The sequence below is a fragment of the Mesoplodon bidens genome (assembly GCF_964165515.1).
Source record: "Mesoplodon bidens genome assembly, chromosome: 19".
Classification (NCBI taxonomy): domain Eukaryota; kingdom Metazoa; phylum Chordata; class Mammalia; order Artiodactyla; family Ziphiidae; genus Mesoplodon; species Mesoplodon bidens.
In genome coordinates this window covers 2,757,477-2,829,565 of record NC_138179.1, presented here as the reverse complement: position 1 = coordinate 2,829,565, position 72,089 = coordinate 2,757,477, and the positions used below count along the sequence as shown (strand labels likewise).

Sequence of the window (72,089 nt, the reverse complement as noted above, 5' to 3'; positions counted from 1 at the left end):
TGTATTATCTAGTCCACCACTTTTACAGCTGAGAGAATTGAGGTACAAAGAGGTAATACCTTGAATAATAACTTGGTTATCCAGTTAGTCAAATCATGTTGTCACAGACCCATGAAGACCAAGTGTCCCTAGTGTATTTTGCCTGTTAATATAAATATAATAAGACATACAAATTAGGTGTTAGGAAAGATGAGTTTATAGCTTTTCCTGTTAAAACATGCTTTGTGTGAACTTTATTAAATGAAAATGATAATTACCAAAACTAGGTTTGTTTGACTCCTGGAAGGGATCAGAGAATAAAATCATCAACCACCTTCCTTCCAGTAAGGGGATTCCAGAGACTAGCTGAAAGTATTGTATTACGAAGTCCCTTCCGTTGCCTGACAAATCACCACAGGGGATCCAAGTTCAGCACTAGGATGTTTCAGACCACGTCTAGGGTTTCAGCTGGGTTGTGATCTCCAGACTGCAGGGCTGCACTTTCATATGAATCAGCATAAATATGGGTTCCTCTCTTAGAGTGGAGCACTGAAGTTTGGATCCAGAGCCTGCCTGGGATTGTAGACTATGCTCTTCGTAACTTCAGGCAACTTAATTGAGGCCATTTCCACCGAGAAAGGTGTCATTCAGGTTCTCTCTACTCACTGTCTCACTAGGGTTGTGTGTCCATGAGGGTAGATCAGATTTTGTTTGGAAGTTTAAAAACCTTAGAGTGATAATCCCCTCTTTCCTTCAGACCCCACATATGATTTGTCAACAGTTTTTGCTATTTCTACTTCCCACATAGCTTGGATTTTTCCACTGCTTTCCATCTGTACTACCCACCTAGCCAAAGCCACATGACTGTTCCCCTGATTGCTCAGTGACCTTCTGATGGTCTCCCTGATGGAATCCACTCCCAACACAGAGACACACAGAATGCTGTATTAACATGCTGAGTCATCCTGTCACCCCACTCCTTACAACCATTCATTGGCTTAGGGGTGCATTAAATAACATTCAAACTTCTTCCCCTAGCCTACAGAGCCCTCCACCATCTGATTGGCCCTTCCTGCATCTTCATCCCCATTTTCTCCACCCTGCCCTCACTCACTAGGCTCCAGACTGCAGTTCCTTAATTGCTGGGTTGTGCCAAGTATGTCCTTACCTCAGAAACATGGTTCTCACTCTTTTCTCTGCCTCAGCAGCTTTCCCCTCACTCTTCACTCATTCTCATCCTTTGGGTAACAGCCTGAATCTTCCTTCCATAGACTCTCCTCCTCAGCCCCTTTTATTTGCTATCTCAGCCATTTGCTTTTTTCCTGTATAAAATTTACTGCTACTTGTGACTGAACCTGCACCCCAGTGGGGGCAGTAGGAAAACTAAAAAGTAAACAAGTAAGTGCTCTTTGTTTTCCAACAATGATCTTGATCTGTAATTAGCTGAGCATCTATCTTCTCCATTAGAGCATAAGCCCAACAGCAGAGACCTGTCCACCCCTCTCACCACTGTTATCCCCAGTTATGAACATGTAATAACATGTAAGTATCTGTTGAGTGAATTAATATAAGAATTCCGTTGATCCTTACATATATTCATATATATATGAATTATATATGAATTGTATACTAAGTTCTTCTGTCAGTTCCATTAGATTTTAAGTTGTTCTCAGTTTTCTACATAGACAATCATATTGTCGGGAGTGGGGAAGATAATTGCATCATAGCTTATCCAATAGCTATATCAATTCTTTTCCTTTCCCATGTTATTATATGGGCTGAAACTTCTGAGGAGATATCTCTGGCTCCATCGTGGGAAATAGGATAAACTAGCAGGTAGAGCTCCAGGCCCCCAGTCTTGCCTCAAAAATAAGAGCTAAGCTTTAGTCGGTTTTCTAATTGCTCTACAGAACAGTTTATGAGGGGGAAATGGTTCTACTCCCCAAAAGAAACTTGAGAATCACTGGGCTAAAACTTCCAAAACAATGTAAACAGTGGTATCCCAGTCATCCTTGTCTTTTTAAAAATTATCATTTATTGACTATTTAATATGAGCCAGGTAATATGCTAACTAGTTAAAATACGTTTTCTCACTACAAACCCTATGAATTGTATATCAATATTTCCATTTAACAAATAGCTTTAAAAAGAATAAGTGAAATGTCCATACATGCAAAGAAAGTAAATATTACAGTCAGGATACAAATCTTTCTAATTCTAGCCACTTCTCACAACTACTGAGGTAAATAAGACCATATATGTGGAGATTTTAAAATATTTTTTCCCCTATAGTAATTTGAAGGTAGACAAATTGTACTTTCAAAAAAATAGCCACAACAATATCTCTTATCCCACATAACCTCCTATGATGTGACTGTGACACTCATACCACCAAAAGGTAGTGTCTGTGTCCCCTCATTTTGAATCAGGGTGAGCTTCTGCCTACACTCAGAAGCGATATTCTGTGACTTCCAAGACCAGGTCATAGACAATAATGCTTCCTGTTTCTCTAGACGATAATACTGCTTCCTGTTTCTCTAGAATATAATACTGCTTCCTGTTTCTCTAGGAAGTCTATCTCAATTCCTAGATGCCATGAAATGAGGAAGACCAAGCAGCCTTGGAAGGGATCCAAGGCCCCCGGCTCACAGCTCTGGCTGAGTTTATAGCTGGCAGTTAGCACTAGCTTGCCAGCTATGTAAGCAACTCATCTTGAAAGTAGATCCTGGGGGAGGAGCTTCAAGATGGGGAAAGAGTAAGACGTGGAGATCACCTTCCTCCCCACAGATACATCAGAAATACAGCTACACGTGGAACTGCTCCTAGAGAACACCCACTGAATGCTGGCAGAAGACCTCAGACCTCCCAAAAGGCAAGAAACTCCCCACGTACCTGTGTAGGGCAAAAGAAAAAAAGAAAAACAGACAAAATAATAGGGATGGGACCTGCACCAGTGGGAGGGAGCTGTGAAGGAGGAAAGGTTTCCACACACTAGGAAGCCCCTTCATGGGCAAAGATGGCGGATGGCAGAGGGGGGAAGCTTCAGAGCCACGGAGGAGAGCACAGCAACGGGGGTGCATAGGGCAAAGCGGAGAGGTTCCCGCACAGAGGATCGGTGCCGACCGGCACTCACCAGCCCGAGAGACTTGTCAGCTCACCCGCCGGGATGGGCGGGGCTGGGAGCTGAGGCTCGGGCTTCGGTCGGATCCCAGGAAGAGGACTGGGTTGGCAGCGTGAACACAGCCTGAAGGAGCTAGTGTGCCATGGCTAGCCGGGAGGGAGTCCGGGAAAAAGTCTGGAGCTGCTGAAGAAGCAAGAGACATTTTCTTGCCTCTTTGTTTCCTGGTGCGCAAGAAGAGGGGATTAAGAGCGCTGCTTAAAGGAGTTCCAGAGACAGGCGCGAGGCGCGGCTGAAAGCGCGGACCCCAGAGACACTAAGGCCGCTGCTGCTGCCACCAAGAAGCCTGTGTGCGAGCGAGCACAGGTCACTATCCACACCTCCCCTCCCGGGAGCCTGTGCAGCCCTCCACTGCCAGGGTCCCGGGATCCAGGGACAACTTCCCCGGGAGAATGCACGGGCACGCCTCATGCTGGTGCAACGTCACACCAGCCTCTGCCAACGCGGGCTTGCACCACATCTGTACCCCTCCCTCCCCCCGGCCTGAGTGAGTCAGAGCCCCCGAATCAGCTGCTCCTTTAACCCCGTCCTGTCTGAGCGAAGAACAGACGCCCTCAGGCGACCTACACGCAGAGGTGGGCCAAATCCAAAGCTGAACCCCGGGAGCTGTGCGAACAAAGAAGAGAAAGGGAAATCTTTAGGACATATTATATTTGGTGGGTTTATTTTTTGGTTTGGTTGCTCTCTTCTTTCTTTTTTATGTATCACTTTTTAAATATTTTTAATAATTATTTTTTTATTTTAATAACATTATTTTATTTTATCTTCTTCTTTCTTTCTTTCCTTTTTTTCTCCCTTTTATTCTGAGCCATGTGGATGACACGCACTTGGTACTCCAGCCAGTTGTCAGGGCTGTGCTTATGAGGTGGGAGAGCCAAGTTCAGGACACTGGTCCACAAGAGACCTCCCAGCTCCATATAATATCAGACGGCAAATACCTTGCAGAGATCTCCATCTCAATACCAAGACCCAGATCCCAGCACCAGACCCACTCAACGACCACCGAGGTACAGTGTTGGGCACCCTATGCCAAACAACTAGCAAAACAGGAACACAAACCCACCCATTAACAGAGAGGCTGCCTAAAATCATAATAAGGCCATAGACATCCCAAAACACACCACGAGTCATGGACCTACACACCAGAAAGACAAGATCCAGCCTCATCCACGAGAACACAGGCACTAGTACCCACCACCAGGAAGCCTACACAACCCACTGAACCAACCTTAGCCACTGGGGGCCGACACCAAAAACAACGGGAGCTACGAACCTGTAGCCTGTGAAAGGAGACCCTAAACACAGTAAGTTAAGCAAAATGAGAAGATGGAGAAACACACAGCAGATGAAGGAGCAAGGTAAACACTGACCACACATAACAAATGAAGAGGATATAGGCAGTCTACCTGAAAAAAAAATTCAGAATAATGATAATAATGATGATCCAAAATCCTGGAAATAGAATGGAGAAAACACAAGAAACATTTAACTAAAGAGCAAACAAACAGTGATGAACAACACAATAAATGAAATTAAGAATTCTTTAGAAGGGATCAGTAGTAGAATAACTGAGGCAGAAGAACGGATAAGTGAACTGGAAGATAAAATAGTGGAAATAACTACTACAGAGCAGAATAAAGTAAAAAGAATGAAAAGAATTGAGGACAGACTCAGGGACCTCTGGGACAACATTAAATGCACCAACATTCGAACTATGGGGTCCCAGAACAAGAAGAGAAAAAGAAAGGGATTGAGAAAATACTTGAAGAGATTATAGTTGAAAACTTCCCTAATATGGGAAAGGAAATAGTTAAGTCCAGGAAGCACAGAGAGTCCCATACAAGATAAATCCAAGGAGAAATACGCCAAGACACATATTAATAAAACTAACAAAAATTAAATACAAATAAAAAATATTAAAAGCAGCAAGGGAAAACCAACAGATAACATACAAGGGAATCCCCATAAGGTTAACAGGTGATCTTTCTGCAGAAACTCTGCAAGCCAGAAGGGAGTGACAGGACATATTTGAAGTGATGAAGGGAGAATGCCTACAACCAAGATTACTCTACACAGCAAGGATCTCATTCAGATTGAATGGAGAAATTAAAATTTTACAGACAAGCAAAAGCTAAGAGAATTCACCACCACCAAACTAGCTTTACAACGAATGCTAAAGGAACTTCTCTAGGCAGGAAACACAAGAGAAGGCAAAGACCTACAATAACGAACCCAAAGCAATTAAGAAAATGGTAATAGGAATATACATGTTGATAATTACCTTAAATGTAAATGGATTGAATGCTCCAACCAAAAGACAAAGACTGGATGAATGGGTACAAAAACAACACCTGTATATATGCTGTCTACAAGAGACCCACTTCAGACCTAGGGACACATACAGACTGAAAGTAAGAGGATGGAAAAAGATATTCCATGCAAATGGAAATCAAAAGAAAGCTGGAGTAGCAATTATCATATCAAACAAAATAGACTTTAAGACAAGCACAATTACAAGAGACAAAGAAGGACATTACATAATGATCAAGGGATCAATTCAAGAAGAAAATATAAAACTTGTAAATATTTATGCACCCAACATAGGAGCACCTCAATACATAAGGCAAATACTAACAGCCATAAAAGGGGAAATTGACATTAACACAATCATAGTGGGGACATTAACACCCCACTTTCATCAATGGACAGATCATCCAAAATGAAAATAAATAAGGAAACACAAGCTTTAAATGATACATTGAACAAGATGGACTTAATATTTACAGGACATTCCATCCCAAAACAAGAGAATACACTTTCTTCTCAAGTGCTCATGGAACATTCTCCAGGATAGATCATATCTTGGGTCACAAATCAAGCCTTGGTAAATTTAAGAAAATTGAAACCATATCAAGTATCTTTTCCGACCACAACACTATGAGACTAGATATCAATTACAGGAAAATATCTGTAAAAAACTACAAACACATGGAGGCTAAACAATACTCTACTAAATAACCAAGAGATCACTGAAGAAGTCAAAGAGGAAATCAAAAAATACCTAGAAACAAATGACAGCGAAAACACAATGATGCAAAACCTAAGGGCTGCAACAAAAGCAGTTCTAAGAGGGAAGTTTAGAGCAATACAATCCTACCTTAAGAAACAAGAAACATCTCAAATAAACAACGTAACCTTACACCTAAAGCAATTAGAGAAAGAAGAACAAAAAACCCCCAGAGTTAGCAGAAGGAAAGAAATCATAAAGATCAGAAGGAAAATAAATGAAAAAGAAATGAAGGAAACTATAGCAAAGATCAATAAAACTTAAAAGCTGGTTCCTTGAGAAGATAAACAAAATTGATAAACCATTATCCACACTCATCAGGAAAACAAGGGAGAAGACTCAAATCAATGGAATTAGAAATGAAAAAGGAGAAGTAACAACTGACACTACAGAAATACCAAGGATCATGAGAGATTACTGCAAGCAACTCTATGCCAATAAAATGGACAACTGGGAAGAAACTGACAAATTCTGAGAAAGGCACAACCTTCCAGGACTGAACCAGGAAGAAATAGAAAATATAAACAGACCAATCACAAGCATGGAAATTGAAACTGTGATTAAAACTCTTCCAACAAACAAAAGCCCAGGACCAGATGGCTTCACAGGGGAATTCTATCAAACATTTAGAGAAGCGCTAACACCTATCCTTCTCAAACTCTTCCAAAATATAGCAGAGGGAGGAACACTCCCAAACTCTTTCTATGAGGCCACCATCACTCTGATACCCAAACCAGACTAAGATGACACAAAATAATAGAACTACAGGCCAATAACACTGATGAGCATAGATGCAAAAATCCTCAACCAAATACTAGCAAACAAGATCCAACAGCATATTAAAAGGATCATACACCATGATCAAGTGGGGTTTATCCCGGGAATGCAAGGATTCTTCAATATACGCAAATCAGTCAATGTGATACACCATATTAACAGCTTAAAGGAGAAAAACCATTTGATCATCTCAATAGATGCAGAGAAAGCTTTCAACAAAATTCAACACCCATTTGTGATAAAAAAAAAAAACCTCCAGAAAGAAGGCATAGAGAGAACTTACCTCAATATAATTAAGGCCATATATGACAAACCCACAGCTAACATGGTTCTCAATGGTGATACATGGAAATCATTTCCTCTAAGTTCAGGAAAAAGAAAAGGTTGTCCACTCTCACCACTATTATTCAACATAGTTTTGGAAGTTTTAGCCACATCAATCACAGAAGAAAAAGAAATAAAAGGAATCCAAATCGGAAAAGAAGGAGTAAACCTGTCACTGTTTGCAGATGGCGTGATACTAAATGTAGAGAATCCTAAAGATGCTACCAGAAAGCTACTCGAGCTTATCAGTGAATTTCATAAAGTAGCAGGATACAAAATTAATGCACAGAAATCTCTTGCATTCCTATACACTATTGACAAAAATTCCAAATGCGGAATTAAGGAAACACTCCCATTTATCATTGCAACAAAAAGAATAAAATGCCTAGGAATAAACCTACCTAAGGAGACAAAAGACCTGTATGCAGAAAATTATAAGACAGTGATGAAAGGAAATAAAGATGATACAAATAGATGGAGAGATATACCATGTTCTTGGATTGGAAGAATCAACATTGTGAAAATGACTCTACTACCCAAAGCAATCTACAGATTCAATGCAATCCATATCAAACTACCACTGGCATTTTTCACAGAAATAGAACGAAAAATTTCACGATTTGTAAGGCAACACAGTAGACCCCAAATAGCCAAAGCAATATTGAGAAAGAAAAACGGAGCTGGAGGAATGAAGCTCCCTGACTTCAGACTATACTACAAAGCTACAGTAATCAAGACAGTATGGTACTGGCACAACAACAGAAATATAGATCAATGGAACAGGATAGAAAGCCCAGAGATAAATCCAAGCACATATGGTTACCTTATCTTTGATAAAGGAGGCAAGAATATACAGTGGAGAAAAGACAGACTCTTCCATATGTAGTGCTGGGAAAACTGCACAGCTACATGTAAAAGAATGAAATTAGAGCACTCCCAACACCATACACAAAAACAAACTCAAAATGGATTAAAGACCAAAATGTAAGACCAGACACTATTAAACCTTAGAGGAAAACATAGGCAGAACACTCTATGACATAAATCACATAAGATCCTTTTTGACCCACCTGCTAGAGAAATGGAAATAAAAACAAAAATAAACAAATTAGACCTAATGGAACTTAAAAGCTTTCCCATGGCAAAGGAAACCATAAACAAATCCAAAAGACCACCCTCAGAATTGGAGAAAATATTTGCAAATGAAGTAACTGACAAAGGATTAATCTCCAAAATATACAAGTAGTTCATGCAGCTCAATATCAAAAAAACAAACAACCCAATCAAAAATGGCCAGAAGACCTAAGTAGACACTTCTGGAAAGAAGATATACATATTGCCAACAAACACATGGAAGGATGCAAGCAACACTAATCATTAGAGAAATGCAAATCCAAACTACAATGAGGTATCACCTCACACAAGTCAGAATGGCCATCATAAGAAAAAGCTACAACCAATAAATGCTGGAGAGGATGTGGAGAAAAGGGAACCCTCCTGCACTGTTTGTGGGAATGTAAATTGATGGGGAGCAGTATGGAAGTTCCTTAAAAAACTACAAATAGACCTACCATACGACCCAGCAATCTGACTACTGGGAATATACCCTGAGAAAACCATAATTCAAAAAGAGTCATGTACCACGATGTTCATTGCAGCTCTATTTACAATAGCCAGAACATGGAAGCAACCTAAGTGTCCATCAACAGATGAATGGATAAAGAAGATGTGGCACATATATACAATGGAATATTACTCAGCCATAAAAAGAAACTAAATTGAGTTATTTGTAGTGAGATGGATGGACCTAGAGTCTGTCATACAGAGTGAAGCAAGTCAGAAAGAGAAAAACAAACACCGTATGCTAACACATATATATGGAATCTAAATAATAATAATAATAATGTTTCTGATGAACCTAGGGTCAGGACAGGAATAAAGATGCAGATGTACAGAATGGATTTGAGGACACGGGGAGGGGGAAGTGTAAGCTGCGATGAAGGAAAGAGTGGCATGACATATATGGGAAGCAGCTGCATAGCACAGGAGAAGCAGCTGCATAGCACAGGAGATCAGCTAGGTGCTTTGTGACCACCTAGAGGAGTGGAATAGGGAGGGTGGGAGGGAGATGCAAGATGGAGGAGATATGGGGATATATGTATATGTATAGCTGATTCACTTTGTTATAAAGCAGAAACTAACACACTGTTGTAAAGCAATTATACCCCGATAAAGGTGTTTAAAAAATAAAGTAAAATAAATGAAAAGAAAAAATAAAAGAGTCATGTACCACAATGCTCATTGCAGCTCTATTTACAATAGCCAGGACATGGAAGCAACCTAAGTGTCCATGGACAGACGAATGGATAAAGAAGATGTGGCACATATATACAGTAGAATATTACTCAGCCATATAAAGAAACAAAACTGAGTTATTTGTAGTGAGGTCGATGGACCTAGAGTCTGTCATACAGAGTGAAGTCAGAAAGAGAAAAACAAATACCATATGCTAACACATATATGGAATCTAAGGGAAAAAATCGTTCTGAAGAATCTAGGGGCATGACAGGAATTAAGACGCAGACTTGGATGGTGGACTTGAGGGCACGTTGAGGGGGAGGGGTGGGCTGGGACAAGGTGAGAGAGTGGCATGGACATATATATACTACCAAATATAGAATGGATGTCTGGTGGGAAGCAGCTGCATAGCACTGGGAGATCAGCCCGGTGCTTTGTGACCACCTAGAGGGGTGGGATAGGGAGGGTGGGAGGGAGACCCAAGAGGGAGGAAATATGGATATGTGTATACGTATGGGTGATCCACTTTGTTTTACAGCAGAAGCTAACACACAATTGTAGAGCAATTATACTCCAATAAAGATGTCGGGAAAAAAATTTACAAGCTATTAAATACAAAATAAGCTACAAGGATATATTGTACCACATGGGGAATATAGCCAATATTTTTTAATAACTATAAATAGAGTATAACCTTTAAAAATTGTGAATCACTGTTGTGTATACCTGTAACTTATATAATATTGTACATCAACTATACTTCAATAAAAAAATATTAATCTCATCCAAAAAAAGAAAAAATATAGTGATTTTATACTACCTTTCACGAACCTTTGCTATTTCTTGGGTTTGCTTATATTATTTTGGAATGAAAACCTAGATTATTACTGTTATGGGTTACAACATCCATCCTGTCTTTAAAGAATTATATTTTTATATTTGAAAATTGCTTCAAAACCATGCTTTTATTGTTCCCTGTTAGTTCTTTTAAGCTAAATCTCTACTGTTCTTGAATTCTTAATTTTGACCCAGCCTCAAAGTTCTGTTAACATTGAGGATTGGCATTTAGCTTTAGGGAGAATAGCTTGATTTTTGTTCTTCTCTAGAATACATGATGTTTTTCTGTTTTAAAAGGCTCAATTCATGTAGAAAGCTTGATTTATCTTTTATATTCAATAATTTTGCCTGGATATACCTAGGCATGTGTTTCATTTATTTTTAGTGAAGTTTTTAAAGCTTCAAACAAATATTTCTTTAGCTTAAAAATTTCTTCTTCTGTCATTTAATTTTTGCTTGTGTTCTCCTGGTTTCATTTCCTGCTTTGGAATTCCTACTTTGTATTAACTACATGTTTTGGACTCCTTATTTCTTATCTTTTCTTTCATTATTTTCAATTATTTATTATTTTCCTGTGAATTTTGAGAGAATGCTCAAGTTTTTCTTCAGCTTCATTAATTGGATTTTTTCAGTGTAACATAGGACATTCACTCCTTCATTGGTGGGGGGTGAACATAGCAAATATATTTCTAATTTTCACCTCGCTTTTCCAGACCTCAGATTTTTCCTTATTCATGACAATCAACCCTCATTCATTTTGGAGATGAAATATCTCCTTGTGTCCTATTGTAAACAAGATTTTAAGTCTTTTTAAATATTTGCTCTTTGATTATGATAAATATATTTTGGTACAATTTACTAGAAAAGGATAAGCAGTGCAGGGAAAAGAAAGTGGCAGGATAAATATTTGGCAGTACTGTATATTGCAATTTTGAGTACTGGTGTATCTTTTTTAGATTCCAATGTTAATTATGGAGTGTTATCAATTTTGGCTCTAGTTTCTAACATATCTTCATGGAGAATATGAGACATAAAAGGAAACTTTTTAAAATACAGCAGTGAGAAAAGCTGAGGCAGACTAAATGTGCTCCCATAAAGATGGGACATCCTTGCAATGGCACACTATGTAGCCATTTTGATGGTCCATTTATTGACATGGAGTGACGTTTTCCATATACAACTAGTGCTAAAAGGGAATTTTCAAAAACTGATATACAGCTTGAGCCTATATTTGTGGGAAAAGTAGCATACATATTAGTCACTGTCACAGGCTGGAGAAAATTGTGATCTTTTTGTTCAGAACAGTTAAATTTGCTAAATCAATACAAACTTGTAGTCAGTAGAGGGCGCAAGGAGAGAGAGAAGGAAGTGTAGTGAAAAAGCTGATGTATGAGCAGGATGAAGGTTTTCATAACATAAAGATTATTCTGATTTCCTTTCCATTCATTTATCCAAGAAAATTTCAAAAATATCATAGAAGCATAACTACAGCTTGACTATTGCTTTTACAGCAAAATGTTTGGCATCATCTAGAGAGTCAAAGCACGTACTTTCAGTGAGTAAGAGGAACAGAAAATAATTGAGTGCCTATTTTGTGCCAGACACTGACATATACATTATATACTGTGGTCTCCTATGTAGAACATATTTTGATGTTTCATCAGACATTGCAGGCAGATTAACACAGCCTTGATGAGGTTTTGATTAAAGAAAACATCTATAAAGCTTAGAGATACTGACAAAATCTGAAGGCTACAGATCACTTTATAGCTTATTAAATGCTTTCAGATTTACTATTTCATTTCATATAACATCCTGTAAAACAGATCCTTCTTTTAAAGATTAAGGCTGAGTGGTTTATGGAGTGTGGCAAAGTTAGAGATTCTCTCAGCAAGGCTTGTGTGCCTGGGCATGCTGATTTCCATATGCTGTCTCTCAAATAATCGAGAAATCTTCAGACATAACACCTTGGCCCCATGAAAGAGCCACACGATATGAGCAATAGTTAATACAAATGCAAATCAAAGGATTTTGGTCCTCCATTATTTTTTACAGAATTTGACATTATAACTCACATCTCTGGCTCCTGGATTAATTAATCTAGCTTTGGTGGTTTCCAAATGCTAATTTGGAGACATGAACTGAAAAATGTGAAAAATAAAAACAATTTCATGAGGTTATATCCTGTTTTTGGTTTTGCTCTAAATTATTCTCTCTTTTAAGAAATAATCATGATTGTGGATGGTGGTATGCTGCTTTTTTTTTTTTTTCTTTAAAGTATTTGTTTCACCAAAGAAAGCAAGCTCATAGATACAGAGAACAGATTAATGCTTGGGGTGGGGGCAATAGGTGAACTGTTTTGATGTGTTTTTTTTGCTTAATTTAAATAAATTGAATTGTTCTTTTAAAAAAAATTACACCACGTGTGCAGAATCTGGCACAGCTTAAGAATTCCCATCAGTGTTAGCTCCATCTACAGAAATGCCAGCTGAGACTCACATGGGACCTTTGTCTATGTCTTCCATGACATGACTTTTACTACTTGTCAGTGGTCGGCCCATCCAACACTTAACTGTCATTTTTCTGAGATAATTTGCCCAGAGGGTGTGAGTGGAAAAGGGAGAAGAAAGGCAGTCAGGAGGATTCATTCCTAGGGCATCTGGATACAGATCAGATCTCGTCCTATGTGCATGTCATGCAGACTCCATTTAGATACAAAGGGGTGGGACTGGGTTCCTAGGGAGAAATTAAATCCCTCCACTTCTGCCTGGTCTATATGAAGCAGTTCCCTGGTTACCTCCTCCAGGCTTTGTGATTGGTTGGCTGTGAAAGTGAGGGAGGAGGGAAGTATGCTGCTGATGAAGCTGCAGCAACCCGTAGTTGCAGGCCGTGGGAGGGGGAGGGGAAAGGAGAGCTGAGCAGCACGGGGAAGAAAGAGCCATTTCTCTCCACCGACTGCAAACTCTGTGCTCACAGCTCACACCTCTCTGGAATCCAGAGGCCTCTTTGGCCAAGGAGTCCGCAATGCCGGATATTTTCATCCTGATGTTCTTTGCCATCATAGGTCTGCTCATGCTGTCCTACGTTTTCTGTCTGCTCTAGGGGCTTGCAGCAGTGGCCTGGAGCCTGCAGGAGAACAGCTCAGGACGGGAAGGATGAAGCTGACTGGCCCAGCACCCTGCTTGTGGACGCACCAGTGGATTTTTGCTTCTGGTCATTATTTCGGGTATTGATTCAAAAACAAAACTAAAAGAGATCCTGTTTTCCTATGTTTTTCTCAGATACATTGATGTAGTATTTCCCAGACCACTCTGAAAAGAATGAGAAAGGCCAACTTCTTTCTTAGGGACTTAATTTAAAATACAATTAATATTAAAATGAAAAATAAAACCCACAATATGAAAGATTTTTAGGTAGAATGGGTCGGGAATGGTGTGCAGGGAAGGAGGAACTATTACTTCTTAGTTTTTTCTTCAAGTCAGGTGGTCAAAAAATGTTTGAAATCTTATATCAGTCTCTCCCTCCTCATTTTACTGATCTGAGTCCCCAAGGAAACACAGTTTTTGATCAGCAGTGAACAATCCTGGATTCTCAGGCTGCCAAGCTTTTCAATAAAGCTGTCCATGAGGCTGGTGATGAGGACTTTTCTCACTCATGTTCGAGTTTCCCAACCATGAGATGACTCCACATGCATTACCATCTGAGGCTACCTGTCTGCCTGCCTGGGTCGGGCAGCAGGGTCCTCGCGTGCCCCACTGAGCAGGGCTGCAGTCCTCTGCCCACAGGCATGCTGCCCCATAAGACCAAGAGAGGCCAGGCTGCTCTGGACCACCTCAAGATGTTTGATGGGATCACGCCACCCTATGACAAAAAAAGCAGATGGTGGTTCCTGCTGCCCTCAAGGTTGTGCATCCGAAGCCTATGAAAAAGTTTGCTAACATAGGGTGCCTTGATCATGAGGTTAGCTGGAAGTCCCAGGCAGTAACAGCCACTCTGGAGGAGAAGAGGAAGGAGAAGACCAAGATCCATTACTGGAAGAAGAAGTAGCTTATGAGGCTATGGAAGCAGGGCAAAAAGAACAGAGAGAAGAAAATTGACAAATTCACAGCGGTCCTCAAGACCCATAGATTCCTAGTCTGAGCCCAATAAAATTGACTGTTTATTCTTTAAAAAAAAAAAAAAAACTGTCCATGAGTTCTTCAGATAAACTAGTAGACAGGTACATCCATTCTATAAGTTCACTTAAAATTCTCAAAGTAGGAAAACTTTAGCGGCTAATGAGCAGACAAATATCCTCCAGAGCCATCTTCTTACAAACAAATCTCAGAAATCTGCCTAAGATGTTTTAAAAAGAAATTACAAGAAAAATTTGGGAGCAGAATCATTGTCAATTTGTATGGAAAAAAGGTCCTATTCATTGTTGTAAACCATGTGTTATTGTAAAAATACACAGAACTCACTATTTTAAAAACACCTACCACCTCTTTCAGATGAGATATCCCCAAGCCCTATATTGACAGGAAATTATTATTTTAAGCTTAAAGAGATGATGATGAAGTATAGAAAAAGTTGGAAAATAAAGATTAGCTGTGATGCATTTAAAAAGTAATGGAATGAGTCATGGTAGCTTTCTGACATGGTCAGAAACTGCAAAGAAAATACTAAGAGGGAATCAGTTAACCTGTGCAGGCTTCAATGTTCTCAAATGTAAAACGGAAGAGCTAGACTAAATGGTTATCAAGCCCTCTTGCAGCCCTAGCAGTATATGCATTCAGGACTTTTTGACTTGTTTGTATAGTTTTACAATTTGTGAGTGCTTTTGCAGCCTACATGTTTGGGGCATGAAATGGTTAGTGGGAAAGTCCTGGTCGGTTGCAGCTGGAGGAGAGTTGATGGTGGTACACACACACACACACACACACACACACACACACACGCTCACGCTCGCGCTCGCGTATCAGAGCCCACATTTCCATGTGACAGAGGTTTTTCCCAGCTGAGCTCAACCTGGAAACTAATTCATTCTGCTAAAAGAAGGGAGGGAGGTCTATAAGCCAGCCCACCACAGCGCTGGGAGAGCATGCAGGCAAAAATGATGGCATGCCCAGGGTGTAAAAGGAAGTCGTAAAAGCAGGTCAGCAGAATGAGAGAGAGAGGTTTCTGAAGGTAATAACTAACTGGAGAGGCATTCCATAGGGTGTATTAGAGGAAAACATCTTTACAAAGAGTGGATGAGACTCCCTATTAATGCCACACATTCTGTGCAGTTGCAGGTGCAAAACCTGCTAATTTCCTGCCACTGATATTAAAGGTCAGGAAACAGGGAAGCCACAGTCCCAACACAGAACAGAATAGGGCTCAAAGAATGGGTTTGGCAGCTCCTGGAGGCCACAGAACATCAGACGGACCTAGAGCAGAGAAGGCTCCCTTAGGCCTGGCTGGATCTTTATCAGACCCGCACAAGTGTATCTGGGGGCAGAGAGTTGAAACTGTAGGGTTTCTATAGTGTGTTGTACAGCATTATGCTTAGTCTTTGTGGTAGTCTCATTCCATATCACAGTTTCAATCAGTTCAACACAGTTTCTTGTGTTTATAGTGTTCCACATTAATGAAATCCTCTAGATATTGTTATAAAACATTGTATTGTTTGCACAGACTTGAATTTTCAGTGCTACCCAGACTTTGTGCCCGGAGGATAAAAACATGACAGCAGCCTGGCTTCCTCAGGACACGTTGCCTTGACTAGGCTTTTTCTGCACTTTACACTTTCATAGACCCACTCACATTCCATCCACATACAACCCGAAGGCACAATGCTGATGTTTCCAATGAGGGAAACTGAGGCACAGAGATGCTAATTGACGTGTCCAGAGTCACCACATTTTAAACCATAGAGCCAACCAAGATAAGCTAAAATCCAGGTCTTCTGACATCTAGTACCTCAATAAAGTTTTGCTAAGGAAATGTGTATTACATGCCTACTGTGCATCAGGTGCTATGCCTTGGCACAGGGGACACAAGGATACATTTTGCAAACCCCCTACTCTTGAACTCTCAGAATCTCAGAGGAGATAAACAAGCAAGCAGAAACTTTCCACATTATTTGGCTAGGGCTATGATATTTGTAAGTGTAGAGCAGTGTCCTCAACCAGGTACAGTTTTGCCCCCCAAGAGACATTTGGCAGTGCGTGAAGACAATTTTGGTTCTCTCACAGCTCGGGAGTTGCTACTGGCCTCTAGTGGGTAGAGCCCAGAATGATGTTAACATCCATCAATGAACAGGACAGCCACCCACAGCAAAGAATTATCCAGCCCCAAATGTCAAAAGTGCCTAGGCCGAGACACCCTAGCATAGAGCAATATAGGGACACAGTGGAAGGAAATTCAGGTCTGCCTGGTCCAGTGACAGAGGAGGACTTATCACGGAAGTAGGTGATGCTTGAGGTATCAGGAAAAATGAGCAGACATCATCCTGAGTATAGGTAAGAACCAACAGGCAAGAGGAACATGAAATAGTGTGTTGTATTTGCAATTTGATCTAAGCTGAAGCTGACCCTTCAATGAAAAGGAACCATTGATGTTTTTAACCAGAGAACCATGTGGTTAAGTGCACATACTCAATAGTTTGCTATATTAGTGTCAAGCAGGGGATCTCAAACTTCATTTGGGATATGAATAAAAAAATGCAGATTCCTGACCTACCAACACACACACACACCAAACATCCTGATGCAATAATACAGTAGGTCTAGGTAGAATCCTGAAACACGTTTTTTTTGTTGTTGTTGTTTTTTGGGTTTTTTGTAAGTACTCTGCAATTCTCATGCAGGTAGTCCAACTCCTCACTGGTATACAGAATATATTCGATGGTGGTAAAATTATACTCCTACCACAAAGAAAACAAAAAGGAATTTCAGAAAGAGAGGAATATATAGATTCATCCTTGTCTCTGCTCTAATCCATAATGTGAGGATCTGAAGTGGGTGCTTATATAGGAATCTGTGTTAATGCAAGTCATAAAGCAGCACAGCTGCTCCCTTCTGGATTCTGTGACCTGGGGCAGGAGAAGCACTAAGGAAGTGCACGCTCCATGTGACACACCCTTGGCAGCCCCTGGGAAGCTCAATTGCTTCTCCAACTTGAAAAATTCTGTGTCCCAAAACCTTATTGGTACAGCAGTACCTGCTTCCTGTTCCCAGAGAGACTCACCCTTGGGCTTTCCCACCAGTCTTCCCTAAACCTGGCTGCTCCTGTGTCCTGTCACTTTAAGATGTGAGCTGAGATCTCGGACTTATATCTCATCGTGTCAGTCACAGCAGAGTAAGGCTCCACCAGTGGGAATTCTGGCCCCTGATGCTTGCCTTCCAAATTCAACTTGCCATCTATGGCTTAACTGATTTCCTTGGACACCTCACACCTCTTATTACATCGGCTTTGGATCAGCAAGAGTGGAAATTAGTGTGTAAACACTGCAATCCTAGAATTTCTGATTTGAACTGGAGGAAACCTTTGCACTGCAGTCTGTGTCTGAGCCAGATGTCTGCAACTCTCCTCTCAGGGAAATAGATGAATATCCACAGAAAGAGGTCAATGGCTTTGCTGACAGATGCTACACCAGGGAATATTTTTTTTAAAGAGATTTCCTGGTAGCTAGGGTAGTTGTGTTAGCTATTTTCCCAAGTTGTCTCATCTACGTTCTCTGATAATGATATGGGAAATTATAAGACCCCAAATAGGCTTTTTAAAATAGAATAAAAGGAAAGAATAGTAAAGAACCTACAGAGGGTACTCTGAGATCTGACAAATGGGACCCTGAGAGGTTGGGTGTCTTGCCTAAGGTCAACAAAAAGGAAAAAATAAGATTCAAACCCAAGTTTCCTCACTTTCAGTTTATGGCTGTTTTCATTGCACAACTAGAGTATAGAGTCAGAAATGTTAATTGTGTTGTGGAAGTGATCCAAAACCTTACCCTGTAACCCTAGAAAGAAATAACAAGTCAGATCAGAGCTGTAAAGAAGCCTTTCCAAACTAAGTTTAACTTAGAAGATAAATAGAAATAGTCAGGGGAGAGAGGTTCCCCTGAGACCATCGAGCCCCTCAAATTGGAAGCCATCCAAAGATATCGATGGCAGATTTACTGACCAGGCTCAGTGGCCAGTTGGAGTTCAAAGTGGACTTGACGCCCTCGGTGTGCACGATGGAAGGAACATCGTGTTCTCATTCTGTGGTCATGCACTGTCTTGGGATCATTAGTTTCATCAAGTTTTACAAGTGCTTTTACAAAGACAATAATGCCCATTTCCTGTATAGTTTACTTAAGTAAACAAGGAGACAGCAAGGTACCGTCTCCTTTGTGAAGCAAGACTTTAAAATTTTTATCTGAAGAAAGAAAGCAAGGGATCTGTTCTCTGTATTGTTCCATAAGATAAGTTCATAAGATAAATAGTTCTAATTTGACCTCAGTTCAGCTGGGCAAATGGTTCCCTTTCCCACTATCCACCCACGTTGTGAACACCAAAGACTTTTTAAGTGGGTAAAAATATTTCCAAACAGTTTCTTGAGGTGATCCTATTCCCATCAATGGGTCACTACAGGGGTTCTGTGGGAAGGTGATTGCATGTTTTTTCTGGCAAAATAATTTTTTCTAAACCCAAGTTTATTCTGGGGTGAGTGTAAACTCCTATGAGCAACAGAAAACATGCATATCATCTGAACACAGAAACAGTAATGCATAGGGGTAAACTTTGGAGTCAAACAGGCTTTGGTTCTAGTTCTGGGCTTCACCATCTTCTAAATGGTGACTTCCCAAAACAAGTCCCTAATCTCTTTATTTATATAATGGGACTGTCTGGCAGCTACCTCCTGGATTATTTATGAGTATTAAATGAAATAATAAATCTATAAAAAGTATATAACACAAACTAAATGTTCAATAAATATTTGTTTATTATTATGTACAGCCTCTTGTTGGGTCTACAGGGTACCCACCATCCAAAGAATACTGGAAAATGCAAATAATATTTGAGTAATTCAATTATAACTGAATAACTAATGTAATTAGCACTAAATAGCTGGACATTTTGAAATAATCCATTTGAAAAATGATCTGAACTTTCAAGTTTATATCTGATTTCAATGTAGAGTCATCCTTTTACTTGTTCATTTATTTGGCAAAAACTTCCCTTACACATATAATTATTAATACTATCCTTCAGGAACTTATGGGAGATTTTCCAGTCAACATGATCTTGGAAAACCCTAACGTGAAGGCTTGCTTACAATGCATGAGGCCCAAAACAGGACATTTCTAAAGAAATCCATAGTGGACTGGGACTGCCTTTTTTTTTTTTTAAAGCTTTAACTCGTGGGGCAACATAAAATTAGCTCTTAATATTAATAACAGACAAAGGCTGTTTCTCCAAATGTGAAGTGATTGGAACTCTCTATACGAACCCTTGGAGTAGTGATCAATGGGAGAAGAAAACATTTTCATTCCCAGAAAACATCTTTGAGGTGCTTTTTTCATGCTATAGACACTGTACAAAAAGAACTGCATACTTATGTTCTCGTTTTTGACGAGTTTAAAATTAAACTTTAAAATTGAATCAATATATCATTTGCATATAGTCAGTACATTTAAAGTCTCAAATCTGAATTTTTAAAATATTTATTTCTTGGGGCTTCCCTGGTGGCGCAGTGGTTGAGAGTCTGCCTGCCAATGCAGGGGACACGGGTTCGAGCCCTGGTCTGGGAGGATCCCACATGCCGCGGAGCAACTGGGCCCGTGAGCCACAATTGCTGAGCCTGCGCGTCTGGAGCCTGTGCTCCACAACAAGAGAGGCCGCGATAGTGAGAGGCCCGCGCACCGCGATGAAGAGTGGCCCCCGCTTGCCACAACTAGAGAAAGCCCGCGCATAGAAACGAAGACCCAACACAGCCATAAATAAATAAATAAAACTAAAATAAATAAAGCAAAACTGTCAACAAGTAAAAAAAAAAAAAAAAAAAAAATTATTTCTTGTTCCAGGCAGAAAGTTAGCAATCTCAAATCATGTATGTATATTGCATATGTATCTGCAATTTTGTGTGTTTGCATGAAATGAAGTGAATTATAAATCCAATCGTAATTTTAGTGGAAAATTCACCTGTGAGACTGTGACAGCATTATTTGGCAACTAAGACAATGCTTCACAAATTAGTAGTCAGGCAGTAATGCCACGTTCTCTAGCATTTGCCTCTGTGTTGGAGAAATGGATAGCTATGCTAACCACACTAAGTGTATACCCTCCGCACCGTGCCCTCTATTTCTGCTGAGAGTATCACCAAGCTATTAATTACTTAGGCTTAAAAACCTTACAAACCCCTCTCCCTTGGTAATTTTACCCTGAGAAATCCATTGCCAACTTTTACCAATTCTGCCCATTGTAGTGACTCCCCACCTGTATGCATTTTCCATTATCAGGCCCCCAGCACTCTCATGTGGACAGTCACAAAGTTTCTCTAATTTACACACTTTCTGGCTTCCCCATTTTGACTCCCCAACCCCAGCCCCCCGCCCCCAACACTTTAATGCATCCCAACACTTTAATGCCAGGCTACTACTGACAAGGCAAAGAGCCGACCATGCCATCCTATTCAAAACCCACATTGCTCTCAAAATAAAGTTCAGACTCAACCCTGAGGCAATGATCTCACCAGCAACAATTCCCAGTCTTATTCGGACTGCTCCCTGTCTGCCCCATGCTCTCTCAAATTCAGCCACATAGGCTACTCAAAGCTCTCTGCAGATTTGCACTTTTCTGAGCTACGTTTATATATAGGCTGTTCTTTCCAACTAGAATCATCTTCTCTCCTTCCCTACTTACACTGTCAAGTACCAGTCTACCCTGAAGCTTTCCCTCCCACCTGGACCAGACTGGTTTCATCTTCCAGGGGTCTCCCATAGCAGTTTGGTATTCCCTCTGGCAGAAAGATTACCTGTGGCTTTCCTGTCCTAGACTGTAAGCTCCCTGAGAGCAGAAATCATGCTTTACTTACTGGTTTCAATATGCTCAACTAGAACATTCAACAAGTTCTTGGCACCCAAAACGTGTGTAGTAAGTATCAGTGCATCCCAGGCAAGTTAAGGACTTAACGCTGCTGAGTTTTAGTTTCCTCACTAGTAAAATAAAAATACAAAGACCTGAGACAGGGTCTGTATATCAGTGGTGCATATTAGATGATTGATAAGCCTTATTGTGTTCTCTCCTCTTCAACCTGGATGTATCACGTAGATCGACTCAGAAGGAAGCAGCCTGGAGTTAGACCTGGGGGTAGTGGCACCCTCGACACCCCCATTTCTTTCTCTAAAACCTGGAGATAACAAAATCTACTTGTGAACATAAACTCAACATTCCTCTTACTTAAGCGCAGAGCTTAAAATCTATGGTTTCAACTGAATGTTTCATCATGTGGAGGAGGGCCAGACTGGTGAGCCCATCCCATGCCAGTCATTTCAAGAGCAGAGCTACACAACTGGGATATGACGAATCAGGTCAGAAGGTATGTTCTGCTCTATGAATATGGAACAAGAGAAGCTAACTGACCGTTACAGAACATTGTAGATTATTAACTTTTAGAAAATTTTACTTGTTACAGGATGGTTTCAAATCCCCAGGACCAGACTGATGTTGAAACCTAGAAGTGTTGTGTTGATTTGGTGTGGATTGGGGTCACATGATGTTTGTGCACATCATTTTATGGGCAAGTGACATTTGTCACCAGAGGCTAGGGGGAGACTGCTTCTGTAAAAAGGCATAGAAGGGACCCATATTATCAGGGATGAAGAGGAGGGGCAAAGCGGGGAGGGTACTGTTGTCCCTCCCTTTCCTTCTCTGGAAAAGGCAAAAATGGTGGGCTGCACAAGCCCCTGAATACATGATCCATAGCCCAGTAGGGGAAGCTGACCCAAGTGCTGTGCACTTGTCTTGGGAAAGTGTCAGTCCAATTTGCTATAACTCTTTACCTCTGAGCTTCCTCATCTTAGGCCCCCCCAAAAATAATGTACACAAGTATAAGGATTGTGCCAGATGCATGGGGATGTTATCATAGCTGTTTTAGTATATAGTCAGATTTTGAAACAAGAAAATCAGCCTCTTCTCATCTGAGGCCAGAATGACAATTTGTTCTTGATGAAGTGAAAGCTAGTTTATTCATCCTTCCCTAAGGTCCCACCATGTTATTTGATTTCAGCAATTCTGGGTTTTTTTTATGTTTCTGCAATCTTTCATAGTGACTCAGAACAAAATGGGTAAGAGAATGGTGACCAGAGTGTACACCTAAAAGATGTGTTTTCCTTTCTATGTCTGTGTGGATTTTATGAGTTTGGGGTGCCTTAAAAGTGACCAGCAAACAGGAGACTGTATACTTATGTCTGAGGTGATACCCATTATTCCACCTGTTACTATGAGATCTCCTTCCTTGATGTCCTAGACGTCAAAGAGAAGTGCTCTGGGGCAGGGGTAGGAGTAGAAATAATATGACCTGTTATCCAAAATGAAAACACAAGCACAGATCACTTTCCAAAATGTCCATGATTGCAGAGCTTAAATGCAGACACACCCTTAAAAGAAGCATTGGAAAGAAGAAAAATTGGCCAGCTCCCCAAATCTCACTGAATCCAATTGGACTGGGCGATGACGGAGATCAAAGGCATGTGGCGACTGGACAGAGAACTGGGAGGAACTGGCATCTTCAGGCCTGCTGAAAATTAGCCAAATCAACCACACCAAGCAAAAGCAAACTGAAAGTAAATATGGGAGAGTAATTGAACGCACATGGGGGTGCTCTTCACACAATGAAAAGTTTGTGTGTTCCCAAAGGAGAAATTTTCAGGTCTTCAACAACATCGACCCATGGCAGGAACAAAATAGTGCCCTTTCTAATTGAGAAAATGAACCCTTTTGGCTTCTACTGAAGGGAAACCGGCAAAATCTCCTCTTGGTCATGGTACTCACGGTTTTCCTTGTCCTCCTCCACTTCTATATCTCCCTTCCCTCAATAACTTTGTTTCTGGCTTGTTTCGAAGTAAAATGAGATTTTTTTTTAATTTGGGGGAATTTTCTCCAGAACAGCAAGTGCTCCTAATTCTGCGTTTTATGATGCCTTTGGTGGAAGTTTAGCTCAGTTGCTCAGAGATGCGATTTTCCTGGGTACCACCATTGCCAGGGTGCCTCGCCCTCTCTGATGAACAGCACTGACAAGACCTCTCCTCTGGCTTTAGGGAGAGGGTCCCCACAAGGAACCAAATGCCATTTCGCCATCAATAGATCTCTTCTTCCTTTACTCCTCTTATTGCTTGCTTGTTATGGTGAAAAAATTAATTTGCCTTTTCACTCCCCACTGCACATACTTTCCCAACCCCACACCCTCCTAGAAGTATAGAACAAGGATTACGAATTCTTTTCTGCAGGTTCACAGTTTTACAGAGGGATAGTATCAGAATGGGGGCTTTGGATAGGGAAAACCTTGAAAATGGAAGCCCGAATGAGGATACAAAGAAAGAAAAACAAAGGAGGACACTCTTTCCAAACTTGGGTCCCTTTAAAAAAAAATACATGGATTCCATTTCCATAGAGGGAAATATGGAAGAAAATACAACAGCACTTAAGGAATTTCCTCTCATCAATTTTCCTCTGGTCCCTTAATTGTGTTTAAGCCTTGGTGAGTACTTTGTTCACAGTCCCTAGCGTAGTGATTTGCATCACAGTCTCTGGCTAGCTGTTGGCCTGGCCGGGAGCTGGCAGCTGTGTCAGTCCAATTCTGGCTGGGAAAGGTAAGGATCTTTGCCTGGGTTTTTGAAACTGGGAAAGAAATGTGGAATGTCTTTGGAGGGGTGGGGTGGGGTAAGAGGATGTAGATTTAATTCATGAATTAGAAGATTTCTGAAAAGTTCTCCATGCTTAAAGGAATCTCCTGGAGCCTTCTGTTTAAAAAGAACCAGAAAGATTTCCTCTCCCTTCTGAAAGAAGTCTTGCAGAAAGAAAGCTTGCTGCTTTGTGAATGAGATTTTGCATCTGGGGGCAGGTGTCTCTTAAGGCACTCTCAGGAATGTTTAATATCTTATAGGCACAGAGAGGAGGGAGGAAAAATCATTCAAAGACATCAGGCATTGATCACTAGGAATTCTTTGAATTTTAATTTGAAGAGGTAAGAATCATTTAAAACTGCAGGTGTTCTTGGGTATAATGATAGGTATCTATTCTTTAGATATAATTTCTGCTTTGTCCCAAAGCTTTCTACTTCTCTGTATTTATCAAAACAAACCATCAGTTGTCTACTAGCAATCTGAAGATGTGCATCTGTGTATCTGGGCAGATGCACATACTCTAAAGAAGAATAAGGGTGAATGTAACATCTGAAGCCTGAAAAGGCTGAGGAAAGCTTGGGTATTAGGAGAAATAATGACAGACCAACCCTGCCCCCAGCGCACAAATGCATTCACTGTCCCTCATTATAAGTTCAGCCAAGAGGTCACCATCCAAAAAAAGTGCCTCTGGCTTCTCTCTGAAAGGACTTCAAATCATGTACCTTTGACTTTGACAATGGGGGAACATGGTCAACAGGAAAGGGTGATGATATGCAAAGCTTCAGTGGGGTTATTGGATTATGTTGGGGGAGAAAGCAGCCCCTGCTAGAAAGTAAAGAGGAATTGCCCCCGAAGGCCACAGTTCACAGTGGGAAGAATGCTGCTCTCATAAGGGGCTTCTCACAAACCTCCAATTATGTGGCCCGTGGCTCCCAATATCCCTGTCCTCCCAGGGCATTGCTGGCAAGTGCTGAAATGCCATAGTTCTAAGTAGCCCTTCTCAAACACCAAGTGACAGCACTCCTCCTGGAGGGTGAATGTGTCCCTTTATATCCCACATTTTTGAAGTCTGAGGATAGTCGTGGCCGAGGCCCTCCAGGTACTCATCATCCTCAGCAGGCTGGGCTCCCCCGACTCAGCCAGGCCTCAGGAACTTTTCAACTTTATTTCTTTTTAATGAAGAAGCCCTTTCTCTGATTTCCATTCTAGAAAAAAGGACTTCTGGTCCCTCTCCCTTTATGACAAAATCACCATGGTATGATTTCTAGACAAGGATGGAAAGAGTGGGCTATCGTAGAACAGAGATGAGATGTCTGAGAACGTCCATGCCCTCCAGCAGAAGTCAGAGAAATCTAACAACTCAAGAGAAAGAAGGAAAACAAATCTCTTTCAAGATTTCATTTATATTTGTAGTATTAGTTGTATCAATTAAAAAGCTATTATTCAAACTTGTATGGATTAAAAAGAGAGGATGGATAACTTTTAGCTACAGAAGTATCGGGCTGAGCTTATAATAGTCACCCAGTATTATCTCATTTTTCCCTCCGGAAGACAATCTGGGGTTTTAAAATTTTAAATAGCTTATCTGTAAGAAAGTCTAAAGCTCTAAGTCCGTTTGCAGACAGGCGGTGGGAAATAGACCTTTATTGTTTGAGAGCGTGACACGTCGAGCCATATACATTTGAATATTTAAAATACCTTGCTCCTTTAAGTGGGTCGAGGATCTGCAGGTTGACATCAGCCAGGAGCTTGGTACAGACCTATTAAATCAATCTACATTTAACAAGCTCCTTACATAATTTGTGTGCTCCTTAAAGCCTACAGTTCAAACCAAGGGTTTCTCTCTGTGTGAAATTTGTCAGATTACTTAACCTCTCTGAGCCTCATTTACAAACTATCTATAAACTCGTTTGTAAACTAGTGAGAATGTTAATGCATGCGCCTTGCAGGTGCTCTATAATGACAGTGATGGTAATGATGATTTCAGCATTGCCGAAGTTACCCACTTCCTAGCACAAGTAGTAATCATGTTTAAATCAAAATGACTGTTTTTCCCCCTTAGTGACAAACATTTGTATGTCCCACCCTTGTTCCTAAATGAATTAATATCAAATAAGGGAGGGTGGTGGGTGGTGGGTTAAGCTTCAGATGGTCAGCACACATATATGAAGAAAGAATACTTGGGAAACCTGGGAACATCGATTTTTGCTGGCTTAGAGGCTGGATTCAGCTGCTCGATGACTTCACAGCTGTTCCTCCCACCCTAAAAGTGTCTATCCCTTCAGCTCTGTCCCCTTAGCTGGGTCTGCAACGCTGACTCTGGGATTTTCTTGTGAAAATGCCTGCTGGGCGGGAGGAAGATCTGGAGGTTGGCTGGGGAAAAAATGAGTAATGCAAAGCAGTGCACTCAGTAAATGCTGCAAGAGAAATAAAAGTAAAAGCTGCCTCCTGTCTCTAGGGACTCTAGAATGATTCTGACTTATCATGTCACTGAGCAGAGCTGGGGGAAGCCAAAACTCGGAATCTGCTGGCAAGGAAAAGAACGAAGAAAAAAAAAAAAATGGTAGGGAGGGGCAGTCCGGCGGGGGAGGAAATAAAAAGAGAGAGAGGGAAAGACAAGCGTCATTTAGGAAGAGGTAGGGTAAAAGAAAGAGCTCCAGATTCTAAAACCTGCCATACAGTATTTTATATCTTTTCTTTTCCCCAGAGGAGATCCCCGTCCTGTCACTTTATTTACAGACGTGCTGTTACAGGCTGTCTTCCCAGAGGTCGCAGAAGAAGCTCAGACGCTGCTGTTCCTTCCCTCCCAAGTCCAGTGGTCTCCTTGGTAATGGACTGCTTCTCTCTGAGGTATGGGTCGGTGTAAGTCTTTGGGGGACGGAGCTTCATTTTCAGGTTAGCTGAAGTCTCAGCTTTGGGGTGGAGATTTTTTTTTTTTTCTTTCAGTCAGAATCTCAAATATCCTTTTACGGGCCTAGCCAGTATTTAAAGGTATCATTGAACAGCAGTGATTAATTTGGTGATTAAAAATGCCATGCAAATAGGCAGCTCTAACTTTTAGTTCATTGCACAAGGAGTGATATTTTGGACCTCCCAGAGCAAGGAAGAAACTGTGAGGTTTGATTTGGTGTTGAATTAGTTTTCAGTGGGTGCTTAATATGATCAAAGTATTCATCTCACTGAAATCATCTCCAGTATCTTCCTTTAAATGCTTTCAGTAACTATAACTGCTCAACTCTTTAGCTGCTGGATCACTTCTCGATGGTAAAGGAGAATGACTTACCATGTCTGAGCAGGAGAAGAGTGTTCACTGATTTCTCATAGATGGCGTTTCAACCAGAGGCTTTTGATCGAGAGTCTCAGATTTCACCCTGAAATGTTCAGATTCAAAATATTTAGAGAGATACAGCGCAGCGCAGCAAGTTTTTGTACACAGCAGCGCGGGGTAAAAATGAACTTGTAAATCTTTATGCTTGTCTAGTATGCTTATTTTTTTTTAAACGTGGTACATATAATATCAAAATTCCTTGTTGAGTTTAGTGGAAAATTTGTGAATTGACAGCTAATTATCGTAATAATTGATCTTCTCTTTAACATAAAAAAAGCACAAAATTGTGTCCCCAAAAATTGTTGAATTATTTTTCTTACTTTTCCCTTTTCAAACGGATCAGAGGATATTGCCGCATTTTAGCTCACATATCCTAGCCTTATTGTCCCTGAATTTTTGCCCAACTGCACCCCCATCGTGGACCCAGGATGCATGTTTCGCTGTATTTAACAGTTACAACAATATAGACTTGTTAACTGTCAGTTGATGTAGGAGAACATCATTTGTACGCTGATTGCTGGTCTCGACGTTGCTTTGGTGCACAGCGAATGGGCAATAGTTTGGAAAGAGTGCATGTTATGCCCGGAAACGCCGGCAGAGTCTAGGTTGCTGTGAGCGTGGAAGGGACTGTGCGAAGTGTTGTTTATAACGTGTTCTCCTCTTGAATGAGGCTGTTTGGGGATTAAGGTTGAGGCTTCTCTGTGTGTTTAGAGGAAAGAAAAGCAATAGACAAAGCAGAAAAGCTTGTAAAACATTTGCAGACCGCCAGAGTGCATTAAGCACTGTAAAGTGTTTCCTGCTTTTTATATCTTCCCTTTCTTTATGGTTCTCTGCTTTATCTTGCTTTCTTCTCAATGCAAAGAGAATGCAAACAATTAGGAAAACAGTATATTAAAGTTGATTTTCACATGCGTCCATGCCTCCTAGAAAAGAACACAGTGGTCTTTCCCCCCAGCTCTTTACTCCTACTCGTGGGGCTTTACTCTGATGCATTTAACTGGTATCTGCTGTCTTCTTCTCCACAGCTTCCACCCTGGTGAGACCGCCCAGGTCTAGTCTGTGAACTCAGCTAGGAGGCATACTGTAAAAATGACCGAAGAGCCCATAAAGGAGATCCTGGGAACCCCGAAGTCTCCCAAGCCAGTGGCAATGCAGAAGAGCTCCAATGGTGAAGTCATGGTCACCATGGTCCCCCTGGTCAATGAGATTCAGCTGACAGCCGCCACGGGGGGCGCTGAGCTCTCCTGTTACCGCTGCATCATCCCCTTCGCCGTGGTGGTCCTCATCGCCGGGATAGCGGTCACTGCCGTGGCTTACAGCTTCAATTCCCATGGCTCAATCATCTCCATCTTAGGTCTGGTCCTTCTGTCATTGGGACTTTTTTTGTTAGCCTCCAGCGCCCTGTGCTGGAAGGTGAGACAGAGGAGCAAGAAAGCCAAGAGGCGGGAGAGTCAGACGGCTCTCGTGGCAAATCAGAGAAGCTTGTTTGCTTAGGACTGAATGAGACCAAACGGGATGTGTGGTCTGAAGGACCTGCTCTCACTCCGTCCGCCAATGCACCCAGGACTGGTGTGGGAGAGGATGGACTTGGCATTGCCGCAGACCAGAGGCATGGGGGTGGCCTGAGGGTGGAGGGTGGAGGATGGATGGGGTTCTCGTCTGTGAGCAATGACTCGTGTCTTCGACGACAAACTTAACTCTGAGGGCTATTTCTAAGACTGAAAAACCAGTTTTTCCTCTACATTAAACATTTTAGGGGTCATGGGAGGTGTGTGGCCTTAGACAACATTTGGTTCACCTTGGAAAGTAGGCAAGAGAAGATGAGTTCTGGCACACCAGCAACCTGCCTCCAAAAGAGATAACTTACGCTATTAGGATGTTATGTCATAAAAATGTTCTGCTGAGAGTCTAACGGCCTTGAACTTTGCATACTCCTGTGAAATTCTGTGATCATTTTTTTTTTTCCAAAAAGTTGATTCTCTAGCATCTGTTTTATTTTTCACTTTCAGTAACTCATCACTGGTGGTACTTTTCTTGAAGAATAAACTAATTTTTTTTTTATGTTTTAACATTGGACAGTTTTTAGATGATCGTAATGCTGTGTCAGAAGTTTAGAAAAAAAAGGTAAAATGTGTAGCTACTCGATGACATGCGGGGATAAATTAATATTAAAATAATCCAATATAGCACTTTTGATGATTTTTATATTAAAGTTTAATGTACATTTTATTCAAAATAATAAATACTCATTGCTGCTGAAACTTCTTAAATGGTTATTTCCATTGTAGTTACTGTTACTGCAGTTCCGGATTGCCCATCTTTCCTTTCCTCATTGACAACGACATCTCCATTGTGTTTCTCTCGAACGGACATGTTGCTTCTTCCTAACTTAACTAAAAGATTTTTACTTTTTATCACATCATTTTTTTCACGACCTCTGAAGAATAATATGAATTATGTTTATTCTAAAAGATTTATATGCCATTATAATTAGGAAATCAATGCCCTGGGCCAGGAATTTTATAATGTGTTGTGAAATGTGTGTTACATATTTATCAGATCAGTTGTTAAATATTTGCTTAACATATTTTTGAGCACCAGCTATATACCAGGCATTGGGTAGATTCTCAGGCTGCTTAACTGAGTTAGCAATAATACAATGCAACTAACGTTACTGCTTGAATTCTGTGAATATTGAGCAGCTAGGACTCTACGCCATAACTCTAGCCAGAAATATCCCCGGTTCACGTCGTTTAAACCATATTAAACTAGAGTGGAAAGATAGGCACAAAGCCTTTCCTAAACCTTGGAAAAACAAAGCAAAACAAAACAAGCCTAGCATAGCACTTTCGATGAAAGACATTCTATCAAGGACTTTAATTAAACGTGGCAGGAGCCCTCTGGCACTGACTGCTCCCTGGTGCTCAGGTGGTTTTGTTAAGGGGAGACACCTCGATGACCTAGTTTCTCCTGGCTTTGAAGTTCAGATGGTGAAAGTCTGGAGTTGTTGAATACAATTATCTTGAACACATGCGGGTGAACACTCCTCTGGACCAAATGCAAGTGTATGGCATTGTGTTTATGACAGCAGGAGGGATACTGTGTTTTGACATGCTTTTTTATTTTTTTTCTCAAAGAGATCCAAAAGCTCCCCACTGCTTGATGAGGAAATTTCTCAGGTGAGTATTCAAGGTCCTGCTCTGTATGATCCAAACAAATGTATCCAGCTTTCATTCTTACTCCAACCCCAAAATTCATGAGGTAGCCAGACCAGACGATTCCCCATTCCTGGATCAGGCTTCAGTTTTCCTGCCTCCATGTATGTTCAGACTTCTGTTTTCCCTCCTGCATAATGCCGTCCTTTCCCTCTCCAACTCTGACATATCCAAATCCTGCTTCTAGAGCCCCAGCTTAAGTGCCACCACTTCCCAGAGGTTCCCATTTATCTGAAAGGAATTGCTCCTTCAAGAGGCTCTACCTATTTATTCTCTGATGGCAACTTTCATTTTCTACCACGTGAGTACCATAAATGTTTTATCTTCTTCCAAAACTCCTTAGAAGTGCATAACGTGTCATATATATATACATATATATATATATATATATATATATATATATATATATTTTTTTTTTGCTTTATAACAAATTTAATCAGTTTTACATATACATATGTTTCCATATCCCCTCCCTTTTGCGTCTCCCTCCCACCCTCCCTATCCCACCCCTCCAGGCGGTCACAAAGCACCGAGCTGATCTCCCTGTGCTATGCGGCTGCTTCCCACTAGCTATCTACCTTACGTTTGGTAGTGTATATATGTCCATGCCGCTCTTTCACTTTGTCACAGCTTACCCTTCCCCCTCCCCATATGTCATATATCTTTAAACCCCTAATAAAATGTCCTGCACAGATTAGGTACTCAATAAGTGTTTGCTAAATGAACGAAAGAATAAAAATCAGAAAGTGTTGACTGTTTGATCCAGAATTAGTTTGTTTTAATCTCGTAAAAGAAAATTCTTTAGTTCTCACCTCTCCCAAAATAGGTCATCCTACTCCACCCTGCCTCTACTGGAAGCACCACGTCCAGGTGAGTATTTACTACCTTTGTATAACATTTCTCTAGCCACGCCTGCCCTTCCAACTGCTTGAAAAGTAAACTTGTGAATTATTTCAGGCCACCAGGGGGCCTCATGCTGCTACCTGAGAGTCCCAAAAGAAACCCCATGGAATGACTGAAGTTGTAAAGACTGAAATAGGATCATACCAGAAATAGAGATATCTCTCCTATATGTGAGGAGTTGGAGAAGATCCTCCAGTGAGGGCACCCCTACCCTCCTCCCTAAGCCACTTTGCAATGGCTAATTCTGGGTTCTTCTAGTAAATACAGGAAGGTCTTGCCCTGTTGAGGAGCCTCCAGTCACATTAAAAAGGTGTACACACCTGCAGAGCTGTAAGGCACAGAGATAGTCCTATGTACTGTGGCTCCCAACTCCCACAAGGAGAATAAACCCAGACTTGAATCATGATATCACAATTATCTCATAACATATGTCTTTAACGGTCAAGGTTTGTCTTTACAAATGGTTTGATGATCTAATGATAAGCAGGTGTTAAATGCATGCATAAGCATGATGCAGGCATGTATGTTTTGAAAAGAGAACCTGGTCCTACCCTGGAGTATCAGAAACCAGCTATCACCTGGAGGGATTTTCCCTAAACCTCATACATCCTAGAATGCACAGGAATAACTTTTAACCCCATCCTGGGCAGCAAGTCTCTGCCCAGGTGAGAAACACAGCCATCTAGGGAACTGTGCTCTCCCCACTTCACTATCTTGGTTGATCTAGGAAACCTTGCCTAGAGAAGATGGCAAGGTCAGATGGATCACCGAGGTGGCTGAGGCCAGATAAGCCCAGGAGAGCCAGATCACAAATCCTCAGACCTACCTCTCTGTTCCACCACCACCACTAGACGGACAGACAGACAGAGACAGAGACAGAGATCCTGGTTTGTACCGTGTTATGGTTTTGAACTTGGAAGATCTGGTTATGAATCCCAGCTCTCCTGTTAAACTAGTCAGGTGATCTTGAGAAGTTAAGCCTCATCTTTAAAATAAGCTTAGCTTTAAAGAAGTGATTTAAATGTTGTCATCTATAAAGTACTACACGCTTGCAAAATTGTTATTTTTCTATCTAATGTTGACCTCAGCTTCTTTCTCTACTTATTGTCCCAACATGCCATCAAGCATCAAGCAGCCCCCTCTTTTGGTTAAATGGCTTTAATTAGTCACTTGTTTAACCTTGACATTATCCACGAAGTCTCTCTAGACCAAAATAATCTGGGGAAAACACCTGTTCCAAATATGAATAATAACTTACATTTTCTTAATATTGTTATAATTTTTGGTGCTTTCACATACATTGGAGTCATTGTAAAGGTATATTTAATACAGAAATTCAATTATGTGTCTTTAATAAAAAAGAGATCAGGAGAGTGAGAAATCCCCCCACACACACACCTCCCCTCCTCCCATCCCCATTCCAGCCAATCTCATCCGAGGCTGCCCCACAGAAAGGAAGACCAGAGCAGGGATCTAAAGAGAAGCAAAAAAAAAAAGTAAATTCCTTGTTCCTGGTTTTTGAGCCTCAAGGGCATCTTATTGATTTAAGGCTTATCTAAGTAATTTTCAAAGGTAATTTGTTTACACTCAATTTTTTACATTACTCTTTGACCCTGTATATGATGGGGCTCAAATGTATCTGATATTACTCAATATTCTCCACCACACATTGAGGCTATAGTGCATGTCCACCCTACTCTCAAGCAAACTATAGTTCCGAGAGGGTAAGTGGTTTATCCAATCAAGGTTTCACAGCTGGTGAGGCCTTGAGTCAGACCAATTTTTTGACCAGAGATTATAGTTATTGCAGGTTTATGCTTATCTGTGACAGATATCATTTCCAGAATGATAGGAAAAGGAGACCAAAAAAAGGTGTGCTAATACCTATTTTCAGAAAACTCTTTTTAAAGTATAATATGTATAGAGAAAAATGTATAGCTGAATGAATTTCACACACACACACACACACACACACACACACACAAACCTGTGGAACCAGATGAAAAAAAACAAATATTGCTGGTCCCTCAGAAGCCCCCCTTGAATCCACTTCCAGTCATTATTTCTCCAGGAGGATATCCTCACTCTAACACATGAGTGGTCTTGCCTGATTTTTAACGTTATATAAATGGAATTGTGGGGTGTGTACTCTTTGTGCCTGGCTTCTGTGCAATATTATGTTTATGACGTACATCCATATTGTTTCATGTCATTATAAAGTGTTTATTCTCATCTCTGTGTAGAATTCCACTGTATGAATACACCATCATTTATTATCCTTTCTGCTTTTGATGGGCGTTTGGATAGTTTCTAGTTTCTAACTATTAAAAGTAGTACTGGGCTTCCCTGGTGGCGCAGTGGTTGAGAGTCCGCCTGCCGGTGCAGGGGACACGGGTTCGAGCTCTGGTCTGGGAGGATCCCACATGCCGCAGAGCGGCTGGGCCCTTGAGCCATGGCCGCTGAGCCTGCGTGTCCGGAGCCTGTGCTCCGCAACGGGAGAGGCCACAACAGTGGGAGGCCTGCGTACCACACAAAAAAAAATAAATAAATAAAAAACAAAAGTAGTACTTGTGGTAGCCAGACTCCCAGAGGCCCCCAAAAATGCCTGCCTCCTGATATTCACATACCTCCTACATTGTCTCAGGTTGCTTTGTGTGACCGATGGCAGAAATGATGGTATGTCACATCTTTTGTGTGTGTGTGTGTGGTACGCAGGCCTCTCACTGTTGTGGTCTCTCCCGTTGCGGAGCACAGGTTCCGGACGCGCAGGCTCAGCGGCCATGGCTCACGGGCCCAGCCGCTCCGCGGCATGTGGGATCTTCCCAGACCGGGGCGCGAGCCCATGTCCCCTGCATCGGCAGGTGGACTCTCAACCACTGCGCCACCAGGGAAGCCCTGGTATGTCACTTCTAAGACTGGGCTATAAAGACACTGAGACTTTCACCTCGGTGCCTCTCTCTCCCTCCTTTCTTTAGGGGAAGCCGTCTGCCATGTTGTGGGGACACTCAGGCCACCATGGAGAGGCCCATGTGGGGAGGCACAGAGACCTCCAGCCAACGGCTAGAGAAGAGCTGAGACCTGCCAGCAACTACCTGAATGAACTTGAAGGTGGATCTGTGTTCCCAGAAGACAGTTTGACCAAAACCTCACGAGAGACCCTCAACCAGGGCTGCATTACGTGATTATATGACTTTAGTGGGATCTTGGCACTCATGTATCATGGGCCCTTTCCTCCACTAAGAAAAAAGACGATTTTCATCTATTGCAAAAAGGAATTTGTACTGACAAGCACTGTGAACTCCAGGCACTGCACGTACTGTGCCTAAAGGGTAAATTGGCCCTTCATCCAGCTAAGCCACAAATTCCTGACCCACAGAAACTGAGATGATAAATGTTTGTTGTTATAAGTTTCTAAGTTTTGGAGTAATTTGTTATTCAGCAAGGGATAACTAATATTGTGCTATTATGAAATTTCTTCTACATGATTTTTAGTTTACATACATACACAACTCCTAGGCTGAGAAAGACCTAGGAGTGGAATGCCTGAATTAAATACAGGATGGGTAATGTGTTCAGCTTTACTGCCAGTTTTCAAAAATCTTTGAATCAATTTATTCTCCTACCAGCACTATAAGAGAGTTCTGGATGCATAACATCTCCATCAATTTTTTTCATTTTCCATCTTTTCCATTTTAGTCATTCCAGTGGTTATAACATTCACTTTTAAGTATATATTTCAGAAAGGCGATGCCCCACCAGAACTTGGGACATGTTAGGGCAGAGCAGGCTAGAAAATGGGAGATTAGAGTGGAAATATAAGATTTAGATTTGGGCTTTGAAAAAGCGAAGCAGCAAGGAATAAATTCTTAGGGAAGTGCTCTGAGACCAGGAGCTCCCAGACTAGAGACTGGGAGTTTAACTCATAATGTGAACAACAGCATTTACCAAGCACTTACTATACTCTAAACATTACTGTCTGAGCTTTGTTTGAATGGATGATCTCACTTGATGAAGTAGATCCTAATATTATCTGTATTTTACAGATGAGGAAACTGAGAGACAGATTAAGCCAAGTAATTGAGATCCACGGCTAGTAGAGTAGGGTCTACTACTTAACTGCAATGCCTGTACTCCAAGGTACATAGTAACCTTTCAATACCTGATTCTTGAACAAACATCCCAACAGAAGCTGAGGAACACAGGGTCAAGAGTCTAAGCTAATGCTAAAGACCAAGTCAACAGTTTTGAGAAGCTAGGACTGAAAATGCAGACCTCTGAACCATCTGCCACCAGAAGCCTGGTCTTCTTCTAATATGCAGCATTTTCCAAATATCTACACACTCTTATTAGCGAACCTGGGACCATCTCAGGAACCCAGCTTCATCTGCCACCAAAGCTGGTGCTTTCATTCCCAGCCTCCTTGAGTTTCCTGTGTGGAGTTTCCTGAAACTGGAGGCAGGGTACAACAGTGCATAGCAGAAAAACTTACACTTTAGGGGGAACCGAAGAAGGCTTCCTTAAGGCAGTGACTTGACGAGAGTAAGACTATTAGAAGAGTTAGCCAGGTGCAGGGAGTAAGAAGGAGCAATAAGGGATACTCCCAGAGGGAGCACCAGGAGTGAATGCTGAACAGTCATGGACAGAGCCAGACTTCAGTCTCTCTGCCTCACTGGATCACTGAAAGGCAAAAATGAAAGAACTGGTTACGGGGATTTATCAATTGCAAAATTCTGTCCAAGCAAAGAGGCTCAATAACTCCAACATCCACAGGGCTCAAACTTATCACCAGAGAATCAAACATTCAGGTTCTAAAGGAGCAGAAACACTTTACTTCAATCTATGAGTTCTATGGGGATCATGAATAAAAAATATTATCATAACTAAAATCTTCTTCTTCCTCATGATATCAATACCTATCTTCCCTGAAGACAATGTAACACTGTGGTTAAAGCCATGAACTCTAGAGACGAAGCACCTGGTCTTGAAATTCGGCTTTCTCACTGTGTATCTCTGCACAAGTCAACTTCTCCATGCCTCAGTTTCCTCATCAACAAAATGGGAATAATAATGGTATACCTCATAGGGTTGTAGTATTAATTGAGTTAATTGATATAAAGCTCTTTATGTCAAAGACTGGTACTCAACGTATTAGGTAGTACTTTTATCTATCTTAAAATTAATTTTAAAGCTTAGCTGAAGTGTGATTTGAGTGACTTTTTATGACATTTAAAACTACAGAAGCTGCAAGAAAGTCACTTTAAATGGGACATTAGTAGAAAAACAGCAGTTTACCCCAGGAGTGAAACTGCAAACACTGAGAGAAAACAAGTTGACACAGGAATTTGTATTAGGCCATATCTGTCAGGAACCCACCCCCTCCAAATCCATGTACATATCACAGAAGTTCCTTATGTTCAGCATATCCTTATCCAAATTTATATATCTCAGAAAAACCTTAAAGCTATCATGCTATCTGATAGAGGGCCGGTTAGCATTTACATTGGTGCTTAGATGTAGAATAGCATTTTCACTTGCAGCCCCTCGTTAACTCCTTCCAGAAGCTGTATGAAATATTATTCTCATTTTTAGATGAGGAAATGGGGACTTGGAGAGGTGAAATGGTTTGCTTGTGATCCAACAGGTCATACCTGACAGAAATAAAACTCACAAACAGATCCAGATCTTTGCCGTTCAACTCCATCTTGTCCCAGGGCCCTGAGGTTCCTATAGGATGCCCACCATTAGGGGTCTATGCCCCTTGGCCATGCAGCTAAAGATGTTTCAAAAGTCTTGAAATGGGTTATGCCTACAGCTATGCTTTACTGTTCTTTCTGACTGGACACAGACATTTTTAAAAAGTTAAGGTGGCAAGCTGAGATTTGTATCAACATCTAAAATAAGTGTATACACACCATTGTAAAGCTATTATACTCCAATAAAGATGTAAAAAAATAAAAATAAAAAAGTGTAGTTTTGTCATATAGAAAATATAACATGATTATGCAACATACAAATTTTACTAACCAGATCTTATTGCTTTTGAGGATTTTGTTTCGTTTTGTTTTGTTTTTAAATAATAGAAGCTTATGTCTCAACCAAGAGATCATTTTGATCAGTGGTTCCTAAATGCCTGTCCATGCACTAACTGCATCAGATCCACCTAGCAGCTCTACAAAGACCAGGATTCACAGGTGCTGACCCCAGAGATTCTGGTTCAGTAGATTCAAAGTGAGACCCAGAATCTGTATTTAAAAACAAACTGTCCCAGGAAATGTAAATTAATAACCACAATATGATACCAGTTTATTTCTCAATAGACTTATAATAAAGTAGAGGATTAAGAAATACAAGTATAGGTAAGGATGAAGAATCAGGTAATATGGCCATATTTTATTAAAACTTAAATGTGTATGCTCTTTATCCCACTTTTGGAAATGTATGATAGCTATAGATGTAATAGAACTACATAAGTATTTATTTCTGCATTGCTAGCTTGTGCACACACATGCACCAAAACAACCTTTGAATGAATTATGGTGCCTCTATATTATGTATACCATGTAGCTAATAAAATGAATAAGGCAGACTGGTATGTACAAATGTTAATTTGCAAGGATGTCTATAATATACTATGTGAAAAAGCAAGTTTTCAGCTAATATTTATCATCCAATACCATTCTTATAAAATAAACTGGAAGGGTATTTGAGCACATTTAAACAAAGAAAAATTATAGAAGAACACATGGTGTGTCATTAAGTGCGGGTATACCACTGGGATGTTACTTCAGGGAAAAAGAAGAAATTTTTCTTTAGACTCCTCATTCTAATGAGGAGGGGGAATGAGGGGGAATGAGGGGGAATGAGAAATGAGGGGGAAAATAAAGTGGTACTTGGAGAAATACCACAAATACAAATAAAGCACTTATTGAGTCTCGTATGCAGCAATGTTAGGGAATTGCTGACTCACACCAGCTTCCTTCCAAGATGAGGTTCTTCTCTGATTACTCATTCACTCGTTCACTCATTTGCTCAGTATTTACTGAGCACTCACATCGATGTATTGGAAATTTAAGAAGTGAAAAGAAATGTTTTGTGATTGAATTAAGTCTGGCTCAGCTATTCAGGTATAATCTTACAAAAAGAGTAAAAGCCTATAGGGTCAACTTCCCATTCTATGTGTTAACCTCATATATTTGGATTCCAGTACCTCTGGAATCATGACAGAATGGGAACACAATGTCTGTGGTAATCTGGACTGAATACATATAAGAATCTTGAGTGTAAAAGTAACCGGAGTACAACATAGGCTATTGGTTTCCCCTTCCTTTCTAAGTTAATCACAGATGTTTATAGGACATAGCCTTATGTGTGTTTGGTCTCATTGCATTACTTGTGGTACAACGTTGGTAAATTAATGAATCCATAACAATTCAGAATATTCACTCAGGAGGCAACGATATCCTAAAAAATACTCTTTACCTAGGAAACTTGAATAGTAGTAGAGATAACCCAGGCAGGGCTGCTGAGAAAGCCCTTTGTGCTATTTTAATGGGGACCATCCAGCATTGAGTCACAGTGGATCTGACACTCGAAGCTCTCGGGTTCTCAAGTATTTTCATCAGGAAGTGTAGGCCACGTCCAAAAAAAATAGACTTACACTTTTGCTCCATCTCAGCGTCCTATCGAGAAAAGCAAACACAGATGATTTTCCATTTCAAGTTCAAATACAGAATGGATGGCTTTTTGTTTTGCTTGACTGGGGTAGTTAATGAGAGTTCAGAGACTGGCAGCTTGCCAGACATAAATCAGTTGTGATCACATTGTCGTATGAACCCAGAAAAAGAAATAGAAAAGGGGGAAAGGATAGAGCCGGAAACACTGTACATTTGGGAAAGGCGTGACTGTGGTCACTGGTATTTCAAGGTCCGGAACACATTGCTTTTCTACAGAGAGTGGCTAGTCCAGAGAGAAAAGGGACGTTTGGAGGCAAGATATGTGTTGCTTCACTCCTCTGCAACTAGATTCTATAATAAAGTGTTTGCATCAGAGGAAGGCTGACAACACATTTTAGCACTTTCACAGTTCTAACTTAATCATGGCAGGAAGGTTTCCTGCTACTGGGAGAACAAGTTGCGTCACTAGGAACATCTGACTCCAGGATCCAGTGTCAATCACTTTGCCTAAGGTCATTAAAAAAATACTAGGGTGTCACCTTACAACATAAAGGCTTTGCCCAAGTGACAATTAAGAGGTAACACATAGCATGATAAATAATTGAACAGGTGGATTAGAGAAATGTCTTTCCTGTGCAAAATGAGACGGGTGATTGCCAGTCATAAATCCAGCCTCTTTGGCCATATTCCTCCACAACCCGGGATTCTAACCAGTCAGACTGCTCTGTTTTTTTCAGTTTGCCTTTTTTGGTGGTTCAAGGAGTCTCTGGCCTCATGGAATCAGACAAGCTGTAAAGAAAGGCAGCACCTCAGGAGAAGTTCCCGAGAGAAGCTTTCAAGGTATGTCTGCCAGTGACAGGTTGCAGGGACTTGCCTGCTGGGTGGAATAATATTTGGATATGGTTTGTGCAGGATGAAGTCTGCTGTGGATCAAGTGGATTTAAGAAATGCCCTGTTTGACTCGCTGGTGCCAAAATACCTCGGAAGTACAACCTGAATGTCACCTTTCATACAGGGTCTCACATTTGAGTTTTTAGCTTGCTTTCACCCCAGACCAATAACAGAGTTTAATTCTCCCAAAAGGGGACACAGGGTGCTGATTTACCGTGCCTTTCACAGCAGTCCAAACAGGTTTGCTTATTGATATCCTGGAAATATTTAACACCAGAAAATTCCTGAATCCTTGACTTGGTAACTGCCCATCAATAGATGTTTTTCCAATAGAGGAAAAAGAAGAGAGAGAGAGAAGGAAGGAGGAAAGAGAAAAGGAACACGGTGACTTTTACAAACAAGCCATCATCCTCGTCTCTATTTGCAGCCCAGCGGCAGTATCTGCAGTTCTCGGTAAAAATACAACCCTTGAACTTGGAACTGCCGCTACCAAGGAATATTTTTAAATGGTTACGAAAGGAGTCTGAGCACTCAGACTGGCAACCCGCAAAGTTCCTGGGCCACACGGTGGATAGTATTTGAGATTCACCAAGCAGACAGACCCCTGTTTCACCAGCTAGGTCAGGTGAAGAAGACAAGTTGGGACAAAAAGAAAGGCAGACGTAGCAAATTCCCCATCTTCTAAAAACAGAAACGTTAACCACGCTAGAATTGTGCAGAGGCAGAATGTGAAGACAAAATAGATTTTTTTAAGTAAAAAAAATTTACGAGGGAAATTTCAAACATATATAAAACAAGAGAAAATGGCATAATGAACCCCCACGTACCCATCACCCAGCTTCAACAATCATCAACTCACGGTCTGTTTTGGCTCATTTGTGCTCTCCCCCAACTCCCATTTACCAGCAGATTATTTTGGAGTAAATCCCAGACAACATGCAATAGATGATTTAAAATGCAAACTTTTATAAGGTTTATGACTTGGTTAGTTAGTGAAGTTAAATACTGTAGAAAACCAATTAGGATAATTCATTTTGAATAGACATTCTAAGAAAAGTTTAGACAAACTTTCCCACTAACTAAAAATTGGCTTCACATTAGTTATGTAAAACTTTTCTTAGGGGTGCTATCTGATGGCAGGTGAACAGCAGACCTATATGCAGATAAACAGTGGACCTATATGGTCTTGCAGGAGTTGTAGCTTAGGAGAAATAATGGTGGAGTGTAATTGAGAAGGGTGCTGATCCCAGGAAAGGGTGCAAAATGCAGTTTGAGATTACAGGGGGCATGGAGGGGCACAGAGATCAGAGAGTCTTTGCTGGTAACTACGTGGTCTGCAGCCAAAGCTCTTCTTTGATCTTCATCCTTCAGACCTTATTATTAATCTCCCCAGAGGGCATCCCTTTCCCTCCTCACACACCCAATCCAATCCGGAATCACAAAAGGGCAAGGAAGGTTAGGGGTGAGCATCTGAACATATTAACTTCCCTGTAGCTCTGCCTTCTAGCCTCTACTTCCTCATCTGTGTAAAGCAGAGAAGTGCGAGCAAGGCACTCAGAACACAATGGAAGTCCATTTGCAGTGTGTGTAGTATATGCAAGTACAGATTTAGCAAAGATAAAATTACAATGTTGCTTAAGAAGTTTTTGTTGTAATTGTGTATAGATTAATCAATCCCAGGGTTAATCCTTTGCAATATCTCACCTCCCCCATACATTTAATTATATCTGGATAAATGAAAACTAATTTATATGTATACATATTTCTAAGTTACATATAACTAAGTTATATATATTTTTACAGTTGCATACATTCAATTCAATGGTTCTTTAAGCTCCTGCTATGTAAAAAGCACTGTTGTAAATGCTGGGGGCAATAAAAAGTTGAATAATAAATGATCATTGGGCTCAAGGAGGCTGCAATGTAACAAGATTCTTAAGGCAAGTATCTATGTGGCCATAATGCTACAATAAGAAAAATACAAGAAAAGGAAACAAATGTGAGTGACAAAAAATGTTATCAGCAGAAGGTGATGAAGATGCAAAGAAGGGAACTGTCACTAATTGATGGAAATGGAGAAATGAATCCTAAAAGGTGTCTTGGAAGAAGTGCCGTTGACATGGGCCTTGAAGCTGGGGCAGGAGTTCAGCTAGTGAAATTGGAGTTGAGGGGAAGAAAGCATTTCAGGAAGAAAGAAATGTGAAGAAAAAGGGAAATATAGCACAAGTGGAACGTCTTCAGGGAAATGCACACAGGCCACATTGGCAGGAGTAGAAGAGGATATAAAAGGCAAAGTTAGGGGCTTCCCTGGTGGCGCAGTGGTTGAGAGTCCGCCTGCCGATGCAGGGGACACAGGTTCGTGCCCCGGTCCGGGAAGATCCCACATGCCGCGGAGCGGCTGGACCCGTGAGCCATGGCCGCTGAGCCTGCATGTCCGGAGCCTGTGCTCTGCAACGGGAGAGGCCACAGCAGTGAGAGGCCCGCGTACCGCAAAAAAAAAAAAAAAAAAAAAAAAAAGGCAAGTTGATTGCATCAAGGCAGGTAGCAGAAAACTTTAGAGAGAGTTAAATGCACAAAGCCTGAAGCAAGATTACTTGAACCTAGCTCCGACCCTGAGCTGAGTGATCTTGGATAAATCACTGAGACCTTAACCTTCAAGGTCTTTGTCTATAAAATCAGGACATGAACAGTGCCCGTCTCTGGCTACTGTTGATTCATTACCTTATCTGTGCAGCATGATGAGGTTTCCTGGCTGGTGCAGGAGAGGCAAGGCCACTGCAGTTCACAGTTGTGTTGGGGATCCTTCTACCTACCACCCCAGACATGAGCTGATCCAGACAGGTTGGAAGCCTGCAACCGCTCTAGAGAAGGAGGAGATTCTTCTGGAAGATGGCTTTTTGGTTGCTGGCAGGACAGCAGAGCTTTGCCTGGATGGAAAGCATGTTCACAATCCCAGGGAGGCCCAGCCAGCAGCAGTGCTTGTGTTGACTTTGCTGGGCGGGCCACCTGCAGGTTACTGGCTGGAGAGGGACCCATGTTCTGAGAGCAATGTCAGGATCGTCCCCTTTTCAGTTAGTTTGCCTTATGACACAACCAGCTCTGTCTTCAGTTCACTCCCAGCCCCAGGACCTGGAGCGCTTTCCAGTTGAAAAAGTCTCAAATGTGGAAAGAAAAAGGGGGGTCGGGGGGTGGAGAGTGTGTGAGAGGTAATGGGAGCCAACAACACTGGGATGGATGGGTCACCTCTCTGCTCCGTCCCCTTTCCAGGGTTCTAAGATCCTTTCCTCCTGGAAGGGGTGGAGTGGCAGCTGATGCCAATTTAGTGGTCACAACTGGATGTCTCTCCCTTCCTGGAAGGCCTGGTGACATCTCTCCTACCATTGTGATTAGCAAGAAAGCATTCACAAGGATGATTATCTAATCAGGGAATTAGCCTTGGTTCATGCGGCGAGAATGAGGAGACTCTTAAAAAATCTAACAGAAAAAATGGTCCGTATCAGGAAATAACACCAGTAGTCATACCCTGACTGAATATTGCACACAAACACTATTAAGATTTGGGGCAATTATTTGTAAACAATCATCCAATATAATTGGCAGATATTTATCTTGAGCACCTACTCCACTTTAAGCTGCCAATTTCTCCTACTTGATTTCTTCCCTTCCAGTCACTGTACTAATTTCTCGGTTATGGTCTAGGGGCCATTTGATTCCAAATTCCCTGTGGTGCTTGTTAAAAGTTTAGATTTCTGAGCACCACCTTAGATCTATGGCATCAGAATCTACAGGGAGTGAAACCAAGGAATCTGAATTCAAAATATTTTTATTAAGAAAATTTCAAGCATATTTAAAAAGTAAAGAGAAAAATACAATGAACCACCTGCCATGGACTTGTCACCAGCTTTAATTATTATCAACTCCTGGCCAATATTATTTGATTAATATCCTCTCCCCAAATTATTCTGAAGCAAGTTCCAGATATCATATCATTTCATCTGAAAATATTTCTATCTCTAAATAATAAAGACTTTTTAAAACTCTAAATACAATTATTATTTCTTAAAAAATTAAGAATATTTTTTATACCAAACTAGTCGGTATTCAAATTTCCCATGTTGCCTCACAATTTTGTGAATCAAAATCTGAGTAACTTTCCTGAATTTCAATTGGCTAATACATCACTTAGCTCTTTTTTTCTTTATCACTCTTTTCCCCCTTTGCTTCTTATTTGTTGAAAAAATTGGGTTGTTTGTCCTGTAGTTTCCCAGAGTCTGTATTTTGTTAGTTATATCTTTGTGCTATCATTTAATATGTACTTTGACTCCTGTATTGTCTTTAATTGATATAATAATGTTATATAATAATTAAATTTACAATTTATTATGTACTTTACTTATAATTATATAATAATTAATAACAATTTCCTTATTACCATTGAAATGTAAAACCTTGATCAGATTCGGATGTGATGTTTTTGTCGAGAATACTTCCTAGGTGGTGTGAAGTATCGGATACCTCCGTCTGGGGGCACTGCATGTCTGGTTGTGTTTTTATAATATTAGTAGCTATTGATGAACATTGCTCAGTTCCATTAACTCATTGGGGACTCCAGTTCTTTATTTTTAAAGCAATCCAAGTAAATTTTACACACCTTAAGACTCAAGGGTTTTACTTTAGTCCTTTTTCCATTCTGCTTACACAATTACCTTACCTTACCTTATTTGCCCTCTAATAAACTTTTCTAATAACAGATTGAGGCCAGCAAGACAACCCTTTAGCATGCGGGAAGACCACATTAGTGTTGTATTTATCATTACTTTTTAAACTTAAATATGAAATTAATATGATCAATACTTTATATATGAATCCATCATAATACTGAATAAGATTTGTAATTAGGTGCACATATATTTGGGGAGTAACAAAAAAATTTGATGGTATGCATGATCAAGAAGGTTGGGACACTGTAGCCTAAAGAATGGAGCCCACATCATTGAGCTTGTCAGATAGGTACCATTCCCCCAGCTTTATTTCCCACCACTGTCCATCCCCTCACATCCTGTTTCATAGAGACACTGGACTTCAGCCACTGCTCAGTATTTCGTGTTCTTTCACACCTCATCATCAATGCATGTGCTTGTTCTGTGCCTGTATTGCCCTTCTTCCAGTTCAACACTTGACAAGTCCCTCTCTATTGAAGCTTAGCACAAGTAAGAACTTTTCCCTTCAAGCCCTAATGAACATAGTGCATACCTTCATTCCGGCTTTTATCTTTTGGCAATGTAATTGTCCTTTCCATGTTTGTCTTTCACTAAGAATGACATCAATATGAGCAGAGGAGCTGTGCCTTTTGGCTCTGTATATTGTGTCTCTGTGTATTCTTCGCTGTATTCCTAGCCCAGGATGGGGCACATAGGGTATATACTTAGAACATGTTAAGGATGATGAAGAAAGGTAAGATTTGAGCTTGATATGGACAAGCAGAGAGAAGTAAGGCACAGTAAAGAGATAATTGTGAAAACAACGGGTACTTTGGGGGATAGATGAGTTAGGATCCTTAAGGTTTAAAGCAACAGAAACTAGCTCTGTCTGTAAGAAGGACAATGGAAATGTATTGGAAAAACATCAGTGGCTTACAGAATCATCAGAAAGCTGGAGGACCAGGCTTAGAAAAAGGTAGGAAGCAAACATACTTCCCCAAAGCCTGGAAGCAAGCAACACAATAGTCTTTCAGCCAAAAGAATCTAGCCAGGATGCTGCTACAACTGCCATAGGACTCAGCCAATGCCACCACCACCACTGTAAGTGAATTCCAACTGCTTATTTATCTTTGCACCACTCACTTAGTAGTCATTCTCTTGGACTGGAGTATCTGATTGGCTAAGGCTAAGTCCGTTCTCATACAATGGGAGCAAGGAGGGAAGAGATGGTGCATTTGACCCTGTCTCCCACCAAGAATAACATAATGAGAGGATTCTCCCCCAGGTAAGAAGGTAAGGTGGTTGAATTGTGGGATAGCCAAAAATAAAAGTACACTTTACTTTAAAAATAAGTAAATTATATTGACATTAAGGCAAAGAATTCATCTAGGGGAATGGTGAGAGATAAGTCTAGAAAGATAGGTAGGAAACAAAGAGTATAGTTCCTCACTAAATATCCAGGCAAAATAATTTAGTATTTATGCTGTGGACAATGGAAGAGCTCCTGAGATTTACCTCTAGAGGAGTAATATTATTAAAGGAATTATTTGGATGATTAAGGTGATCCCTTTTGGAATGCTGGATTAGACAGGAAGACACTGAAGGAAGGGAGATCAGTTAATGAGTATTTGCAATAGTTGAGGTTCCAGAGATTAGTCACTAATCCAGTCTAGAAAAGTTGAGTTGGAGCCTCAAATATCAAAGATAAAAGCAGATACTAAACCTGGATCAAGAGCCAAGCATTACAGACCAGAGAAAACAAGTAAAGGGGAGACAGGAGACCAGGCTTAGAAAGTCTCCAAGGAATTTTGCTAAGTGGACTGCTGCTCTCTGCACCTGTTGTTCTTATTTAGACACAAGTGCTTCTACTCCCATCTGGGGATACCTTGAAGGCACCTCATGGCCTCCACCAGGTATTAGTGGAGACTGGGATAAGGGCTGGGTAGGAAAATGTGATGAATGATAGACTGATGGCATTACTAACAAAAATATGGTGGGAAATGTGAAGAACAGGTCTGATGGAGAATGGTAACTTCCATTAGTCTAGGTACATGGAGTTTTGGGTACTAGAAAGGCTTGATGTAGAAATATCTACAGGAAATTGGAAAAGCAAGTTCACATCTCAAGAAGTGCTTTGGGGTATGGGACGGTTGGCCCTTCTGGTTCATTCCTTTGCTCTGATTCTATAGCACTGGGAAGATATACTTAGTATTTAACCATGGAAGCAACAGTGAAGTCAGTCATTTAGATACTGGTTAATACCATGGAATACATACATCTTTCCCAAAATGATTCCGTTGAGATCTCTAGGACATCTTGTGAGGTCTGAAGCTAGCTCCCCCAGCAGCCATGCTGATTTTGGGGGAACTTTCTAAAGACTTCTGCAAATGAGGTGTCTAGGCTCATATCAGGAACAGATGGTGATTATTTAGCATCCAAGGAGATGCCCACAGATTTCTCTTTTACCCAAAGTCACCTTTCCTGCCTACCAACTTCATTAGCAGATTTTCTGCCTTAAAATCTGGTGGGCCAGGCCCATGCCATTCTGGCTCAGCTTACCCAGAATCAGAAACAGTACAACTCTCCTTCCACCAACATTGGTCCTTTTTCCTGTGTCTCCTTCCTGTGTGTTGTCATGTATTTGCACACACCTCCACCTCAATGCTAGCTACACCATATTACAATTTGCCCACCTATGTGTCTGTCTTTCTTGCTTGCCTATGAGCTCCAGGAAGGCAGGGACTTACTTACATGTACATTCCCTCTCTTCTCTTTTCCCTCTCAGTATAGTGGTAGGCAGAGATTAGGTACTCAATGAATTCTCAGTTGACTGGACCTTATATAGCAGCCTCAGTGTTTGCCTTAAACTGCTCAGCCTGAGGCAACAGGCAAGAAGCATTTACATCGTTATTTGCCCTATTAGCTCAGTTTTACTTGGGAAAAAATTCATAAGCATATTGAAGGATCAGACACTTTTACAATCTCTGTTGTTTAAAAGGAATAATTTATCTCTCTAATTTTAATCTGGCTCTCTACATCCCTCTGAATGGCCTATTAAAAACTGTGCTCTGTTTTTGTTTTTCCCATCATCTTCCACAGTCAGACTGCTAATCTCCCTGAGACCTTTCTTGCTAGAACAGTCTGAGGCCCTCATGCTCCCTGACCCCACGATCCCAGGGGCAATGCTCTTCCTTCCATTCCTCAACATCAGACCCTCAGCTGGCAGTGGAGGCTTGTGTTAAGCACCTTTGTTCTTTACAGGGCCTTGGAAACACTTCGAACCCTGGAGCCTGAGAGGGGAGTTGCTTATACCAGCTGAAACAATCACAGGATCCAGACTGGAGACAGAGGAAAAAAAAAAGAAAAAAAAGATTAAAAAAACCCTCTGCCCCCATTCAGTGGGCTCTCCATTCAACCTGGGGTGGTGCAGGGTGGTTTGGTTTGTGAATCCAGTTAGCAGCAGCATTCCTGGAAAACTGGCCCACTGCTGAGCTTTCTCGTGAACTTCATCCACCTGTCATGCTGGGCCTTGGAGGGGAGCCAGGACAGGCAGGAAATAATAGGCTGCAGGATACCGGTGTGTGTCAGTGGCCCCGACCCTCCCATTCCTGAACACAGATGAACCAGAAGCCTGGGAGGTGTCACCATGCTGAGGATGGGCTCAGGAGGCCACAGAAAGACTGGCAGAGGGCAGGGGAGGCCCAGAAGTTATGACGGAGCTTTCGACTCACAGTGGGCCCCTCTTCAGGATTGCGGAATCATCCCTGCAGGGAAATGGCTCTGGCTCTTGTTCAGACACATCCCTGTGTTCTCATTGACCTCATCCTGCATGCATCAGGCCCAAAGGAGAATGTCTGGGTCCTTCCCATCTCCACATCCCCCTTCCCCTTGGCCTCTCTAGTTGGTCAGAGAATGGTCTACAATGACATCAACTGGCTAGAATTACATAAAACTTCCCTTCTCAACTCCCAGACTCCTGGATTCATACTTTGTTTTGTTTTTAATTTCCAAATGATTTCCCTTTGTCCAGCTGGGTTTCCCCCCTCCCCACCCCTATCTCCGTCAATTTTAATTTCCTATTTTCCATTAGCAGGTTTCAGGCAATGGGGTGGAAGAAACATGCGTTCTCAAGGAGCTCTAACTCCTGAAGACAACAGACACCGGGAAAATTGAAATATTTTACTCTAGAAGCAAAGAATTCTTGGGTGTCTGGTGGGGTGGTATTAACTCAGCGTCAAGCCTGTTGTTCTGGGAAGAAAGAGGTTTCAGATGGTTCCTCCTCCTCGTAAGCCTTCTTACAGCCAATTCCACTGTGGGTGATGAAAGTGAGGAAAATGGGCATTTACCTGTGCTTCTGGATTCTGGGGATGAACCACCTACAGGTGCCATTCATAGATTTGAAATTAGGAAGATCACAGGCCAGAGTGTCTCAAATTCTAATGTGTCTGTGAATCACCAGGGGATCCTGTTAAAATGTGGCAGGTTGGGGTGGGGGCTGAGAGTCTGCATTTCTAATTGGCTCTCTGTCTATATAAATGCAGCTGGTTCTCAGGCCACAATTTGAGTAGCTAGGCTACATTTATCTTGCTACTCAAAGTGTGGCATTTTGCTTACCTGGCAATTTGCTTTTTGGAGATTTATCCCAAAGGAACATGGATAATAAAGCTGTATTGGAGAAGGAAGTAAGATTGCGTGATGGAAAGAGGACTAATTGGGAGCAAAGAAACCAGTGCCATGTTCCAAGTTATGCAACAAGCTAACTGGGTTCATTTGAATAAGCTATAACCTGTCTGAGCCCCAAGGAAGTGGTTACACTAGGTTGGCGAGTTCCCAGACTTTTCATATGGGACATGTGATGGGAAAGCTCTCACAAACAATAGAATAACCCATGTGGTCCTATCATAGACAAAGGGATGATTTCCATTTATCCTTTTGAAAATTTAGAAAATGCACCAGGGCATAAACAGAAACTCCTGTTTGGCAACCTCTGGATTTGATGGTGTCCAATCTCCCCTCTTAACACTGACATCCTATAATCCCAGTAACAAGCACAAAAGGGAAAGAGGGATGGATTTTCATTGTGTACGAAGTATACATTTCTATCGGCAAAGTTTAGTTTAATCCTTGATACGTTATTGGGAAGGTTTAATGCTGGATACATTATTGAGGGAAAACATTGACTCTCTTTACCTAGAAATCATTAGGAAAGTATCCCAAGCTAGGCTGTTGAAGGATGTTTCTGCTGAAAAGCTAGAGAAGTGACAGTGTGATAGTAAATATTCTGAGTGGCACCTGCCTTGTGTTTCTCAGTTAGAGACCTAGCAGGAGACAGGGGGCACACTCAAATCAAGACGATTCAAGGAAGATACACAAAGGGACTATTTTCAAAGTTATGGGTAGGCTTCCTCAGGGATAGTAGCCATCCAAGTCTCAAAGGTATGGAAGAAGAGGCAGTCATGACATCCTAGAAGGAGAAACATTTGTACAGATGGCCAACTTGAGTGGATCTATGGCCGCTGGAAGCAACTTGCCGGAATGGAGGTGGGAAATAATACCAGGACCTCACTCTCTTCCTTCCCTCTAATCTCCTGAAAGCACGTCCCAGTGACCACACCCATGGAAGCCAGAGGGGTTCCTCAAGTCAGTTCCTGGGGCAGAGAAAAGAGCGAGTAGGGAGGTAGGGTCGGAGAGTGGGTCTCAAGGAGCAACTGGAAGGTGTTGGACACACTCATAAAGTTCCTTGTGCACAAATGATTGATAGTACAAGATATTCTGTTTATTTCAGCTCAATTTTGCCTTTAAGTTGAGCTACCAAGGCCAGAAATATCGTCCAACTCTGTATCCCTTCCAAATTGATTTTGAGGAATTCTAAAAAAGTTTGGTTGTTGAAATCCAAAAAGATAACGCTTAATAGTATTCCAACAATTTCCCCATCTATTCTATTATTTATCCTTGTCACTGTTTTAATAAATGATATTTATACACTAGACATATCTTCTTAGTTTATGTTATCTTCTCATTGATAAGCTAACAAAATTTTCACAAACATTTCTTATCAGTGTCATATAGGCTCATCATTTGAAATTTGCCTTTTTTGGTTTCTCTTGCTTCTCTCCCTACATAGTGTTTTCTCTTTCCTTATGATTTTACTTTTCTAATTAGTTGTTCTTTTCTTTTTTCATGTTAATAGGTTTTAGTATTTCCGCTGTCTTAGGTAAACTTATGGACTACTTAGGCATACTTATACGCGGGATATAAGTTCTTTGTCAGATATTTGGACTCCAAACATCTTTGCCACTGCCTTCCTTTTAACTCGCTTGTGTCTTTTGATGAAAACAACTTAATTTTAATAAAGCCCATTTGTCACTATTATAAAAACTCTTTTGTGACCAGTTTAAGAACTCTTCATCATTAAAAATCATGGAAATATTTTTCTATTTTCTGCAAACTCTACCAGTTTACCCTTTACACTGAAGTCCATGATGCATCTAGCATTTCTGCTATATATTGTGTAAGATAACCGTTCTTTTTTTAAAAAAAAATATGGATATTCAATTGATCCTTCTCTACTCACCCAATTAGCAATTCTTCCTCCCACAGTAGTGAGTTCACACCTTTGTCATGAACTAGATGACTGCATGTAAGATATGGGTCAACCACTGGATTTTCCATTCTGTTCATTATTTTCTATCCTTGTTCCCATATCAAGCTCTTATAATTCCTGTAGTTTTATAATAAGTCTCCATTTATATTCTCCGACTTGTTCTTCTTAAAGATTGTCTTAGTTCTTGGCCCTTTGCATTTTCTAGTATATTTTTCAATGAGCTTGTCAGTTCCACAAAAAATATAAGCTGGAAGTCAGATTAGAACTATATAAAGTCTATAAATTACACTGGAGAGAAATTGTCACATTACTGTGACATTTGACTCATGATTATCATATATACTTATATTTATTTAAGTCTTTAAGTCTTTTCTGTGAAGTCCTTTACATGTGTTTTGGTATCAAGATTACACTGTCCTCCACTATAAAACTCTTAGAGGAAAACATAGGCAGAACACTCTAAAACATAAATCACTGCAAGATCCTTTTTGACCCACATCCTAGAGAAATGGAAATAAAAACAAAAAGAAACAAATGGGACCTAATGAAACTTAAAAGCTTTTGCACAGGAAATGAAACCATAAACAAGATGAAAAGACAGCCCTCAGAATGGGAAAAAAATATTTGCAAACGAAACAACTGACAAAGGATTAATCTCCAAAATATACAAGCAGCTCAGACAGCTCAATATCAAAAAAAAAAAAAAAAACCCAACAACCCAATACAAAAATGGGCAGAAGACCTAAATAGACATGTCTCCAAACAAGATATACAGAAGGCCAACAAACACATGAAAGGATGCTCAACATCACTAATCATTAGAGAAATGCAAATCAAAACTACAATGAGGTGTCACCTCACACAGGTCAGAATGGCCATCATCAAAAAATCTAGAAACAATAAATGCTGGAGAGGGTGTGGAGAAAAGGGAAATCTCTTGCACTGTTGGTGGGAATATAAATTGATATAGCCACTATGGAGAACAGTATGGTGGTTCCTTAAAAAAACTAATAATAAAACTACCATATGACCCAGCAATCCCACTACTGGGTATATACCCTGAGAAAACGATAATTCAAAAAGAGTCATGTGCCACGATGTTCATTGCAGGTCTATTTACAATAGCCAGCACATGGAAACAACCTAAGTGTCCATCGATAGATGAATGGATAAAGAAGATGTGGCACATATATACAATGCAATACTATTCAGCCATAAAAAGAAACAAAATTGAGTTATATGCAGTGAGGTGGATGGACCTAGAGTCTGTCATACAGAGTGAAGTAAGTCAGAAAGAGAGAAACAAATACCATATGCTAACATATATATATGGAATCTAAAAAAAAAAAAAAAAGAAAGAAAATTGTTCTGAAGAACCTAGGGACAGGACAGGAATAAAAATGGAGACGTAGAGAATAGACTTGAGGACATGGGGAGGGGGAAGGGTAAGTGAGAGAGTGGCATGGATATAAATACACTACCAAATGTAAAATAGATAGCTAGTGGGAAGGAGCTTCAGAGCACAGGGAGATCAGCTCGGTGTTTTGTGTCCACCTAGAGGGATGGGATAAGGAGGGTGGGAGAGAGATGCAAGAGGGAGGAGATATGGGGATATATGTATATGTATAGCTGAGTCACTTTGTTATACAGCAGAAACTAACACACCATTGTAAAGCGATTATACTCCAATAAAGATGTTAAAAAAATTACACTGTCCTCATTAAATTAGTTGGGAAATGTTCCCTCTTTATTCACTGAAAAAAATCTGTTCCTCCCCCACATATTTTTGGTAGTATTTGTGTGAGTACTGTGCCTTTTTGTTTTTCATTCATCTTCAAGTTATGTCTGTTCTACCTGGTGCTATTTGCTGATGGTTCCCAGAGAGTTATTTCAGATTATCAAGAATTTTCCTGGAATATTCTCTAACACAATACACAAAAATAAACTCAAAGTTGATTAAAGACCTAAATGTAAGTCCAGATACTATAAAACTCTTAGAGGAAAACATAGGCAGAACACTCTTTGAAATAAATTGCAGCAATATCTTTTTGGATCCACCTCCTAGAGTAATGGAGATAAAAACAAAAAGAAACAAGTGGGATCTAATGAAACTTAAAAGCTTTTGCAGAGCAAAGGAAACCATAAACAAAATGAAAAGACAACCCACAGAGTGGGAGAAAATATCTGCAAACAATGTAACTGACAAGGGATTAATCCCCAAAATATACGAACAGCTCATGCAGCTCAATATCAAAAAAAAAAAAACAACAACAAGCAACCCAATCAAAAAATGGGCAGAAGGCCTAAAAAGACATTTCTCCAAACAGGACATACAGATGGCCAGCAAAGACATGAACAGTTGCTCAATATCATTAATCATTAGAGAAATGCAAATCAAAACCACAATGAGGTATCACCTCACATCAGTCAGAATGGCCATCATCAAAAAATCTAGAAATAATAAATGCTGGAGAGGGTGTGGAGAAAAGGGAACCCTCCTGCACTGTTGGTGGGAATGTAAATTGAAACAGCCACTATGGAGAACAGTATGGAGGTTCCTTAAAAAACTAAAAATAGAGCTACCATATGACCCAGGAATCCACTGGGCATATACCTTGAGAAAACCAAAATTCAAAAAGATACATGTACCACAATGTTCACTGCAGCACTATTTACAATAGCCAGGACATGGAAGCAACCTAAATGTCCATTGACAGATGAATGGATAAAGGACATGTGGCACATATATACAATGGAATATTACTCAGCCATAAAAAAGGAATGAATGAGTTATTTGTAATGAGGTGGATGGACCTAGAGTCTGTCATACAGAGTAAAGTAAGTCAGAAGAGAAAAACAAATACCGTATGTTAACACATATATATGGAATCTAAAAAAATGGTACTGATGAACCTAGTGGAAGGCAGGAATAAAGACGCAGATGTAGAGAATGGACTTGAGGACACGGGGTGGGGGGGTGGTAAGGGGAAGCCGGGACGAAGGGAGAAGTTAGCATTGACATATATACACTACCTAATGTAAAATAGATAGCTAGTGGGAAGCTAGCTGTGCTTAGCACAGGGAGATCAGCTCAGAGCTTTGTGATGACTAGAAGGGTGGGATAGGGAGGGTGGGAGGGAGGCTCAAGAGGGAGGGGATATCGGGATATATGTATATATATAGCTGATTCACTTTGTTGTACATCAGAGACTAACACAACACTGTAAAGCAATTATACTCCAAAAAAGATGTAAAAAAAAAAAAATGGGCAGAAAGCATAAATAGACATTTCTCCAAAGAAGACATACAGATGGCCAAAAAGCACATGAAAAGATGCTCAACATCATTAATTATTAGAGAAATGCAAATCAAAACTACAATAAGGTATCACCTCACATCAGTCAGAATGACCATCACCAAAAAGTCTACAAACAATAAATGCTGGAGAGGGTGTGGAGAAAAGGGCACCCTCTTACACTGTTGGTGGGAATGTAAATTGATACAGCTACTATGGAGAACAGTATGGAAGTTCCATAAAAAAACTAAAACTAGAGCTGCCATATGATCCAGCAATCCCACTCCTGGGCATATATCCAGAGAAAACCATACATGCACCCCAATATTCATCACAGCACTATTTACAATAGCAGGACATGGAAGCAACCTAAGTGTCCATCGACAGAGGAATGAGTAAGAAGATATGGTACATATGTACAATGGAATGTTAATCAGTCATAAAAAATAATGAAATAATGCCATTTGCAGCAACATGGTTGGACTTAGATATTGTCATATTAAGTGAAGTAAGTCAGGCAGAGAAAGACAAATATCATATGAAATCAGTTATATGTGGAATCTAAAAAAAATAATAATACAAATGAACTTATTTCCAAAACAGAAAGAGACCCACATACACAGAAAGGAAGCTTATGGTTACCAAAGGGGAAGTGTGGGGGTGGGGGATAAATTAGGAGTTTGGGACTAACATACACACTACTATATATGAAACAGATAATCTGAAATGACCTACTATATAGCACAGGGAACGCTACTCAATATTCTGTAATAACCTACATGGGAAAAGAATCTAAAAAAATAATACATATATGTATATATATAACTGAGTCACTTTGCGGTACACCTGAAATTAACACAACATTGTAAATCAACTATACTCCAATATAAAATAATTTTTTTTTTAAAAAAGGAATTTTCCTGGGACTTCCCTGATGGTCCAGTGGTTAAGACTTCACCTTCCAATGCAGGGGGTCTGAGTTTGATCCCTGGTCAGGGAGCTAAGATCCTACATGCCTCGTCGCCAAGAAAACAAAACATAAAAACAGAAGCAATATTGTAACAAATTCAATAAGGACTTAAAAAATGGTCCATATCAAAAAAATCTTAAAAAAAAATTCCATATCCAGTGTTGTGTTTCATCTGGTCTTAACTCAGACATAGAGGTATATAGTCTCCTTTGAGTATCTGCTTGCTAGTTTTCTTCTTAAGGTAACTGAGACCTTAGTCTCAGAGCCTCTCTGGAGACTTCTTTGGATACTATTAATTTATAAATAGTAGGCTAATCAAGTGGTGTGTTGTCCTACTGTTCCTTGACCTTCTCTGGCCTCTCCTAATTATCCTTTTTCAGGGGTTCCTCAACCTACTTTCCTGCGACTGTAATTTTTTCATGAAGTTGTGTTACATATTAACTTTAGGGTGAGTAACATTTGGTCCCATCTGAAGCATATCTCTTGGGGGTTCCTCAAAGTTTCTGTCCTGTTGATGGCACTCTTTCCTAGTTTCAAACACTCTTGAAGCTTCTTCCATCTTTTCATTACTCCATTGGATATTTTGATGAAAACCTACAGTGAAGAAGAAAGCCGGGGTGCAGTGAGCACAACTTCTTTGTACTCAGAAGTCAAGTTGGTCCTGTACCATCTGAATGTGTTCATTACCAACATTATTATCATTAAAGATTATTACATACAAGCTACCATTTATTAAGTTCTTACACATGTTCTCAAGACTATGCTAGTGTGTTACACATTTTTTATGTAATTCTTACAAATAACCCTATTAGACAAATCTGATTGATTTTTTGTCATTTGTTTGTTTGTTTTTATTTTTGTTTTTTCTCTCTCTGTGTCTTTCTAATGTTATAAACTAGGATTCAGGAAAATAAATTGAAAAGACTTAAGGTCAGTTTCTCCTTTCCAGGGCTTTATATCAAGCCCGTTAATTCTAGGAACTGGAATTATTGAAAATATGGCCTATATTCTTCCAAACTCAATGATCAGAGTTAGTACCATGCACTCATTTTGTAGCTAGGCAATAGAGCGATGAATACTTCAGGTATCAAATCCTCATAATAATAAACAGATTTTAGTGTCAATTAATTTCCAGGAGAGAAATGAGTAACACATAACTGCTGCCTTCCAATAGCCTACAGGCTAGTGAGGTATGAGAGACAAATGCCAACAGGTCAGTACACTTCAGTGTTATAAGTGGGAACACAGTGCTGGCATAAGGCTGGTCAAGGAGGTTTAAAGTGAATCACAAGGATGAGCGAAAGTTAACTGGGCAATGAGAAGGGGGAAGGTGACCTAGACTAGGGAAGAATGTGTACAAAACTACAATATTGAGAGAGAGCAGGGTACCACTAGGGAATTGCAAATAATTCACTGGGTCCTGAGTGCAGAGGGTTAAGGGTTGGGTGAGGGAGGTGATCTTGAGACCATAGGGCAAGGGTCAGTAAACTAAGGCCTGCAGAAGGGCCAACCATTGTTATAAGTAAAGTTGTGTTGGAACACAGCCATTCTGATTTGGTTTACAAATTGTTTTCTTACTATGGTGGCAAAGTTGAGTAGCTGCCACAGAGACGATTTGGTCTGAAGGGCAAAAATATTTACTATCAGGTCCTTTACAGAAAAAAGTTTGCCAACCACTGCTATAGGGATATGAAACAGAGCATGATGATCTTGGAAAGCCATACTAAAGAATCTAGACTGCATTCAGAGGAACGACAGAAAGGCTGATGAAGGATTTTAAGCAAGGGGATGACATGCTCATCAGATTTGTGTTTTAGGTAAATCACTTTGGCTGCATATGCAGAATGGATTGGAGGGTGTGAGATTCATAGGAGGGGTACCAGTTAGAAATGTATTGCAATAATCCAGACAGGTGAAGACTGTGGCCTGAACTAGTGTATGCCCAGAACTGTGGTAGAAGATACTTACAGAAGATCATAGTAAGTAGTATTCTCTTTTCTTAGATTTTCCTTCTGTGACCTCTCCTCTTCTTTGTTCCTCCTTTCCTGTACCTTTCCCTCTCTTCCTCCACATTTTTTTCCAGTGTGATCATTCCTTCCCCTTTTTTAACATCCTATTCACATTTGACACTATACCCCTTGTCAAGGTCAGGCAAGCAGAAACCAGAGCTCTGTGGGTCTGAACTTCTGTAGTTGTGCTGTTGCTCTAGGGGCTTATCTCTTCCCAAATCTTAACCACTGACTTAGGACATATGAGCCCTCATGACCTTCCTCTTTCTTTTCACCTTAGTTTCTCTACTTGGGCCACTACAACAATTTCTGGATTCTCTCAGTATTTCACTGCTCACCCAATACACCATGTTGCTGCTGTCCCAGCATGGACCATTCACCATAAAGTTCATAGTTTGAAGTTGAAATGACTGTATTCATTCTCCCAATTTTTAAGTATGGTGATACTGAAGTTGAGCAGGTTAAATTACTTGTCCAAAGTCACAGCAAATTAGTAGAAAACCAGGTTTTCCTTTCTCACGTTGCACTCTTTCTAATTCCCTGTATGTAGCTGTTGTAAGTTCCTGTCCCAAATTAGGGAGATAAAATAGCAATCACCATTTCTGTTCTGTGACTCCTTCCAAGCTGATCACTCAAAGGAAGTTTGTAAATAGCTGTAGCTGTCCCAGATACTTGACTATAAATAGATAATTTTCTTAAGAAATTCCACTGACTAGATTCAATTGCTTCATGATGCAACCCAGAACCAAATTCTGAAATAAAGATGAAGCTAATACCCAGGTGCAAATTATAGGTGATATTTTAACTTTGAAATATAAAAGTGTTATGGGATTTTATAACATTCCTTTGGTTTTCATTTCATATTGTTGTACCTTCTAAATATTCAAGCTCCCCGGATAAATCACTCACCTTAAAAAATGATGGTCTCATAACCCTCTGTCACTCACAAAAATGTCACATTTTTGACCATCATTTCACCGCAACTTTGATATTTTACCTCTACTGCAAAAAAGTCACACATGACACATTGAAACAAGATGCTGTCGTTTTCATAGCATTAAGTTTGAAGAAAGATGTGTGCGTTATTGAAAGGCTTGATTCCTTCTAGTCAGTTCCATAAGTAAGGTCTGTGGAGGACAACTATGAACCCCAGAAAATATCATGAATGTCAAGGGCATATTCACCAGGAGCAGGCATCTAAGGGACTCAATCTGGTTGTGGTCTTCGAAAGTGGCACTGTCCAATATAGCAGCCACTTGCCACATGTAGCTATTCAATTAAAATTACTTAAAATTAGGGCTTCCCTGGTGGCGCAGTGGTTGAGAATCTGCCTGCCAATGCAGGGGACACGGGTTCGAGCCCTGGTCTGGGAAGATCCCACATGCCGTGGTGCAACTAGGCCCGTGCGCCACGACTACTGGGCCTGCGCATCTGGAGCAACAAGCGAGGCCGAGACAGTGAAAGGCCCGCGCACCATGACGAAGAGTGGCCCCTGCACCGCGATGAAGAGTGGCCCCTGCTTGCCACAACTAGAGAAAGCCCTCACACAAAACGAAGACCTAACACAGACAAAAATAAATAAATAAAAAATCCTTCCCTCTACTTAAAAAAAACCAAATTGCTTAAAATTAAAAATTCAAAAAGACAAGAGATAATAGGTATTGGCAAAGATGCAGAGAAAGGGAATCCTTTTGTGCAGTACTGGTGGGATCACAAATTGGTGTAACCACTATAGAAAACAGTATGGAAGTTCCTCAAAAAATTAAAAATAGAACTACCATATGATCCAGCAATTCTACTTTTGGGTGGCGGAAATAAAATTACTATCACAAAGAGATATCTGTACCTTCATGTTCATTGTAGCATAATTTTCAATAGCCAAGATATGGAAACAACCTGTGTCCATTGACAGCTGAATGGATAAAGAAAATGTTATACACACACACACACACACACACACACACACAATGGAATATGATTCAACCATAAAAAAGAGGAAATCCAGCCATTTGGGACAACATGGATGGACCCTGAGGTCATTGTGCTAAGTGAAATAAGTCGGACAGAAAGACAAATACTATGTGATCTCACTTATATGTGGAACCTAAAAAATCAAACCCATAGAAACAGGACAGATTTGTGGTTAAAGAGGCTGGGTGTGGGAGGCAAATGGGTAAAGGTGGTCGAGAGGTAAAAGCTTCCAACTGTAAGATAAATAAGTTTTGGGGATATAATGTATATCATGGTGACTGTAGTGAACAACACTGTATTGCATATTTGAAAGTTGCTAGATCTTAAAATTTTTCATCACAAGGGAAAAAATTATAGCTATGTGAGGTGATGAATGCCACTTAGACTTACTGTGGTGATCATTTTGCAAGATATATATATATATCAAAACATTATGTTGTACACCTTAATGTAATTAATATGTCTATATCTCAATAAAACTGGAAAAATAAAATAAAATTTATTCCTAAATAATCTCATACGTTTTGTCAAAAAATTTCCATTTCTTAGTTGCATCAGCAACATTTCAAGTCTTCAATGACCACATATGGCCAACAGCTGCAGTACTGAAGGGGACGATATAGAGCATTCCCATCATTACAGAAAGTTCTATTGAACAGTGTTGTTAGAGAAATGCAGGAGAGAGAAATGAAATGAATGACTCTGTAGGAAGGGAAGCCTTCAGCAGGCTTGGCCACAGCACGAGGAGTGACCAAGGGCAGCACGGCCCAGCGGCTAGGAAGAGACGTGAATTCGAGTCTAGTTTCAGCCTATTAGAAGCTGTATGGTTTGAACAAACTGATTAACATCTCTTCCTTGCTTTTCTTCTCTATAAAATGTGGATACTGATTGATTCTACTTTCCTATAGGCTTGTTTTGAGAATTCCATGAGACCATGTATGCAAGGGCTTAGCATGATGCCTGGTACATTGTGTGTGCTCTAGAAATGATAGTGCTGGGCTGAGGGTGAGGTCATTTCATCAAGCAACCACAGCACACTGAAGTCTTTCCATCTAGTAGCTTGGAAGTACTTCTGAGTACAGAAGAAGCCTTCTCTCAGGGCCCAAGGAATCTTGGAATTTAAAAAAAATTATCAGGAGGTAGGTGAAGAGGAAACAACAGTTGGTGAGCACGGTATCAAAAAGGATTTCAATCAGCATCAGGCGACAGAAACCCAACTAACCTGTGACTTAAACCAGTGAACCAGCAAGAGGTTTATTTGCCGAGGAAATTATGCTGCCCAAGGTTCCTCTGAAGTCCTGCTCCACCATCTCTAGTGCATGGCTGTCATCCCCACAATTGCAACATGTCAGTTGCTCCTCCAGACAGCGTGTCTATATTCCTGGAAGGCTCAAATGGACTTCACCTTTTTATTTAAGAAAGGGTGTAAGCCTCTTCCAATGCACCTCCTCCATCATCTTTGACCAGAAGAACTCTGTGCCACCCTTAGAAATAAGTTTGCTTTAGAATAAACCACATGAAGTTACCAATATTTCTGCATTTTTACCTGACAAAGAGTCAATTTCATATTGTTCAATCTAAGAGTTGGGCACACTGCCACCCTGAAAATTGGGGTTCCGTTGTAAAGAAAGGAGAGCAGAGACATTGGGTAGGTAACTAACAGTGTCTGCAACTAGTCCCCACCTCATACCTGGCACCTTTATGTCTTGCAGTCCCTGATGGCAGTGATTGCATTGCATCGGAGGGAAGGGACTAAAATCTGATCCGCTGCAAGACACAGAGCTGGGATGGAATGCTCGAACTTTTGCCTCAAAATACATGTGTACCCCACCACTTTCTCACAGAAGAAAAGCAAAAATGAAGAAGCCTCTTTATAAACAACACAAAGTGAAAAGAATACAAAAGCTTTGATCATGGCAGAGTTAGGTGTTGTACAACACTACTTAAATCAGCCAGAGGTGCATGTTCTTTTATCAGAAGTATCAGTCACAACTGAGACGAAACAGAATTGTACATAAGTGGAGGGAAAGTATATTGGCTCATTTTGTTAGAACTTAATTCAATATTTCCATGTCTGCTTCCTTCCCTTGGGGGGAATGATTATCTGACTTGAAGCTGAAAGGACTAGGCAAGATAAGCTTAAAGACAATACTAGAAGAAAAGGTGGTGTCAGATTTTTTGTTTTGTGTTGTTTGTTTTACTTTTTTATTGTTTTATTTTTCCAAAGGAAGAAATTTGGATGCTGAAACAAACCTACAGAATTAAAAATACCTTGTCTAAGTAAAATAAAACTACCCCCTCTATCTGGATTATTGAATTCCATGGTTCACCACCCATAACACATATTTTTCACTCTCAGGGTTTTATTATTATTTGTTGATAATCTCCAGTTTTTTCTCCAGCTCTTTTTTGAGGTCCCACCATGTGTATTCAGCTGTCTATCGGACATCCCTCTTGAAAGTCTCATAGAGCACCTCTCTGTCAACATACCCCAGACTGACTTCATGATCTTTCTCCAAAACAATACACCCTGCTCCTCTTCTAGTTCATTTCCTCTTAGTAAATGACAATACCAATCATCCAGTTGCTCAGATCCCAAACCAGGAAGTCAACCTTGACTCTTCCCATTTCTTCATCCCTTTCATCTCCAATAAATCCCCCAAAGCCTGTCAATAGCACTTCCTAAACATGTTCCAGATTCAGGCAATAAGTTTACAGTGTGCCAGGAAGGTTTTCTCCACAATAAGCAAAAATTTGTAAAGGTTAACTAACTAAAGGAAGCCACACTCCTAAGCTGAACCAAAGATGACCTGCTAGGAATGGTGCCATCTGGTTCCATCACTGATGCTCCATCTCCCTGGAGACCCTCTGAGGACCCTTTTGTCCACCAGTGCCTGGCTGATTCCAGACCATGAAAGAACCCTACTTCTATTAAGGACCTGGAAGTGTTGGTATAATTGATGAAGAATTAAATGTAGTCTCATTTCTTCCAAAGGAAACCTCCAGAGGACATTATGTCAGTCTTGTCACTACTATATCCCTAGCATCTGGCAGGTGCCTGGAACATAGTAGGCACTAAGTAAATATTTACTCGGAGTTGGGGAATGAAAAAAAGAGGGGGAAGAGTGCTCATTTCAATTAGTAATATTTAAACATTTTTAATGATCATTCCAGTTTCTCACAAAAGGATTCTTCCTCTTGCCAATACCTGGGATACTTTGAATTCAACCCCAGACAGGAGTTACCTGGGTAATTCTAGCCTTAACTGGGATCCAATTATTAGTTCAGCTTCCTGCTATTATAACCTGGGAATACGTCTTAGTTCTCAAAATTGTGGTAGGCAATGGGGAGAAACCAGGCTTTGGACTCTCTGATTTGTCATTTATTATTTTTGTGACTTTTTTCAACTTACTTGATCCCTCTGTGCCTCAGTTATTTCATCTGAAAAGTGGGCTTGATAAATAAATTCCTTGTGAAATGATTAGGATGATTCAATGAGTTAATATGAGTGAAGCCCTGGGCAGGGTTTCCAGCACAGAGCAGATGTTCAGTTAGCAGTGTTCTGTCTCTACACTGCCCAGGAGACGAATAGTCCTAACATCTTACAACTGTCAGTCTTATCCAGGGCTTCTGCAAGTGTCTAGAAGTCACCCATCCTCCACTAATCCACCACAAAACTCTCAACAATCCCCTCATTCTTCTTCTCAGGTTGTGTGGCCAGGCAGGATGGGAATACCTGCATGGCTCTAAATGGGTGGTTTTGGATACTTACGGTCCATGCCAAAAGTACCCTGTTGTGAAGATAATAAAAGCAATCACAGGCCTTTATATTCGTTCACCACCACAGCCTTATTGCTGAGTACACTCATTCCTTTATTCATGGAACGTGTACTACTGAGTACCTTACTATGTGACAACAGTGTGTCAAGGCCCTGGAATTGGTGAACAAGATAGACAGGGTGCCTGCTCTCGAGAAGTTGGCATTAGAGGGAGAAAAGCAGACAAATAAATGAATAAGGAAACTGAAAACAGTTATATGTGCAATGGAGAAATTAAAACCAAGATATGAAATAGTAATTGGGAGAGGAAGGGGCAAAAGTGGATGCGAGGGAACCACTCTGGAAGCCATTGCAGTAGGTGGGGCTCGAGATGGGGACTTAAACTGGAGCAATAGGTATGGAGATGGAAAAACGTGGTTGGATTGAGGATATAAGTTTAAGCAGAGTTGAAGGGACGTGCCAGTAGATTGGATGTGAAGGGTTGAGGGAAACAAAAAATCAAGGACAATGCCTCACTTTTAGCTTAGACAACTGGATCTTGCCATTTACTGAGATGAGAGACTAGGAAACGTGCAGATTGAGGTGGAGAGTGACCAGTAGTTCTGTTTTGACTGTATGAAATTTGAGATCACTATTAGACACCTAAAAGGAGATGCATACTCAGCAAGTGAAGATGCAATTTCAATCCTCAAAATAGAGATGCAAATCCTTGGATAGAAGGTGGATAAGCCATGAGAGTGAATGAGATTTCCTAGGCATCAAATATATAGATTAGAGGAAAACAAAAGGCTTTTGATTATGTCCAACGTCTTGCCAACATTCAGAAAGTAAGCAAAGGAGGAGTAGCTGGAAAATGAGATTGAAGAGGGTTAACCAGTGAAATAAGAGGGTTGGTATCACAAACGCCAAGGAAAGAGAGGTTTCCAAGAAGGAGGGAGAGATCAGCTGAATTGAATACTGATGAGAGGTAGATTAAAATAAAGACAGAAGTGACCACTGGAATAGGCAACAGATGATTTTGTGACTTTAACAAACTCAAGTCAATGGAGTCATGGGGACAAGAGTGGGTTACAGAGATAATAAGGTGAAGTAGAGACCATAAGTAAAGATAAATACTTGAATGGTTTTGCTGTGAAGTGGAAGAGTGAAATGGAGCAATAATTGAAGGGGGTGTGAGGGGAGAAGGTGTTGTCATCCTGTTTTAAGGTGGGAGGCACTACAAAATGTACACTGATGGGAGAGTCTGCAAGAGAGAGAAAAATCAATAAGGCAGGGAGCTGGGTACATGAGAATTCTGTACTATCTTCCCAATTTTTCTGTAAATCTAAAACCACTCTAAAATAAAAGATTTATTTAGGGAAAAGAAAGGAGAATGAAGCCGAAGAAAGAGAACTCTCAAGAGCAAAATCTTCAAAGAGGGGCTGATCTCCAAAGCTTAAGCAGAGGATGGTAGAGTTGGCTGTTGGTCAGTAGTGTTCATTTATTAGTGAATAACAATAATTTTATTACATTTTGGGTGGGGTTTACAAAACTTGCTTGCATTCACTCACTTTTATCATTATAACTTGGGAAGAAGTTATTGTGATACTCTTTTTCATAAAATGAAGAAACTGATGCTAGACAGATAAGGCCCTGGTTGAGAACAACACTCTCCATCAGCCAAAGAAATTTTGAGGGCAAAGCCCAGGTTTCCACACCTATTTTTTTGGTATGGGTTTGAACAAGTTGGCTTTGTCAAGTTTAATGCAAGTAAGGCATTCCACTAATGTTTTAGCTTGGGCCTCAGTTTCCTCTCCTGCAGAATGAAAGAATACAACAAAGCATATTTAGGGGTCCTTTGGCTCTAGATTGCTCTGATTCTTAACTTTCTTGAATAGCTTCTTGTGATTAAGAGGGAGAAATGTCCGGAGTGTCTGCCATGAAGACAAATGCGTGAGCACCAGAGAGAGGGATCTGAAGTCTCCATCACATGTTGTCCATTACATGTCACTTGGAGGGTCTGTTTATAGCAACACGTTCTGTGTTGGAATCTTCCACATTGCTCCATGAGGAGGTGTTGACAGCATCATCTTTGCTGTTCTGCATGTTTTCTGTGATTGTGAATAAAGATGCAATAATGCTGAGTCAGCCTCCTTTGCCCCTTCCCAGGGAACCTCATGAGGAATCCATCAAAACTCCATGCCACCAAATAACTGATCATTCTTGAGAACTACTCACAAGTTCTCTTAGTTATCCAGTTACACTTTTTCAAGCTCTTATCCAATTTCTAGTCCTACTGTCGGCCTGAAAATGTGAGAAATTTGGGAACACTCCCCCCCCATGACAATTATACTTCTAAAACATTTTAGATTCATAGATATCAGGCAGCATGTGTCCTTTATTAATTCAAGTCAATTCAATAAGCATGCATTGAGAGCCTGCTAACATGAGACGCCTCATGCTGGACACTGGGAATAGGAAGTTGTATGAGACACAGTCCTGGAATTCAAAAGACTCAACTATTAGGCTAGTTTGAAGGCTCGTTGTTGTGTGTAGGAACAACAGCAATGTCATGCCTAATAGTCTGAGCCAGGGTACCATGATGACACATTTAATTATTTCCAATGTTCTTCCTTATTTTACTTGCCAGCCTCCCCCAAGATCTACCTTGCCTCCAGACTTCCAGTTGAGTCTGGCCAGTTGAGAGCACAGCAAGGAGATCAGAGGTTGGGTGGAATGTGGGGTCAGTATATTCATTCCCATGGCTCCCCACTTGCGGGGTCACTGTTGGTTGACAGCATCCTTCAGCTGTCAGGTGACCCCCTCCACACAGCTCTCTGCCTTAGGTCTTGGTGATCCCTCCATTACTCTGCCCCTTTGGATCCAGGGGTAAGCGGCACCCCTCTGCTACTAGCCCTGAGTACTCTGCCATTCATTCCTATGACTGGCTTGCTACTGTTGCTTATGACTTTGTAAATGGTTCCTTTTGTTCAACTTTCAATGACCTAACTGAATGTGCCCTCTGCTTCCCATGGGGACGTGATTGATCTACACACTTGTTATAAACCAAGTTCCTTTTTATTATATGCTGAGGCCCCTTAAGGATGAGCCTTTTGAGGTAAGTGTGAGAGAGCCAAAGCAATGAAGTCAGGAGGTTCTGAGTTCCACCTCTGGCTTTGCTACCTACTGGGGCATGAAGCTGGCCAAGTTAAGTAACATTTAAGCTTCAGTTTTTTCATTTGTAAAGTGAAGACGAAAATCTCATTAATTTCTTGTAAATATTAAATGAATAGTGTACACATAGCATCTTATAGTTCCTGGAATAGTCGTTTCTGAATATACATTAATCTCCTTCACATTGGGGGTTTTGGAAAAAGTCTTGGTGTCCCTTTGTAGAATTCCTGAGGGAGGGTGAGATGCAGCTGCAAGGCTTCTGGAGAGAGCCACTCTAGGTTTTGCCCCTGGAATTGATATGTCATTCCTCTCAAATCCTTGGGCTCTTTGTTTGCTTTCTTCTCATAACATGGTTCATATTTTGCTTTATATTTCAAATACTGATATAATATTCAGTGTTTTATATTTAAAAATATTGAATATTACACAGCACTGTTGTAAACTTTATTTCCTTGGCAACAGAAAAATATGACTTTTAAAGTACTTTCTTTTCTTTACAAAGTTGTTTACTGTTTGTTATATCTAAGTAGATATTGATTTCAATAGATAGATAATATATACCTAGCATATATATTTAAATAGAAAGAGAGAGGAAAACTGTTTCCTTTTCCAAATTTAAAGAGTAATTTTATTGCTTTGTATTGTAGAAGGAAAGCATGTTATCAAAAAAAATGAAAGCAGTATAAACCAGAAAGTAATATAAATATCACCAAAATATAAATACCATAACACAAAGATGACAAATGTTACCATTTGGGGGAACAGCAACCTCTCTGTCTTTACGCATCTGTACATACACACACACACACACACACACACACACACACTCATGCAAGTTATACAAACAGATCGTTTTTTAACTTTTTATTTTATATTGGAGTATAGTTGATTAACGATGTAGTGTTAGTTTCAGGTATACAGCAAAGTGATTGAGTTACAAATATACAATGTATCTATTCTTTTTCAAAGTCTTTTCCCATTTAGGTTGTTACATAATACTGAGTACAGTAGGTCCTTGTTGGTTATCCATTTTAAATATAGCAGTGTGTACATGTCAATCCCAAACTCCCTAACTATCCCTCGCTCCCACCCTTCCCCCCCAGTAACAGTAAGTTTTTTCTCTAAGTTGTTTCTTTTTTGTAAATAAGTTCATTTGTATCATTTTTTTTTGATTCTGCATGTAAGCGATATCATACAATATTTCTCTTTGTCTGACTTACTTCACTCACTATGACAATCTCTAGGTCCATCCATGTTGCTGCAAATGGCATTTATTTCATTCTTTTTAATGGCTGAGTAATATTCCATTGTATATATGTACCACATCTTCTTTATCCATTCCTCTCTTGATTGACATTTAAATTGCTTCCATGTCTTGGCTATTGTAAATAGTGCTGCTATGAACATTGGGGTGCATGTATCTTTTCGGAACATGTTTTTCTTCAGATATATGCCCAGGAGTGGGATTGCAGGATCATATAGTAGCTCTATTTTTAGTTTTCCAGGAACCTCCAAACTGTTCTCCACAGTGGCTGTATCAATTTACATTCCCACCAATATACAAACAGATCTTAACCACTATGGTATTTTGCCTGGTCCTGTGTCTTAAACTGCTTTAAATTAATCTATAAATATCTGGCAATCTCTTCAGCTAAGTCAAATTCTCCCTTTTTGTGATGTTTTATTGTTTGAGAGAAAGAAGAGATTCTTTCATCTTAGCTTGTTAGTGGGGTCACATAAATTACCTCCAGCACTTCTAGGCCATTTTCACCAAAGCAAATCCAGTTTTCTTTTCAATCTGGAGTTCATTGAGGGTTCCATATTATATCTATGGGTTGCATCACAATATAATTGAACATGGTGTCCTCACTATGTAATTTCTCACTCAATATGTGCCCTCATCCCACTGGAAGCCTATGCACCAAGGTCCTCAGAAACTGAGGACTCAGAGCTGAGGGCAAGGCTTGAGGACCCACAGAGCTCTCCCCACAGATTCATTTGTCATTTCCTCAGCTTCTCTCTGCCTCTTCTCCTGAGTTCTTGCACCTTCATCAGGGCACCATGCACCATGCCATACTTAGATCTGGAATTCTGTCCTTTCTTTCTTTTCCACAAGAAATCCAATCATAAGAGTGTTGTCCTTTCTTTCTTTTCCACAAGAAATCCAATCATAAGAGTGTTGCAATATTTAACAACTTTACCCAAAATACAGGAAGATCACAGGAGAATGATCACATTCCAGGCCCGCTTTGTCAGCTCCTTGGCTAAGTGCTTTCCTGCCCTGCTGCCTTCTGTCACCCACGTTCTGGACACATGGCTTCCCCCCAACATGCTGCCCATTGGAAGGAGCATTCTAAGCTCCCTCTCCTGACCTCACTCTACTGCGTCTTTCACAAGGAGAAAACTCACCAGGTCAGCCCACCTTCCCCAGACAGGAACTCCAGTCAGTCACATGTTCTCCACCTTGTTAGAAGTTCATCATCTTTTAAAGGAGTCCCTTTAGTGTTCCCTCCCTGCAGAAAGAAGTCTCTTTATCTACTAGGCAAGCCTCTTGAAATTGAAATGCTTATAGGAAGTCCTCTAGGGATGTTTTCCTTATCTTCACGTGGTGCTCCTTCTTCTTCCTTGGATCGCTGTATCTGCTTTCTACTCTCAACCTCTCTTCACAGAGCCCTCGCCATACCTGTGCCCAAGCCTGCTGGGCTATGCAGGTCATGCAGGTCCATGACCATCTAACTCCTAGGGTACTGTTGCCTCTTCTCTGTTATGACTGAAGCTATACTATCCTTTCACTTTCTTCTACCACTTTCTCTCCTGGTCTGCCTTTGTACACATTGCTACATCAGATGCTGTGATCCCTCTCACCATCATTCCCCATGATTCGTATGCTAGATCACAGACAGAAGCATGTTTATTCCTCAGCCAACTCAAGCCATGGAAGCAAAGACTGGATTATCATTCTGTTTTATAGATGAGAACAAAAAATTATGGCTAATTATATCAGCAAATTAATAACAGATTTAGACCTCATAAAACACCGATGTCTCTTCTTATCCTGTTTCTTTTGCCTTTCTCCCCCTTCCCTTCTTCCTTCTTTCAAATAATATTCACTGGACTTAACTCTGAGCCAGCCACTGTGGATAAAATGGCAAACAAAATAGATATGGCCCCTATTCTCAGGTGATACATTACTACAGAGAGGTGAGCACTTTGAGGAAAACAATGATGTGCTTTGAGAAGAAGGATACGGGCCCTGATGTTGTCAGAGAAATCTTCCTTGAGCTGAGACCTAGAGCAGAATTTTTCCATCTCAGCAATATTGACATTTGGAGCCAGACAATTCTACGTTGTGGGTGTTTCTGTAGGAAGTTTAGCAGCCTCCCTGGCCATTACCTACTAGCTTGTCCTGGGGGTACAATCCCCTTCACATGAACACATACATTTGAGAACAACTGGCCTTAAATGTGAATAAGTTAACAGCAATGGATGAGAGGAATGTTTCAGGCAGAGGGAACAGTATGTGCAAAGGCCTTGAAGTCAAGAGGCAGCACAGGAAGTACCAAAGGTGGAAAGAATCTCTGTGGCTGAGGTCACAGAGCAAGAGCAAAGGGGGGCAGTATGAAGCTGAGGGTGAGCAAGGCCAGCTCACTTCTGGTTCTTTCTCACATACAAGACGTCACCCACAAGCAAATGCAGGAAGGAGAAAAAAGATTTGAGAGATACTTAGGGAGTGATGTAAAGGACAAAAAATAGATACAAAAAAAAAAAGGTTATGGGACTTCAAGCTTAGACAATTGTTTATATTGTTTTATTATTAATTAAGATAGGAAATATCAGTGCAAAATGCAGGTTTAGGGTGTTAGGTAAGTGGGATGGAGAAATAGATTATTTTCCTTTTGGCATGTCAAGTTTGTGGCAACTGAGAACTACTCAGTTAAAGACGCTGGGAATATACCTGTGAGGTTCAAAAGGGAGATGGGAACTAGAAGGAGCTGATTTCCTGTGTTCAAATAGTCCTTTTAACATAATTCAATTTATCCCTCTAAAAAGAAATCATCTGTGTTTTTTCTACTCTAAGTTTTTAGAACCTTGAAGTCAGATACCTTGTCTTCATTGTATCCCCACTGCCTAGCACATAAAAGTTGCTTAATGAATGATCATTGAACTTATGAATAGTTGTTGAACTTTGGGAATCATGGACTGGAAATATAATAAGTATTTGCTGAAGCCATGGGAGAAGTGAGATTGTTCACAATGACTAAGAAGACTAAGAAGGAACCTACTGGAATATGAACATCTGAGGAAGAGGAAGTGAAGCCCACATAAAGAAGATAGGGAGGCAGAGATAGGAGGAGAGTCAGAAGGGAAGGTTCTTTGAGTTTCAAAGAAGGAGAGGATTTTAAAAGAGGAGATTGTAGTAGTGTCACTGCCTTAGAGATCACATGGAATGGGGACTTAACCCTTTGAGTTGGCCATTTGGAAATTAACAAGTCATTGGTGACTCAAGCAAGAACAATTATTATGAAAATAAATTTTATTAGATTCAAAATGATACCGTTAAGGAAAGACACATAATAAAAGTATGCTAATTTTTATATGTTTAATAGAAATGTACAACTAATAGCTAGAAACACAAGCTATGTTAAAGGGGGCTTTTAAAAAACACTATCGTTAAAAATAGTCATAGGTTGAGAGAAAGGAGCCAGTGAGATAAAAAGAAGATACAAGCAGGGATGTCTGTAGAGAAATTCTAAATTTCTATATTCTTTCAATAAATTAGGATGTATAGAAAGTATACAGCATTCCCATTTGTGTCTACTAGCCATTTAATATTTTTCTAGAAACCCTATTTTAGTCATTTTTTGGCCCATACTTCCCAAAATATTTAAGCTGCTAAATCACAATAGCCAGGGTCACTGAGATGTCTTTTAGTGTCACGTTGTTGGAGAGAACCAATCACTTCACAGACTCTAATGATACTCATTACTAATGAAAACATTTCTCAGTCTTGTCTCACCCCTTGTGTTCTTTCTTGTAGCAATTAGAGGCTTCCAAGGATAAACTCCCAATACAATCATCACTGAGCCTTGTTTCAACATGATTGCAAACAGCAGTCCATGCTATTGCTTATATCACCCAGCAAAAGGAGATGTCCATTGGGTTTTTAAATTATTATCAGTAATTTTTAAATGCCCTTAGGAATAATATTTTTACACTGGGATCATGACTGACTTCAAATCAGTCACTGCTTCATCTTAAATCTTATGTTTCACTGTTTGTCTATAAGTTTAT

The 72,089-nt window shown here is 40.5% G+C and overlaps 1 protein-coding gene across 3 annotated transcripts; it reads left to right on the top strand.

Annotated features, from left to right (window-relative positions):
- Positions 1–24,211: 24,211 nt before the first annotated feature.
- TMEM100 (transmembrane protein 100) lies at positions 24,212–29,898 on the top strand. 3 transcript variants are annotated; one of them, XM_081217972.1, is made up of 3 exons: positions 24,212–24,273; positions 27,014–27,156; positions 28,660–29,898. In XM_081217972.1, exon 3 carries the CDS (start codon positions 28,724–28,726, stop codon positions 29,126–29,128), a length of 405 nt encoding a protein of 134 aa, XP_081074098.1. In that variant the 5' UTR covers positions 24,212–24,273; positions 27,014–27,156; positions 28,660–28,723; the 3' UTR covers positions 29,129–29,898. The 3 variants fall into 3 exon arrangements, with proteins under 3 accessions (XP_081074098.1, XP_081074099.1, XP_081074100.1); XM_081217973.1 differs by lacking the exon at positions 24,212–24,273 and adding an exon at positions 24,577–24,647; XM_081217974.1 differs by lacking the exons at positions 24,212–24,273; positions 27,014–27,156 and adding an exon at positions 27,567–27,751.
- Positions 29,899–72,089: the final 42,191 nt, after the last annotated feature.

Excerpts from the sequence above, each read along its gene's own strand:
- TMEM100 (XM_081217972.1), top strand. The coding sequence starts at position 28,724 with ATGACCGAAGAGCCCATAAAGGAGATCCTGGGAACCCCGAAGTCTCCC.